This window comes from Cupressus sempervirens, chromosome 7, assembly GCF_028749045.1.
Source record: "Cupressus sempervirens isolate cs-2001-9-10 chromosome 7, ASM2874904v1, whole genome shotgun sequence".
NCBI classification, from domain to species: domain Eukaryota; kingdom Viridiplantae; phylum Streptophyta; class Pinopsida; order Cupressales; family Cupressaceae; genus Cupressus; species Cupressus sempervirens.
This window is the reverse complement of record NC_143124.1, coordinates 733,386,760-733,458,848: the sequence shown is the minus strand read 5'-3', so window position 1 is coordinate 733,458,848 and position 72,089 is coordinate 733,386,760. Positions and strand designations below refer to the sequence as shown.

Genomic DNA, 72,089 nt, shown 5'->3' with positions numbered 1-72,089 from the left:
AGCTGCAGTCACTGATTTACTCCAAATTGGAGAATTTTATTTTCCTACCTCCAACATCAGGGTTATAAAGTTTAAAGATGTCCAAAAAAACTAGTTGCAACGCAACAAGTCTGTGAAAATTATTAAAGGACATGGTGCTCGACAATAGTCTCTTCCTCCACCATGGGATGAGGTAGCTAGATTTCTTGGTTGATATATTACCTGTGAAGGTCATTTCAATTTCATTCATGTACACCATTTATGGCTCATGCTTCATCTACGGTTAGGGAAACTCATTAATCTTCCTTAATTACTATTTGTATCATTGATTAGAGCGAGCATGTAGTCAATTTAGGAAAGGTTGTGAAAACTCTCTGGCACATCATGGTTTAATTAAACTATTAGATATACATGGTCTTCAACTTTATGAACCCTCATTGCATGGGATGCATTTTCAAAAATAGACCTAGATGCTACAGAACTCCAACCAGAAAAGAGAAAATTATGGACAAAAAGCAACCCTCTAAAAACAAAAAGCTGAAGAAAAGTCTTGTCGATAAATCCCTTCAAACACCAGAAAAATGTTTAGTTGCATCAAAATCTTAGTTCATCTTCAGTATTTTGAAACCCTTCATGGTCTTCCAATCTCTTAGACAATTTAGCTAGTGCTACCCAAGCTGCTACAAACATGGAGGTCAAATTCCTAGCCAATACCTCCAATAAGAAATGGAAAGAAAAAGAAGACAGAGAGCATCATCATCAAACTAGATGCATAAAAAAAGAGGGATATACAACCTCAAGAATATATGGAAAACCCTACTCCACCAATGAAAAAGCTTGAAGAGGAAATGTCATTGAAGAGTAGAGAAATTCTACTGATGAAATAGAAATGCTTGAACAAGAAACCAAGAGTCTTAATGAGGAGTCTGAGTTCCAAAATATAGACCAAATAAACCCTAACAAAGATGTTGAACCTTCTAAGGACAATATTGGAGATGATGTTGGAAATGTTGATCAATAGATGTTTGATGTAAGAGAAGAAGTTGACCTTGAAACCATATGGAAACATGATGCAATACAAAGTGATATTCAAAAGGCATACAAACAAGGTGAACATCATCAAGAAGGGGATATGGAGGACAATGATTAAAACACCCTAGAAGGAAAATCTTCCAGGCAGAACTACAAATGAAAAGGAAAGTTCATGTCACCTTGAACCCGATGTGGACATCACCAGGGAAGAAATATCATTACAACATTTGGCCATTTCTGAAAAACCACCTACAAGAGATCTTCTAGATGTTTCTAGTGTGCTTCTTAATGTTATCCCAATGTGACAATGGTAACACTATGCATGAATCTAGTTAATATCAATGAATTCCTCCAAGCCTTTGTTCAGCTATAGCAAGAAATCTAGCAACTAAAGATAAAGGCAAGACTACAAGAAAATATTGAAGGCCCAAGCAATACAACAACTAACTCGAGAGATTCCAGGGGACAGACATCAGATAGAAACCCACCTAGTTTGTATATATTGTTTGCATAAGGGCATGCAAAATCCTTAGTTGGGGAGAAATGATGAGTCCTAGTAGTGCTCTATTTTCATTACTCTTTTCCTTTATATACCTCTCACCTCTTTCTAATAAAGCTCCTTTTTACCAAATTATTGGTAGTGAAATAGAATACTTACTACCTCTTTAAAAGTTGGAAGAATAGCTCCTAAAAGTAAGCATTTATTTTATTAATAATGTATTTTGCATTCCAAATTGCTATAATAACTATATGATGAATGAGAGGGCTCATGGCCAAAGGATGTTGGGTGCTAGAAAACCATGTTGTTTTTTTGCATTGTAATAACTAATGTCATCATTTTGAGTCTATGGCCTAAATATTACGAGTTAGCTTTAGTTTTATTTGTTTTGTAGTTTAAAACTAATGGTCAGTGGCAAAAACAGACTTATGCAATTTTAGGATTATGGCCTGTGGTCATACTCATTTGATCCAAACTCCATTTTCGTACTTTTTGAAGCTATATAAACTCATGCATGATCAAAAGAAAATAAGCTTGATATCAATATAATAGAAACTCCATTTTCAATCACTCCATGTGTGTTTGTTCATTGATTTGGAACTGGATCTATTGTAGTAAGTGTGTGCTAGTTTTTTCCTTCACCACAAGAACCGGAGGAAGGGCCCCCTCTTAGAAATCCTTGTGAGATCATTTCAATTTGTTGTGTATTGTTGATTATTTCATATGTTTTTGTAAGAATTTTCCTTAGGGAAAAATTAACCCAAGACTAAGGAACTCAAACACAAGCACAACAGTAGACCAAAGAGAGTATGATCAGAATGACAATATAATATTCATTCAATGTGTGTAAGTACACTAGGAGTGTCTTTATATAAAGGCCTCTAAGATGCATCTAGAATGCCTAGAAATCAACAACATGATAAGTCATACAACTAGGCACATGTCCACCAGATATGGGTTATCCTCCATTAAGCACAGCAGTAAGTGCGATGATGAGAGGATAAGCTTACAAAGGTGTAACATGCAAAATAATGTTGTAGACACCATGTGCTAAATTAGGAGTGTGAATAACTATGTTGTCTACATGAAAACTCGGTGAATTATGCAAACTCTAGTGTTGTAGACACCATGTGTTGAATTAGAGTTGCTTACTTCTATGTTGTCAACAAGACAACTCATAAAAGTATGCAAACTACTAAGTGTCTCACCAAATAAATAATAAAATAATGCAATATAATAAAATAAATCATTAACCTAAGTAAAATTAAGTAAAGTGTAAATAGTAAATATGTATTTACACCAACACCCCCCCTTAAGTGTAACTTAGCGGAATGCCCTTCAGCTTACGAAGACTACGATGAAATGTATAATGGGTCCCGGCTACTAGGCCATGTTAGGTACCCATGTACATAATGAAATGCAATCTCTCATAAAGTGGATAAAGAGGGAAAACCTCATGGGAAAATACCTCCCCCAAAAAGAGACATTTAAAAAACTAGATGCATGGATGGATGGAGTAATCAAGACCCCCCTCATTACGACATACATCAAGTATATACGAAGGAGAAATATGAGAAGAACATAGTCCCAAAAGAGGAAAAGGTCCCCCCCACAAAAGAGAAGAAGAAGAGAGACAAGGTAGTCCCCTCCACTAATGAAGAGTGCCAATCAGTGAAAGCTGCTCGAAGGTAGAAGTTGGTCCATGAATGTTGAATGATGTTCCTCCCCTTTGGAAGAAACAATGGAAAAGGTACAAGTGAGATGCTTCCCCTATGTGTAGAAAGAATCCCAATGATCAATGATGCCTCTGAAACCTAATCAACTGTCCCTATGTCAATACTGGTGGTTGTCCCTTCCAACACCGCTGGAAAGAAAAATACAGATCTAGCAAGGATGGATGTAGAACCTATCCCAAAGAACTAATTGTCTCCTCAAATGATAAAGAGACCTCCTACAACTATTGTACATAAGGATCCACAATCATATCAACCTGTGAAGATCGATCATGTAGAGAATGGACATGAGGGTTAGAGTGAGCCCTCACAACAACTGAAGAAGGATCATCACCATCAAAGAGAAGATGTACATCATCAATGATGTCTCCCAAGTCTACTATGTATGACTCCACAAACAAATTGGAAATGTCTACTATGTAGTCATCCCCTATTGTTGGAGCTGGAAGACAAGGTGTACCCTATTGTGATGGACCTATCACTATGGCAATGTATGCTTGTGGACTATGCTAATGTCATGACCTCTTAATAGAACCTCATGTATCTAAATCTGTTGAAGCATTATCGCTAGTGTCACTTTCAGTTTACATAGTGTATGAAGTGCAGAGAGGATTAGAGGATAAGTTGGGTGAACTTTCCTCAAAGTGTACATCCTTCTCCACAAAGATCTCATAAGTCTCAGGATCCATAAGTCTATATGCCTTAACATCGTCTTCATATCTGATGAAAGGGAAAGGCCTAGGTGGTGGTGCCTTGCATCACATGGAAGATATGTTTGCCCAAGCTGGACAATCAAAGACTCTAAAGTGACTCATAACTAGTTTTTTGCCACACCATGCCTCAAAAGGAGTCTTCCCATCTAAGGCATTATGAGGAGACCTGTTAAGTATGTGAGTGGCAGTACTTATAGCTTCAACTTTAAGTGTAGGATCAAGAGACTTGGCTTGTATTGTGCAATTTTCCATGGACTTAAGAGTTTGAATCCTTAGTGTTGCAACATCTGTCTTGTGTAGATTGAATGCTGGAGAATTCTAAAGATCAATACCCCCAAGTTTGCAAAAGTCTTTAAGTCTTCTATCCACATATCTGCTTTCATTATCCATCCGTAGAACCTTGATGGCTTTCCTTGATTTCTATTCAACATGAATCTTGAAGTCTTGAAGCTTGTCCAACACTTCATTCTTGTGATGAAGAAAGTAGACCCATGTGTAGCATGAAAAGTCATCAATGAAAGTAAGGATGTAGCGGCCTTGGCTGATTGACGTCACTACAAAAGGTCCTACTAATACCATGTGAACCAACTAAAGAACAACTGGTACTCTTGAATACTTCCCTTTATCATACTTATCCTCGAGATACATATCCGTTAAACATGATGAACACTCACCCTTAGAAAAGTTGATTTTAGGTAGACCTTTGACCATGTTTTTGGAGCAAAGTTGCTAAAGATAGCAAAAGGCAAGATGACCATACCACTCATGCCATAATTTGATTTGTGAATTAGATTGAGTTAACAAGGCATGTGAAGGAGACTTAGGCACAAAGTGGGAGAAGGAATAAAGCCTCTTGTCATGATTGACTTTCCCCACTACAACCAATTAATCATCTTTAAGACTTTGCACCATTACTGAATCTAGAAGGAACTCGACTTTGTTGTCATCTCCAAGGTGAGTGATTTGGTAAATTGAGAGGAGATTAGAGCTAAGGTTTGGAACATAGAGAACATCTTTGAATTCCCCATTTTCCATCTCCACATGTCCCTTCCCTTCAACTTCCATTTTTGTATCATCTCCCACAAAGATGTGTGGTACCTATGACTAGTTCAATGAAGAAAAGTCTCCCTTTGAAGAACCCATATGATAGGACGCACCTAAGTCAAGAATACATTCCGATGAAGAACTTGTATTTTCCATAAGTGTTTACCCTTTTCCCTTTGAAGTGGGTGGAATTGAATCCTTGGAAGTACCTGGCACTTGAATTTTGTTCTTCTTGAGTAGGTTTTCTAACTCATCAATTATCTTAGTCTTGCAATGATGCTCATCATGATTTAGCTTTTTGCAATATGCACACAAAAGTTTATCCTTCTTTTCATTATTTCCCTTGTTGGAAGAAGAACCACCTTGTTGTGAGGAGGATTGTTGTGTCTCAGATTGTGATTTTTGCTTCCACTACTTCTTCTTCTTCTTGTTAGAACTTGTTCCTCCTTGACTTGATTGGTTCTCATCACTAGCCACCAATGTTTTGGTCTTTGATGACGTGAGAAGTCCCATATCTATCAAGTGAGATTGTTCAAAAATCAATATTTTTGCAAATGCATCAAATGTAGGCTTTTGGAAAGCACTTCCCATGGTCAACCTGTGAGTGTTATAACTCAAAACAAGGAAGCATACTTTGAAGGTAGCCTCTTCAGGATGTGATGATTCAACTTATCATCCTTCATGGGATTACCACAATCTTTAAGTAGTGCTCTAAACTCATTGACTTTGTTGATATAATCTTGGATTGTGTCAAAATTCTTAGGATCGAAGAGAAGTAGGTCATCCTCAATCTGGAATCCCTTTTCCTCATCCACTTTACCATACAATGCTTCAAGTTTGTCCCATGCAGGTTTGGATTCCTTGAAACTGGAAATGTGGAAGAAGAGATCTCTATGTACACAGTTCTTGATGATTCCTAAAGCTTGTTGATCTTGTTTTTGCTAATCAACGAGTGTTGTAGCATCAGCGAGTTTGGGAATTGTACCATCAACGTAAAGACTTAAACCTTTTTCCATTAACCTACTCCATGCAATATCTTTCCATGTAGAATAATTGTGTGAAGTTAGCAGTGGACATTTAGGTGAACCCATGATGCAAAAAATAAAAAGAGCGCAAAAGAGAGACACAAGAACACAATACACACCCCCCTATTCACTCAATCAAAAGACCCCCCAAAAAAGATGCTTTTGGCACTTTATATGTAGTGCGTGTACAATAGGCCACTTGTCAAATGTACAAAGTGGACTTCTAATTTTCTTGTTTACAACTACCTTTTGAGGTCCAAATCTATCACTAAGCACTATAGCTCAGATGTACAACAATTCTGAAAAGTAATCAAAGCAATATAATGTAATAAAGGCCCTAAGTCTAAAAGTGAGATTTTTGTCCACACAATGCTATAATCTAATTGTAGATCTAGAAAGTAGATAAAAAATAATGCACTTTCAAAAAAATAGAACCTAAATATATGTTCAGATGAGCCCGTACGGAGAGTTTGAAGTTGAAAAATGTAGGATTGGACAAGTACAATCACCAAAAAATGTAATTCCTAACAAATTCTTGCACTAAAACTAGAAAAGAACACACCACTAAAAAGTTTAGGAAATTCTACCCAAAATTTTAAAAAATCGCACCTGATTTGGAGTCCAAATGACTGAGTTATGGCCTCCCAAAGTCAGGCTACCAAATCAAAATTGCATTTGGAGAGGGGTCTAGGTAGAAAACTATGTGCCTAAATTTGACGATCAAATGGTCATCGTAGCAATTAAAAAAAAAGCCTGGGAATGACAATCTAATGGTTGTCAAATTTAACATCGTGATTTGCTAACATTAGCAAAAAAAAAAGTTGTCCTGGTGACATCAGTAGATAACATTAGCACCGTATTGTATGGATGTATAGAAAAAACAAGTGGTATCTTGTGTATCGCTGATGTGATCCGACATGGCGAGGAACTGGCCATTGAAGTCTCTATCCATGTGTCGGGCAGTTATAGGGGGGTTATGTTCTACGTGGCAGTTGGAGGATGTGTCCACTATGGCAAGGGGCCTGTCATACTAGCGCGGGCTGACAGGTCACAGTCCATGTGGAAGTCAGAATTGCCAAAAAAGTAAACAGTGGGCCAGCAGGGGTTTAAACATAGGTAGTGCCGAATTTTGGTTTCGCTGTGTCGAGAAAAGACAAAGCTCACCGAAGTTTTCAATGTCACTGTCGGAGAGTCTACAGTCATCATGGATCCGTTTATGGTGGTTGGCAAAGAGTTCGCAGGTGCCAGGGCCAAGTTCAAGATGCTGAAAAAGTTAGTAAATATCCCACATTAATGGGAATTGTAGACTTTGGAATGTTTAAATTGTAACCCACACAGTGTTCAATGTGAAGTGGAAGCCAAAGGTTGAAAGTCGAGTCATCAGGTTGTGAAGGCCAGTGGTGCAGTCCTGAAATGAGGAGTCCTATGCCGAATTTAGTTGAGGGCTCTATGGGTGGTTTATGCTTGCCAAGAAGTGTGGCTTGCCATCACTGTTTGGTTTAAATATACCGTGCAAGGTGTAGGGCCAGGGTGTGACTGCCTAGTGCCTATACCAAAAAATATTTCTCTACTGGCCAACCTAGACTGAAAAAATTTTTGAAAATATATAGAAATATTGTGACGAAAATATAGAGAAATTAAATAATAGATATGAATAAAATCAAATTGCAGATCTAAAAGATCATACCCGAACTTGCAAATCGGGCCTTTAAGTGCCGATTTGCAAAAAAAATTTGCCTCACAATCGACTTTGGCCTAGGGTAGGAGAATTTATAGCCGATTTTTACTGAATCGACATTTTGGATGCAATGGGGAGGTCTGTTATAGCTCTAGGCACTCCCAATGACTACAATACTCTGGATCTGGGTCGAGGTGCTGAAGCAAAAATGGTCTCGAACGACTATGTGAAGAGAAATTCTCCAAGCTCTGATACTATGTAAGAATTTGCCTTAGGGAAAAATTCACCCAAGATCAAGGAACTCAAACACAAGCACAATAGTAGACCAAAGAGAGTATGATCAGAATGACGATATAATATTCATTCAATGTGTGTAAGTACACTAGGAGTACCTGTATATAAAGGCCTTTAAGATGCATCTAGAATGCCTAGAAATCAGCAACATAATAAATCATACAACCAAGCACATGTCCACTAGATATGGGTTATCCTACATTAAACACGGGAGCAAGTGCGATGAGGAGAGGATAAGCCTACAAAGGTGTAGCATGCAAAATAATGTTGTAAACACCATGTGCTAAATTAGGAGTGTGAATAATTGTGTTATATACATGACAACTTAGTGAATTATGCAAACTCCAATGTTGTAGACACCATGTACTGAATTAGAGTTGCTTACTTCTCTATTGTCAACATGACAACTCATAAAAGTATGCAAACTCCTAAGTGTCTCACCAAATAAATAATAAAATAATGCATTAACCTAAGTAAACTTAAATAAAGTGTAAATAGTGAATACATATTTACACCAACAATTTTCATCACAAAGTAATTGCAGAGTAGAAATCAATTATGTATGTGCAAATGTCTATGGTAAAAAGGAAATAAAACTCGCATCATTCATGTTATGTATTTAGTCACATTTTGATTGTTTAAAGAATTAATTATCTATTGGATTGTTGAGTTGCGGTAATTTTCGTCCTTCCACTTCACCAGTCATCATTCATCCATTTAATCCCCTATTTCAACAAAAGACATATCACACAACTTGTTTCAAACTATAATTTGTTGCATTACACTTCCTATCACTTCCCTTATCTTCCCCAAACTTCTTGTTGCTACCCATCATTCTTAGTGAGCTTCCTATCCCACATTATTACTAAAAACTCCCAATTGTTGTCAAAAACCTCCTACCACAATTGAAATTCCTATAGCAAATAAAGTTTACCTTAAACTTCATTTCCTTAGAACAATTAAAGATTGGTTTTTAGTCTTTGATTAGACACTTTCATGAATGATAATGCTTAATTTTTAATTGAATGGTGTGGCTATCATGAATTTTGATTGTTATTATCGGTAATAAATTACTGTAAGGATATATTTTAGTAATTGTTTGGTTAGAAATTGTTTGATTACATGTATGTTCTTCTTTAATTTCATTTGTTAAAGCGTGAATACCAATTTGATTAATTAGAAGCCTCTTAATTTGATATCTTAGTATGTAATAAGACTGCATTCATAATCACTCGGCTTATTATCTTCATCACTTGAGCAAACAGCCATTATATCTCTCACTAGTTTTAGAATCATGAATTGACACTCTTAGGGTATTTTTATTCCAATTATGTCTAGAATTTATCCATCCAGTTAGACTCCAACTTTACCCTATAGGAAGTAGATAAACCCTAGGTATTATGTTATTTTTTGTTTCCCTAGTATTAATTTCAAATCTATTAAACCATAAACCAACACCTTTCATGATATCACTCAATTCAAATTATAAACAATTGTACTTATAGCTTCTCTCCATTATTTTTGCGATATATTCTTCTCCATCATGACTATTCTAGCACAATCCATGATTGTCTATTTCTTCTTTCAACGATTCTATTTTGGGGAGGGGTCCTAGGTGCTAACATCTGCCTTTTGATTCCTCTATCATTACATAATAATATTGAATTCATTATAGATGAACTCTCCTCCTCTATCAAATCTCAAACACTTCGAACTCTTACCTATTTCATTTTTAATTCTTGCCAAATATCACTTAAACAGCTGAAAAGTATCATATTTTTCTTTAAAAGACAATACAGTCATCATTCTACAATAGTCATCAACAAATAGAATGAAATATTTGTCTCCACATTATCTTTTTACACGAATAGGTCCACAAAGGTCAGTATGAACCAATTCCAAAATATCATTAGATGAATAGGTTTTTCTCTTGAAACTATACTCTATCATTTTTCCCAATTGACATTGTTTACACATAGCATTATCAAGTTTCTTCAATCTTGGTAGCCCAATTACTCTTTCCATCACCAAATTGTCAAATTTTACATGACATAATCTCTTATGTCATAGCCATATATCTTCATTTTGTGCAAACAAACATGTCTCATCAGATAAATCTAGATATAACAAGTTACATCTTGTCTGATCACCACTTCCAATCAGTTCACCAGTAGCATCAAATATCTTGGCTTTTCTGTGATGGAATTCAACTTTGTATCCCAATTTGTTCAACTTTAAAACACTCAACAAGTTATAATTAAGTCCTTCAACCCGATAAACATTTTCACACTTGATCTTGTCAATCAATTGTATCAATCCATTACCTTTCACAAGACATGTTGCATCATTACCAAACTTAACACAACTACCTTTGTATGGTTCCATGGTTTCAAACTTAATTTTATCACCAATCATGTGATGTGAACAACCACTATCAATTATCCACCTATCACCTTTACTCACATGAAATTAATGCAGTTTTCTCATCCTCATTAGAATCTTCTTTCATAGAAACATAGACAACTTCTTCATCATTACTTTCAGACTGTTTAGCAATTTCTTCTTCAGCAATGTAATAGGATTTCTTACCTTTTTCTTTGTAGTCCTTGTTTCTCCTACTATCTCGGTCATCTCTTCTTCCTTTGCACTTTTTTTCCCTTCTCTCATCCTTGTGACCAACAATATGACCAACTTTGTTAAATAAAAAATAGATTATAGGAAGTTTACCTTTGTATTTTCTTTTGCCTCTTGAAAGTCTTCTAGCCATTAGTACTTCAAGCTCATCAAGTTTACCATCAGAAATATCACTATCACTTTTCACACATTTTGCTTTTCATTTCTTCCTAATAACCAATTGTGAATTGAAAGCAGATTCAAAAGAAGTAGGAGTGAAATTATCAAAATTTGACATCTCAAAAGTAGTAAGCCTATCAATTACACCTTCCAAGGTTAGTTTATTGCCAAGGGTACATCTCAATTCTTATATTGTAAAAACGCTAATAACATAGATAGGAAGTAGAGTTCTCAATACCTTGTTGATTACAGTCTCATCATCAATCTTTCCATTTTCTCCACTTATACCATTTATTACCTCTTTTATTATTCCACAGTACTGAACAATATTTTCACCTTCCATCATTCTCATTTCATCAAATTTACCTCCCAAGATTTTTTATTTTTCTCTCAAAACATTTGTATCTCCTCCATAGATGGTTTGCAGTGTATCCCACGTTTTCTTTGCAATAGTGCAATATTTTATGTCATCAAACTCAATATATAGCTAAGGACTAAAACATACCATGGTTGTGTTCTTGCTTCTCTTTCATCTATTGATCTATTAGAGGAACTGTTGTTATTGCCACATATGCATTTTCTGTATAGTTTATTGCACCATCTCCAATTCCTGTTAGATGTAACTTCATCAAAATCTGCCATGCAATGAAGTTCTCTTTGTTCAACTTTGGCACCTCCTTTTTATACATCTTGATCTTTAGCTCCAAGTACCTTCAAAGTTTTCTCTACAAGAACCAATGCTCTGATACCAATTTTCAGAATGATTTAGAATAACTAAGAGGGGGGTGAATGAGTTATCCAAGGTCCTGATGTACCAATTGAACTTTTAATAACTTCAAATATTTCAAATCTAAATATTCAATAGCTCGGTCTCTATAGTAAATAATCAACAACATAAACTTGCAATTCACTATCCTGATATTTATTAAACTTACAGAATGTAAAATATTAATAGTAAAACATCTCAAATGACATCCACATAACTATGACACCGAGATTTAATGTGGAAACCTAATTTGGGAAAAACCACTAGTAACATGTCATCAATTTTTCACTCTTCTAAAGAGAGTTTTGTTAGGAGTCAACCATATCAAAGTTTACAAAACACACTATTAGGTGTGACCCTGTTAGAGGATTTAATCACCATGTTAGGAGTGGCCTTAACAGAGGACTTTAGAACATTCCATTAGAATGCCACCTTGATTAAAGGATTTATATATGACTATTAGGTCAACCTTGATTAAAGGATTTCAATAATGATACAACAGTTAGAAAGTAATAGCAAGTTTGATCTAACAAATATAACTCACTTTGTAAATACAAATCATGTTTCAATTCACTTGATGATCCATTGACTAGCCTCTATTGTCATATGTGTCTCTGATTTGCTTGGCACTCCTTCAAGCAATCACACTTCACCTCTTCACAACACTTCTTAGCCTCTTGCTCAAGTTCATCAATCAATAGCATAAAAAATTGTTCCAACCTTGATTAGGTCTTTGTCAATTCTATTAACCTCTCTACACACTAAGGTTATCCCTTACACCTCCTTAAATAGGTAATTCTAATCCTTTTCCACTTAAACACCATTGTTGATCTTAGGGTTATGATCAGATTCAACACATACAATGAATCTATCCACCTTCTCATTCATCTTCTTTTTTCTAGAAACTTCTCTTTTAAATCAATTCATTTATCGCTCACCTAACCCTTTCCTTGAATTAAATGTTCTAGGTCATTCATCCTTATCTTCCACATGCTTTACATTTTTCAAGAAATCAACTATGTCAGCTGGAAATCATGATTTCCTTGTAAAGAGTCAAATGTTGTCCATCATCCAACATTGTGTTTTGACACTCGGTCATCACTGGATTACTCGGTCGCTACTAAGTTTTCAACTCGACACATATATTGTCACTAGATCGATATTGATGCTCGGTCAACACTATATTTGTTCGTCTTATACTAGCACTCGGCCGACACTAGCATCACTTAGTATAAACTTCAAGTTCTTTAATCTTATGCTCTTTTGCTTAGTTAAACCTATGCACTTAGCCATTCTTTGATCAATTCTTCAATCTTCTTCACTTGTAACATGATTTAAAAAATCACTTTATCTTCTCAAAGTCTAACTAATCAAGTGTCCACTTTAGTTCCTTTCATAACTCAACCTTTCCTCTAGGCTTTTTTTATGTCCTTCTCAAATACTCTTCATCAATCATCCTAATATGGCACTCAAATCAGATAGCACTTTCTTACCAATAGGGTTTGACATCAACAACAACATAATAATTGTCTCAATTGTATTTCGACAACAAGTTCTTGTCTCCTGATTTGATAGGATTTCAATTACCTCTTGGGAAGTGGAAAATACCTAGGAGTTAGCTACAAACCATGACAAATATTTCCAATCAAACTAATGGGACCAACTATTAAGACTGATTAGTCTTCTTCCCTTTGAATTCTGCAGGATTCAAGTAGGTGTAGCTTAGGATTAATCACTGCTTCCTTTGTACGACACTATTAAAAAATTAATCCCATTATAGCAGACAATAGCCTTCAATTCATTTAACTTAGAGATAGCAAAAAGAATGAAAGATAGCTAACCCTTCATATCTAGAAGATCCCTAAATCAAGTACAGGCTAATACTTTAAGATACCATAACATAACATTGAAAATAAGAGATTCTTCAATAATAATTGTAATTTTGTGTAATCATGGTTGAATGATCCAAATTATTCACTTACTATTATTTTATCCATTGGGTAATTTATTAATAATCTAACACAAAGAAAATATAGACCTACACCTTCACTTTATGAATGCAATCAATACTTGATCAAGACCTCAAACTTACTAGAATCTCTCCTTCAAAAACTTCAATTATCTCATAACACATTAAGCATTTACTTAATCAATTTGATTAATTGAAAAATATGATAAGAGATATGATTTTAAAGGAATCAAAACTGGTATTCAACCTATTTGTTGTTGAATTACAAAAAATTAAAAGACAATGTGAAAGAGACTGTAGTGCCTACCCTCGTTCACATCTTTTCTAGACTTATTGTTGCTATTATTATCAGACTATATAGACTAGTTTTATGTTGATGGTTTAGTGGTGTTGTTTTGACACTATCAGAGATTATGATAGGGATTCAGTTGATATATGATGAGATCATTTAGACTCTACATTTCATGTATGTATGATGATCATTACATCGTTTTCAGTTATTAATGATGATTAGTTAGATAGTTTATTATCTCATGTGTTTTATTATGGTTACTTACCCCATACTTGCATGTGTATGGTGTGCGTGTTTTCTTATTGTATGGCATTTCTGATGTGGTTAAGTAAGGGAGTCGTAGTCACCTGCTTAGTCGGGATCTACACGATGCACCACTTCCTGCCATTGTCTGTTTAGCTTAGCATTATATATTGTATGTACATGCACGGTTTTTCTGCAGGTTGTAGGTACCGGGTATCGACTTCCTTGAATTGCCAGGATGAGCGTACCCTATTATACTATCTCAATGATAAGAGAAGGGAGATAAATTCTCAAGTCCAACTCCCAAACCCTAAAACCATTTGTCCTAGTGAGTTAGGACAAGTATCAGAGTTGAATACCCACCGAATGTGTCAGATGACATATTTCGTGATTTTTAACCCTTTAGATTTATTTTGTATGATTTGTTCTATGATGGGTTTTCATATTTTATCTTGGAGGTCTATGGTGAATTTTCCATTAATTAAGTCTTAATAAATAGATTTAATTAATAAATTATTTATTTGAGAAAATTAATAAAATATCATGATCTTTGATATTTTGATTGTGATTAATTAAATGTGAATTATTGGAGAAAAGGAATTAAATAAAAGAAAACTAGAAATTAAAATTTATAATAATTATAAAATAATAATAAAGTAATAAATAAAATAATAATAATAAAAGTTATAAAAATTAAAATGAAAGTTATATAATTTAAATAGAAATTATTTAAAAAGTAAATTGGAGTTATAAGCTTGCATGGGAATTAACATGTGTCAACAACACGGGGGTTAGTGCATCAATTAAGCACAAGGTGTCTACAACTCTATGACTCATCAAAAAGGTTGGAAAAGACCCATGCTTAGTTGGTGACACCTTCCAGCTGTTTCAAGAAGCATTCCAAAGGTTTCTTGAGAGCTCTTTATATTCAGGCATTCATAGAAGCTTAGGGAGTTTTTTTTTGGGAGTGCAATTGGAGCATTGGAGGACTCGAGAACTCTGAAGAAGGGAGGAGCTTGCTCTGTGGGTTTTCTGAGGAAGAGCGATTTAGCATCAGAATTCGGGTAGATTCTTGTGATTTTACTTATGCTATTTCCGCATCATGCATTCCCTGTCTTCTTCGTGTCTTCCATATGTCTTCTGAGGAATTTTGTATTTTATTTTATGCATATAGGTAGTTTAGTTTATTTGAAAATTTTATATGCATAAATCTGAAAAGAACACAGGGCTAGGGTTTAAATTCGCAGCCAAAACCATTAAATGATTTAATGGATAAATTTTGAGGCCAAATGGTTTATAGGAAAATTCTGAAAATTAGAATCTTTAAATAGATTGTCTATATGCTCATTGTAAAATATACATGTTTATATTTTCGTCTCTGCATACATACATATATATATATATATATATATATATATATATATATATATATATATATATATATATATATATATATATATATATATATATATATATATATATGTTGTGATACTTAATTAAATTCTGCAAACACACACACACACACACACATATATATATATATATGTAAGTTCTTTTAAAAAGAATCTGCAAACGTTTCTTTAAAAACTATATATGAAAAATCGTTATTTGAAACGTTTTTCAAAAAAATATATAATATATTTATAAGCCTGAAATCATTCATAGTAAACGATTTGTGAAAATATATTCGTATGCGATACGTATGCGAAATTTTTGTTTTCAAAACCTTTGTTTTAAGAAGGGCGGGGGTTTTTATTCCACCCGACCCATTCTTTAGAGCCACCGGCAACAGGCCTGCTATCACAGGTACTGCGACTGCCGTCGCAGGCCCTGCGACAGAGGCAGGCTGCACAGCGCTGCCGTATATAAATGGTGGTGCGAGTATAAACTCGCCTTTGTTTATAAATACATTCGGCTTTGTTATAAGTCGCTTAAACAAAATTTGATTTTGTATTAAAATTAAATATTAATTGTTATATGCATTAGTAAATATTGTTATATGTTATATATTTATATATATATTTATATATATATATATATATATTTATATATATATATATATATGTAAATATATGTGTATATATATATATATGTAATAATAATGAAATTTTAATAGTCAAAGTTATTTAGAGTTTTTAAATAAATAATATGGGTTTTAATTAATCAAAATTACTTAATTAGAATTTAGTCTAATTAAGGTAAATTTAAAAGTTATAACATTTAAATTATCAAATATTTTAGCCCTTTTCAATATTATAAATTGAGTTATGATAACTCTATACCAAAATAACATATAACGTATATTCTTAAAAATATTTAGATAATTGAGTTCTAAGAGTTAGAAGGAAAAACTTTTATCTATGAACAATAATGTGGGCTAGGAAAAACATACAAAATGTTTCTCTATTCATTATCCAACTTGGAACGTAAACTGAGACTTTTGCATTTAAGTTGTAAACTTAGCAAAACCAAAACATGTGTTTACATTGTGTATTTTTTTTATGCTATTGTTTTGGGTTTTGGGTTGACTAGTGTTGACCAGTTTAGGACGTCTACCAGAGGCTTGGGAGTTATGTGATTGTGATGTCATGATGATGTTTTAATCTCAATCTTTATGAACCCAACCATGGTTATGTGATGGAATGCTCTATGTATTGGTTGTAATATTGATTGTTAGAGATGAGACACTTGACTTAACCATTATTTTTGGTCATCGATCAGTTATCCTTGGTTATTTTCTAGTCGCCATGATGGGACTGAAATGTGGATTTATTCTTGATGATGTCATGTTGTGACATGTTTGACTCAACCATTTTTGGAGTCTTCGATCAATATGATTGAGATATATTTTGGTTATTGAGAACCATTGGATATTTGATTATCAGTGATACTTCAGTTGCCAATAGAGAGTTGTTGTGTTCATGATTTTCTATGGATGTTTGCTCATGGAGATTTGATGCTTTTATGCATATTTGATGATTTTATTATGAATTATTTTTGTAATTTTGAGATTTATGATTCCATGAGCATTAGGGTAGGATATCTGCATGTAGTGACGAGAAGTGGCTTGCAATGGGGGTTGGGGCCCTAAGAGGCTGCCAGGGTAACTCATTGTAAGTTGGATTAATAAGTGATAACATTCACACCTAATACTAACTGAATGAACCTAAAAAGGTAAGAGCTTTGGTTCTCGGCCATGCCTTGAGTGCTTGTATAGGCTAGGATGGGAGTGGTGAGAACGCATGGTTGCGACCTTGCATTCCATAGTATGCCTTGTCAGTATGAGAGGATACTAGTGGCCACATGAGATCAGTATGGACCCATGGAGTTTAGCTAACTGCCAGGGTAACTTGTACGTGATAAATGCGATGACACTTTCCCGCTTGCATAGTAGGTTCCTACATGTCATTGTGTGCCTCTGGGAAGTAGATATCAGTTTCGTGATTGGAACCTTTGAGTTAGTATACTTTTAGGATTCCTGGACTATAGAGAATTTGTGCTATGTGTTATGGACAGCCTGTTTGGGACTTGAGATTATCTCCTCAGCACGGTGGGAGTGGACTACTTAGGTAACACGCGGTCGGGTGGTAGTGTATTTTCCACTCTTATCATTTGAGATTCATTGAGACATCATGGCTGATGCGTCCTTCGTGATGGTGGTTATGTATCCTTTCATTGATGGTTAGCATATGTTAGATGATGTTATCTTATGCTTATATTTGTATGTTAGATTACTTTCTACATATGATGTTGTATATGTTAGGAGTGACATTCCTACTATGTTAATATCGATGATCTCTTCGGTGATTTGGGATGTTAAGCACGGAGGGATGGCTAGGGCCACGATGGTCTAATGATGCTATTAACGGTTGGGAGGAACCGTGCACTTAGTTAGTTATGTTTGATCTTATGATGAATGTATATGTATTCTATGATGATGTATCATATGTATCATGTGATTGTCTTTGATGTATCATGGATTAGAATAGGATGATGTACCTTATTTCACATATGTATATTCTTTTAAGCCTTCATACCCTATGACATGTATAGTGGATGATTGAGCATTTGGAAATGTAATGTTTAAACATTGGACTTATCATTATTATTTCATGTGGTTGTCGTACTAGATGGATTCATGTATGTAATTCAACGTTAAGGGATCTTAAAGAATGTAATATGTTATGTATGTTATGTTTACTTTTCAGATGGACATTGCTATTGCTTCCGTTATTGTGAATAAGTTATGTATGGTATTTACTTTCATGTAAAAATAAAAAAATAAAAAGTTACCAAACTTAGTGAAATTCTAGGTTAATTCTTTGGATCCCTTGGCAGGGCATTACAGAGACAAGATCAAGATCTAGCGCCTTCAATGTCATCTTTATTTGTATTAATTTCCTTGAAATAATAGATGCAAAGTATCAAAAATATCAAGTGAAACAACCTTCATCAATGGCCTAAAACACTACAATTTTATCTCATTCTATTCATGAGCAAAACAAAATTGCAATACACAGTACTAGATCAACTCAGAAAATAAAATATGTCATTTCCTTTTCAAAATTTGGACCCACTTTCAAGTCTTGGGAACTCATTTATGGATATGACTTGCAACAAGCTTCAAACTTGAAAGAAAAAAGACACATGTCATTAAATAAATTGACTAAAATTCCAACTAAATAAATTGACAAATATTCTAGTTACAACAAAAAATTTGACTCACTATGTAGGGCAAGTGCAATTAGCTTTCCAATAGCCCGATGTGACAGTTTTGAGATCACGTGACAGGTTGTTCTTTCTTCTTAACCACATGTTTTTAAAAAGGAATATCTTCAAAAATCATTGCTTCTCAGGTGGGCCCTCATTCTTAGAGTCATCAGCAGGAATGTATCTTTTTGGTCACTCCTCAAATTCATCATCTGTTGGTTGTTTGTGCTCGAGGATCTGATATGCCACCTATCCATATATATTGTATTTTACTATAGCTTGTGTGACTTCTTTATCAAATTTTTCATAAAATACCCAAGAACTCACTAACTTTGAAATATACTCTTGAAAAAGTTTCATGTTCATATCTTAGGCTATGGGTTTTACAATGTCATTTACCTTGAAAATAGCCTCATTTCTCTACTCAGTGAATTCCTTCACACTTTTTTCATCTTTCAAAATTGGTGGCACTAATGTGTCGTGGAAATTCTCTAAATTGTCTTTTAGCTCCATCATACTATACTCAATATAATCAGGCAAAACTATCTCTATTAAGAAAGAAAGAATAATACCAGATTGAAAAAGGGTCATAATAATATTAGTTCAGATATATTGTATTGAAAAAAATTAAAAATACCTCTATCTATAATCGGATCTATACCTTTTAAAAAGAAAGAACCCTATAGCACAAACATGACGATGAAAATTAAGGGGTTGGATAAAAGAGAGCATAGTTAAAAATACCTCTATCTATAACTTGATCTATACCTCTATTTATAACCTGATCTATAAAAGTTCAGATATAATTGTATTGAGAATAATTAAAAGTACCTCTATCTATAACCTGATCTATACCTTTTAACAAGAAAGAGCCCTATAGTCAACCCGAAAATGATGAAGAAATTGAAAAGGTTGGATAAAATATTAGTTGCAAGAAATATCAAGCCAGTATAAGATGCGGAATGGATCAACAATATGATTGTATATAATTAAAAAATAGAGGGAGAAAAGTCCACATAAACTTCAATGAACTTTGGAAAAGCCAACATGATGTGTTTTACATGCTCTCACATAATGAGAATTATTTATGAATATGGTAATAGACTTTTGAATTAAAGATATTGTGGCAATTTTTAGCCACGTAATGGTTAACACCTTCACTAACTTTATAAATGATTTTCCAAATGTATGTTTGAATGCTTGTATAGTTCATGGACTAGTGAAATACCATCTACAAATACTTGACATGATGTTGGACAGAGGTAAAAGTTTACAAATTTCCCAAATCTTAGATGTCTTTGTTGTGCCTTCTGGCACACTACTACATCATGTAATTTGTATAGTAGTGTTGATGGTAGATCCTTCAACAATTGCACTTGCAACGACATTAACAACACCCATAACTACACCATAGGTAAACATAATTTTGCACTATAAAAGACATCACAAATTCATTAGTGAGTATGAACGTAACATGCCCCTAACATTCCAACTTTGGAATAATTTTGACAATAAGATTGAGGAGTCTATCTCTAATTATAACAAGGTTTCTAATGTCACTTTGTATCACAACGAAGTTATCAAATTGTTGGTTAACTCTATGAAAAATGGTAAATCTTTTAGAGGCAGTTTCTCCCCAACCTTTCTTTATGTTTTTTTAGTATCTCACAATATTGCTTCATGAACTGGAGAATCTATGAGATGTACTTATTTCTCATATTTATTGCCTTCTTTTAAGTTGGTATAGTGCAGCTTAATTTCCAACAAGTTATTGCTAAATCTTTATTTTTCCAACAAGATATTGTTGTAAAAGTTGATACTTAAAGGTATTTCTTACTATTGATGAGCTAAGATCTCATATACAGAACCCTAATATAACAAGAGCTCTGAAAGAGCTCGAGTCCCTGCCTTATGATAGGGTTGGAAGGGATGGATAGTCATTATACAAGAATTATTCTAAAATAAAAATAATTGATAAATAGTAAAAAATGATCAATGGATGTAATTGATTTGATCATTTTCTATATGTGATTATTGATATAGAACATGAAATTTTGCATTGAAACAATTAAAACAATAAATATAATGACCATGAATCAATTTTGAATTTTCATTTATTATCACTAACATTTCAACTTCTTTTTGAAAGATATAAATATAGATATAGATATAGATATAGAGATAGAGATAAATCGAATTTAAGAACATAAGTCATGATCTATCATCTATATATATCGTATTTAAGAACATAAGTCATGATCTATCATCTAATAAAATTTACTTTAAAAAATATTTCAAATTATTTTTCATTACAAAATTGTTTATCATGAGCATTTCAAACTATATTTGCAATTTTTTGTAGAAATTCTTTTATTATTTTAAACATATTTTCTATTAAAAAAGATACTATATAATATTTTAATTCAAATTCTCCCAATTTAGAGAATGGAAATGATTTTTAAATTTTATAATTATATGAAACAAAATATTTATGTATTAAATATCCTTAGATTATATTGAAAATTTTACCTAGACTTAGATATCTAATTAAATTTATCATTATATTATCTAATTTAGAGTAGTAATTAAATACTTTCCCCACACTAACAACTAATTCTAAATAGTTATTAATTTTAATTGTATCATATTGAATGTGTGATATTATAAATTATCAATTTTATGATTAGATTATTTTGTAATGTAAATGTAATGGTATATGCGGAGATTAGGTAGTGATTTACTTTGACGTATCTTCAAAGCCTCATTTTTCACTCTTTTTCTAATATCAACATTTCATGTGCATCAGATTTCATGTGGCTCAAGCAGAATTTTTTTTGTTGATGGACAAAATAGCGAACTTTCGGCATAAATTTCCGGCGTTGATTGTTTTTGGTTGACGATAAGATGGCAAATTTCCACTTAAAATACCCAGCTTCCGACATTTAAAGACGGCAGACATCCGCTTTGTGGTCAATTTCACCATCTGTCTTTCTGTCAGTTTCATCACTAAATGCGCCACATTTAATTCATGTTTATCTTGATTCCTCCTTTTTTCATTTATTTAAATGTCAAAAACCCCAGCAAAATTATCATTCACAAATCAAAAATTTGAAATTTCTATAAAGAAAATAATTTTTAAATAAATAGACATCAAACTTTATAGCTTTTGAATTTTTGAACTCCAAAAATTAATCTAACATGGAAACTGGTAACATTAGTTCCCTGCCTTATATAAGGCAGGGATTAATTATTAAAAACTTGAGTTGAAAATATCCCTAAGTAGTTAGATATAATCCAAATGAAGAAATATCTCAAGCATTACTCACATAGATATCCAAGTGATGGAACTGAACCCTACACGATAGACTAAGCTGGGAACTTTAGCAAATGAGGACACACTATAGCATAAGAACATCAACAGGGATACTCGACCGCTTGACCAAATCATGCCGACTCCCCTATGGACTAAAGGAAGTTGATAAGTAAGTTTGGATCTAAACTAGGACCCTCAGTATCAATTGATGCCAGCCAATCTATTTACTAGTTTTTATCCAAACAACACTGCGATTATGTGACAAGGACAAAGCAAAAGAAACTTTCTTCTGAGGTCCGAGTACAAGCAATTTCAAGGTCAGTGTGCTCTGCTTAATTTTCCACCTAAGACACAAAAGACACAAGATAAATTTAATATCCACGCACTTCATTTCCTCACATTCTCAGAAGATTGAAGGACACAATTGCCTTGGTTATGCTCCATAAACCTCAATAACAACAGACCAGATTACCTTTAATCATTGATGGATAATAAATAGAGATAAACATTACTTTCCAAAACATGCTCTTCAATTTTTCGATAGCGTACAACTCTTCTAAATTGCATGCCAAATGGTTCAAATTGACCTCTGCATTCAGTCTTATGGTACATATGTGTGTTAACCGACATCTCAAATTATTGTAATTGTGTTGAGAAGACACTTCAAAATAAAACATAGATCCATATCATTTAGGTACTAGTAATCTGTGGCTACAGATATCTGGAGCAGACTTGCACACCTGATGAGGCATGTTTTTTGTAGTACATAAATTTTATTCTAGTAAATAATCTCATTTGATTTTCTTAACAAAGTTGTAGCAGGAAACTAAAAATGATGGCGATGAGTTATCCGGGCATATATGGCCTTTGTTGGTCCTTCAGTGATCATTTTGACCCTCTCCTAAAATGCCTTGTGATGTTCATATTAAAACCAAATAAAGAATGAGATTATTTGCCCCCTATACTGTGTTTGGGAGCTTCTAGTCATTTTGTGAATAGCTCATCACAGACTACCAAGTTCAGAGTCTCCTATTCTCATAATGTTAAAGTCTAGCAAGACCACGTCACATAATAAACACGAATTCCCATTCAAATAGGAAAGTGATCAGAACTACCAAGGTAGCAAAGAAGAAAATAAAGTTAACAAACTTATCACTCAAATACAGAGTATTAATAAAGCCACCCAGCAAGTGATATACCAGTTGCCATTTTTTTAAAATTGATCTCTCTAACAATGGTCTTGATACACAAGAAACTTCAATTGGTTTAGAATTTTAAATGAAAGTTAATAGTGATGATGTACTAAGTGCTTGTTACGACATCTGAAACAAGCACAATGACAATCAACAAAGATAGAAAAATGCAATAACCTTCTGTATCAATCTCAAGCTGCCGCTGGCTTAGCTTCATCTAATGCTATCTTTGTTTCATCTGATGCTGCCTTATTTGCCAAAAAACTATAACCTTCAGGCACTCGTCCACTGCGATGGTGAGGAACATGTTTTGGAATGGGGGTGTTATCCACTACAATCTCACACTTGTAATCATCAGGAACCACCCAAGGCTTCCATTCTGCAGATTAAATACAAAAAAGATTATATGACTTACAACCGATGTGATACTTAACCATGAAAAAAACAATTCAAAGCTAATCGTAGCCTTTATGTCATTCATCTATGCTCTTGTTTAAGTTTTAACAATACTGAGAAGCTGAACCCTCTCCATATAATTTTTGACAAGACCAAGAAAAAGAACAAATTTCTAAATGACCTGTTACAAATTTTAAACCAGATTTCTACTAAGCAGCTCACTAAAATTTAGTGCAGATACTGATTATTGGTCAAAAACGCATCCTGCAATCTACAGAAATAAAAAAAAATCCATGCATAAAAATCTGGAAGAATATCTTTAAAAAATCCTAATGGAAAAAGTAATTTATATAAATAGTTGAGTCCCTTCATCACACAAACAGAGAACATAGAAATCTGAGACAAATTTATTAGCCCATTTCAGGTACAGATTTTTCTCATTGCTATAAATCTCAACAAAAACATACCCTGTAGTGCTCTTCTAGCTATCAATATCTCTTGCTAAATCTAAATCAACATAGCCATGTAAGTGGAATGAGAACCTCCAAAACACAAGGATTGAGTTGATGTAGCTCTCAAAAACTTGAAAGTCCAATTTATTACATTCCAGTGCTCTTTTCCAAGATTGTTCATATGCCATCTCACAACTCCCGCTGCATGTGCAATATCTCACCTTGTATACACCATAGCATACATCAAGCTGAGAACTGTTGAGCTCTTCTCCTTGGGCAATTTAAAATGTAAAGGTATACTAACTGGTTTTGCATCGTGCATCTGAAATTTGTTCAACATGTTCTCTATGTAATCACTTCAAAACAATGTTAACGTGCAATTTTTTTCTCTCTGGTAATTCTCATACCAAGGATTAGTTTGCCACACCCATAACATTCATAGCAAATAACTATGCTGATTTTTGTTTAAGGTCATTTATATGTTACATATTAGACCTAGCAATAAGCATATCATCAACATATAATAATAGGATAATATAGCTACCATTATCCAGTCTCTTAAAATAAACACAATGATCAGAATGACATCTCTTATGACCTTGCTCAGCCATAAAACTATCATATTTCAAATACACAAATGTCAGGGTGCTTGTTTCAGCCCATACAAGCTCTTCTTCCACCTACACACTCAACCCTCTTTACCTCTGAACTCATAGCCTTGTGGTCATTGCATATAAATCTACCTCCAAATCTCCCTCGACAAAAGTTTTCTTGACACCTACTTGTTCCAAATGCAAGTCTTTGTAGCCACAAGACTTAAAATAGATTAATTAAGTCATTTTAACAGCAAGGGGATATATTTCATCAAAATCAATAACTTTTTCTGTCCAACATATTTTACCACGAGTCTAGCCTTATATCTTTTCTTGCCTCCATCTTCTTCCTTTAACTTGTAAACCCATTTGTTAGGCAATGCTCTTTTACCTTCAGGCAATTCAACTAACTCCCAAGTTTGAGTTTGTATCAAGGAATCCATCTCTTTCATTCATTGCTCCCACTTCTTTCTGGTTTCAACCTGCATTGCTTCCACATAACTTTTTGGTTCAGCTGAATCAGTCAATAATACATACTATAATGAAGGATTATATTGTTTGATAGGTCTACAAAATCTGGAAAATCTTCTTGCCGGGGTTTGAGGAACTGGTTGTGGTTCTGGTTTGATATTTTTTGGCACTGTTGGTATTACATTTTGGGGGGATTTTATTAAGCACCATGCATTTTGTGTGTTACTTTTCTTGTTTCTTTCCATGTACATGATCCTTATACATGACTTTTTCATTAAATATGGCATATGTACTCCTAATAATTTTGTGATTCTCACAATCCCATAATCAATAATCATAATTATTAACTCTATATTCAATGAAAGTACACTTCTTGGATTTCAACTCAACCTTTAATCGATTTTCTATATCAATAAGTATTATGGACGAATGTTTCACAACCAAAAGTTTTCAAAAATGAGTAGTTTACCCTTTTGCATGTTCATGCCGCCTCTAGAATACCACTATGTAAGGAACTTTAAGGCCTTCAATTTATTAAGCAAACATCTGCATCTACAGCATCTACAGCATCTCCCAGAATTGTAAGAGCAATCTCATGCTGCTTGCACGCTCCATGATTGTTCCAGTCATCCTTTCCGACACACCATTGTCTTGTGGGCTTCTAGGAACTGTATGTTGACTACGAATCCCATGGTATAAACAATAACTGTCAAACTCTTTGCTGCATTATTCACCTCCGTTATCTGATTTGAGTCACTTCAACTCATTTTTTTGTCTCATTATCAACCAAAGCTTTCCATTTCTTATATATTTCAAATACATCAGACTTTCTAAGAATTAAATAATCCCTAGTTTTACTAGTTGCATTATTAATAAAAGTAACATAATAATAACAGTAACCAAGAGATGATACCTGAGCTAGTCCACATACATTTGAATGAACAAGCACTAACCTTTCATTCTTCCTTTCCTTCCAAACTCTTAAGAAATCTGACTTTGTTTTGTTTTCCATAAACACAATATTCACAAAAGTCCAAATCAACTTGTTTCAGACCTGGCAATAAATTCTTCAAATAAAGAAGCTTTAATCCCTTCTCACTCATGTGCCCAGGTCGATTGTGCCATAGAGTTGTATTGGTCCCTATGGAAGCTAGGGAAATAGAATAATCAATATTGTTCTATTGATGCAGAGGGCATGTGTCCAACGACGAGTTAGGTACCACAGGCACTCAATAATCCCATCTCAAATATAGTTATGAAGTGCTCTGCGTAGAGGCCATCCTCGGTCGAAGACCCTATGAAGGGTTACTCCAAGTCGTGATGATGTATTGTCTGTAAATGTCAGTCCTAACATGCTCATTCAACTCCTGTCAAGAGGGGGGAGGTGAGCGGGGGCATCGAGGGAGAATTGGAAAGGTGAGAGATGGAGGATTGATATGCCAATCAAACACAGAAGAGAAAAAGCCTGAGCATACAAACAACAAGCCCTACCAGTGGGATCAGACACCGCGATCGTCTCCGAAGAAATATTACCGATCCAACAAAAAAAAAAGCTTTCTCTTTCTTCTCCGTCCTTTCTTCAATAGAGACTTCTAAGTTTTTTCCTTTCAAGAATGTTTCTCTTGGCTGCAGCTCCTTACTCTTTTTATTTAATTCAATTTTTGACTGCTTTTTAATAAATGAGTCATCATGCTTAGGATCAAATCCCTCTTGAACTTGCACTTCTTTTGACTCTGATTGAGATTCTAATTCAAAATTCGTTTCTTCTTTTCTTTTTCTTCGGTAATATATATCAAAAGATTTAGTAGCCTTGACCTTCTCAAACTCACTCAAATATTCATCAAACATTATGATAACCTCCGCATTCATTGGAATAGCCAACTGTGACAAATTTTGATATTCCTGAAATGTTAGAAAATCCTTCCTCTTTTGATATTGTTGTACCACTTAGAAATTTTAGTGACAACAACTTCATTCTCCAATTTTTCCATTTTTCGTTTATTGGGTTGCTTCCAATTCCTTCCACTTGTTTTCCAGAACGACATCTAGTATTTATATGTGTGTGGTTCATACCCTCTAGACTGCACAAAACCACTTCACACAAACATGTATTGGATTAGGAGCAAAAGGCAACCATAATTTCTGACATGCAACCAAAAAAGATGACACAACCAAAAAAGCTGGCATGCAACTGAAAATCTTTGACATGCAATATAAATCCTCATAGGCTAGCATGATCACAATACCCTGATACCACTGAGATGTCCTTAATATTTTTGTCACTAGCAGGTAAAAATCACAGTTAAACCTAAAAAGGCAATTTATTCATGAGTTTTCCATAGATTGATTGAAAACTTATTTCATAGAATAAGAGCACCAAAATAATTGAACTAGTAAATGACCCTCAATTGGAGACTCCAACTAATATTTTAATTTTCAAATGATGAATACAAAGGATACCCATTTTACTGCATGACACCCAAGCCTGCGAATTTGATAACTTCTGATATAAATCAAACCCAAAACAACTTTTGCAGTATGATTGACTCTTGTAGTTGACGTTTGAAATGAATGTGTAGTAATGGCAGTCTTAGTACTTGCTGCAAGAGATTTCCTCAACAGTCCCAAATCGTGAATCCAAGATGATAACAATGTTGCCTTCTGAATAGAACCAACAGATTAGTGCAGACATGGGGCTATGTCCAAACTACTACTTAAGAGGGTTTTTGTCCTGCAACTCTCTTGGAATCGCCAAAAAATTCCATAAGCATTGAAGAGATAAAAATCACAAATAAAACATAATAGCATAAGGAATGTCTTCTAAATGCCCTCAGTCCCCTTTATAAAGAATCTCCTTCCAAAAAGCAGTGAACTCATCCATAAATCTTGACTTTTAGGTGACTTGAGTTAGGCATTAAGTTTACCATTTATTAGAAATCCATTCAAGAATAAGTCACCAATAAAATTCAATTATAACTTCAAGTAGCCCACGTCTATGACTGAAAAATAGGGATTAAGGTGTGACCGCATAATGAATAATTAAAATAATATTTGTTGGGACTTTAGCTTTTGGCCTCTTATTTAATTAATCATTTTAGATCCTTATTAATCCCTTGGCTCCATATTGGGGAAATTACATATTAGGCATGAAGGAAATTTTCCTTGGCCTCTTGTTTAATTAATCATTTTAGACCCTTACCAATCTCCATATTGGGGACATTACATATTAGGCGTGAAGGACATTTTCCTTGGGGAGTCTTGATGAATCATTCTTCCTTCACTTTTGCTTTTGAGCATTTTCCATTTTTCCCTCTTTTGGAGAAGAGAGTTAGCCCACAAGATCTTTTTCCTTTCTCTATTTGTAGAAGATTGAATTGCATTGTAATTGTGCATGAGTACCTAACATGCCCTTGTTGCCAGGACCCATATTGCATAATTATTTCTTCCCTTGCAATTACAGGGGGTTTAATGAAGATGTGGATTAATTATGTTGAATTCTCTAGTAGTTGTAAGATAGATGTCAACCTATGGTTGTCACCTTTGCGTTTTTTGTTCCTCTTGATATCATGGGTTCCTCTCTTTGTGCTTGTCATGATGTTGGTGTATGTTCTTCTGTGATCCTATTACTTGTCAAATTTGTTATATGGAAGAGCTTCTTATTCTATTGAAGACTTGTGTGGTTTTCTCTTACCGTTGTTGTATGTTGCATATATGTCATCGTGTATTAGAGGTCTCATGTCTACATGGCATCATTACTACTTGGCATTATGTTTACAAGGCACCATGTCTATTTGCTACTTGACGTTATGTTTGCAAGGCACCACGTCTATTTGGTATCAAGCTCACCTAGCATAATAAGTAATGGGGACCATTTTTGTTGACTATCATCTTCGATGCCTTCCAATTTGGCTTCGCATCCTATTTTGGTTAATGTTTAAGGTTTTGTAATAGTCAAGTTCTCTTCGTCGGTTCATATTTATCCTTTGTATTTTTTTTTATGTTTAATGATGCTCCAATTTTAGTGAGTTTGTTCGCCTATGTAACGGACGTCTTATATTTAATATGCCATATATGTGTGTGGTTAAACAAACAACATCCCTTGGTTTCATTCTCTTTACACTTGGAGTTACGGTATTGGGTGGCTTAGCAGCATAGTCATCCATCTTTATATAGCAATGTATTGTGTCATTGTGAAAGAACTCTTTGTTGCCTATATTATTTCTGATCATTAAGCGATCACTATGTGCTAAAGACATAAAAGGGAGAAGAGTTTTTGTAATAGACTTTTAGGGTGAATTTAATATAGGAACTATCTTTTGGTGGGCTAGATTGTTTGCCTCAATGAGGAGGGCTTTTCCCAAGATAATTTCTTGGTGTTTTCTGATTTTTTTGCATTTATGATTTTTCAATTACTAGAATTTGTTATTCTGGATTGGCAAATTAACATGGCATCAGAGTAGGTCTAAGAAAACAATCTAGAACCAGAAGTATTGTTATACCCTGTTCTAGTTGCTTTACTTTCAATTGATTGTTTGCAGCTATCAACAATGGTGAATGGTTTGAAAGTTGAAAATAGATTAGATGGTTCTTCAAACTTCTCTTCACGGAAGTTTAGAATTTTGATTGCAGTTGAAGAGAACAACCTTCTTGGCCATGTGAATTCTAAACCAAATGAACCCTCTGAAGATGTCAAGAAAGTTTGATGGAAAAAGAACAAGATCGTGGCTAAGAAGATTCTGATTGATTCGGTTAAGGATCATCTGGTTCCCATCATTTCAAAGTTGAGTTCAGTCAGAGAGATGTTTCAAAATCTTAAGGACCTGTATGAATTTAATAACACCAGCAAAGCTCTGGCCCTGAGACATCAACTTTTGCATGTCAAAATGGCTAGAGGGAATCATTTGTCTCTTACTTTATGAAAATTACTAAGTTAAAGGATCAGCTTAGTGCAATTGTAGAATCTTTTGCAGCTAAGGGTTTGGTCATTCTTGCCATGAATGTACTTCCCCACTCTTGGGAATCCTTCATTCAAGGTGTCAATGGAAGAGATGATCTTCCTAACAGGTTGAAAGCCAATTGCATTTAGGAAGAATGCAAACTAGAAGCTAGAGGCAACCCACGTAAAAATCATCATGACAATGATCATGTACATGCTACCCACTCTTCAAAAGGAAAAGGGAAGAAAGGAAATTTCAAAAGATTTAGAAATAATAACTTCGAGTTAGCACATGATTCCAAAAAAATGAAGATGGGTCTTTCCATAATCCAGTGCTTCAGATGTTACAAATTCAGACACTTTGCTAGAGATTGGACCTCTAGACCAAAGCCTCAAGCAGTAACTACAAATGTTAAGCTCTACTCCTCACAAAGAGTCAAGTGAAAATTCTGAAGGACTTATTTATTTCTGCATCTCCAGGAATGTTCCTACAAATATTGATACACAGTTGATTGATAGTGGAGCACCTCTTCAAATTGAAAGAAAAGGATTCTCCTCTTCAAGTTATTATTGGCAATTATGCAAGTTATTCTGTGAAGGGTGTCTGTTCTACTTCCTTCCAGCTGAATTATCGAATTCCTCTTCACTTAAGTGATGTTCTTTTTGTTTCTAGCATTAAGAGAAATCTGATTTATATTTCAGCGTTAGAAGACGAGGGCTACCATGTTGCTTTTACTGATGGAAAAGCTCTTGCATGGAAGAACATGAACATTCAATTAGCTCATGTGATTGGTATTTGTCATGACAGTCTTTACAAAAATTCAGCCCGTCCTAGATTCGTGTCTATCATGACAGCTTTTACAAAATTTCAGCCCATCCTATTCAAGCTTCACCTTGTGATTCTTGAAGTTCAATTGAGCTATGGCACAAAATATTTGGACATCTAAATATCAGAACCTTGTCTTATATGGAGAAGGTTGTAGTTGTCTTCCGAAGCTGAACCAAGACCATGAAAGTGTCCACAAAGGATACGCTCTGGGAAAGAGTATTAAAAGTATAGCAAAGGAAATCCTAGAGTCAACTCATTTTGATTTATGTAGTCCTCTATCAGTTGCTTCCCTTAGGGGTTTTTGATATTATGTTACCTTCATTGATGACTTTTCTCATAAGTGTTGAATTTATTTTCTTAAGTCTAAAGAATCTCATGAAGCATTGTCTCATTTTAAAGAATTTGAAGCATTTCTTAAAAATATATCTAACAAGAAGATTAAGATTCTAAAGTCTGATAATGGGGGAGAATACATTTCTGGTATTTTTCATATCTTATGTATTGAAATTGGGATTAAAATGAAATTATATGTCCCTTATAATCCTCAACGAAATGGTGTAGCAGAAAGAAAGAATAGAACAATTGTTGAGGTAGCGAAGGCTATGAAAACATTTTTATGGTTTGTGGCTTGCAAGACAGCAATTTGCATTTAGAATTGTGGTCCTCACCAGATTCTATATGACTCCAAAAGAAGCTTTTACAAGTATCAAACCAGATATTAGTTATTTCAGAATTTTTGAATGTCCTGTTTACATTTACATTCCAGAAGAGAAAAGTACAAAGTTAGAACCGTCATGAAAGAAAGACATCTTTGTTGGTTATAGTGAATCTTCAAAAGCATATAGAATCGACATTACAGGTCAAAAGCAAATTGAAATCACCAGGGAAGTTTCTTTTAATGAAGATATAGCTTGGAAGAAATCCAAAGAGTCTAACATGGAATCTGATAGAGAAGACTTTAAGCATCCTCAAGACATAGATATATATGGCTGATCTGGATCCACCTTCAGAGATTCAGAGGGAGAATACAGATTTAGAAGACCTTGTTAATCCAGTTGATTATATAGATACTTCTACATGTCCCAAAAATACTACAGCAAAAAGGAAAAGACCATTATGGGCTACACACACTATGGAAGAGGCTGAATAATATGCAGCCTCTTATGGTACTTTCACAGAGTAAAAACCTCATAAGTTTGCTCATTATGTAGCTTTGATGAACCACATTACAGCATCTAAGCCTTCTAGTGTTGAAGAAGCTTGAAATTAGCGAGTGTGGAAGAAAACCATGATGGAGTAGTATCAATCTGTCATCAAAATAATGATGTGTGCACAGTGGAGCATTGTCCCTCGACCTAAAAAATAAGTGCATTGTCCCTGGACCTAAAAAAATAAGTCCATTGTTTCTTCTAAATGGCTGTTCAAAATTAAACAGCTCACTGGAGCATGAAAAATACATGGTCAAATTTATCGCTAGAGATTTTTTAGAAAAGAAAGGCATAGGAGTCCAAGGGGGTTAGCTTAGTTGGTTGAAGCAATGAGTTCTCATTGTCGACACCCTGGTTCAAATCCCAAGAGGGACATCTTTGTGGAATTCTAAGTTGTGACTCTTGGTCTTCTATTGGTTGTATTTGTAAGGAGCTTGAATAAGTTGTAATTGTTGCTCTTAAGGATGACCCGATTTCTAAACAATCTTAATAATAAAAGAAAGGCATAGGCTATGAAGAGACTTTTGTACCTGTATCACGCCACCATCATAGTTGTTGCAGCAGTTAAGGGCTGGAAACTTCATCAAATAGATATGAAAAGTGCATTCTTAAATGGCATAATTGAAGAGGAAGTATACATTGAACAGTCTGCGGGTTTTGTGATGCATGATAGAGACTCACATGTATGCAGGCTGAAAATACTTTGTATGGTCTTAAGCAAGCTCCTCGCACTTGGTATGGAGGATTGATCATTATCTTTTAAAAATGATGTTGATCTAAATTTATACTTCAGAGTATGTGATGACAAAGTAGTGTTCTTAATGTTGTATGTTGATGATTTCTTTCTCTCTAGTACTGTTAATTTCATTGTTAAATGCAAGGAGTTGGGTTCTAAATTTGAAATGAAATATCTAGGTTTATCTCAACTATTTCCTTGGGCTTGAGATATGGCAAAGACCAAATGAAATCATATTGAGTCAAGGAAAACATGCTGTTAAATATGATTAAAATTCTTACAGATTTGGTCTATCTAAGTCTTTTCAATTTTCAGAATATGATTTGCTAATCTCTCATTTCTATTTTGCAGGGTGTAATCAGAATTTAGTCTTTGTAAATTGTGTATGCAAGTAAGAATTCAAAATTGACAAATACCGAATGTTAAGTTAAATCTGACATAAACAGTCACCAAACTCCAAAGGGCAGAGCATTAATTGATTTAGATGCTCTTCTTGGCCGATTGATTTGTGTATATATAATTCATGGAGAGTCATGTCCATTCATGACATGCCTCTTCATTTGAGACATGACACGCCTCTTCATTTGAGACTATTTGTTACCAAACAAAAGGACTGATTACTAATCAGGATTAGCATTAGTTTGCATTCAACCAATATATATAATATCGCCGATCTAAAATGAAGAATAATCAAACCTTGATCTGATTTCATTTAGTCAAACATTTGATCATTGCTCGATCAAAATGTGATGAACATAAAATAACAATTTCAGAGATAGAATCTGCAAGTTTAGATCGATAATATACTTGAATTCATGAGATGCTACGCTCTGATATAAAGGATAAATTTCAATAAGATCAATATTAATCCAAGTAATATATATATATATATATATATATAACATTATTGATTATCATTAATTTGAAAATCCTAGTCCCAAGAGATAGCGATCAATCCTCTCATACCAAGCTCTAGGGGCCTGATTAAGTCCATATAGGGCCTTCTTAATCAGCATACATGTGAATCTGCATTATGTATCACAAAGCCTTTAGGTTGCTCCAAATAGACTTCTTCTTCAATGGTCCCATTTAAGAATGCAGTTTTCTTATCAATTTGATGGATCTTCCAACCTTTAGCTGCTACAATAGCTATTACTGCTCTAACAGAGGTGTATCGTGCAATAGGTCCAAACACCTCTTCTTAATCAATACATTCCTTTTGTGAGAAACCTCTGACAACAAAACGTGCTTTATGTTTCTCTATATTGCTATCTACAGCATGTCTAATTTTGAAGAGCCATTTGGAAGCGACAACAGATTTCTCTCTTGGCCTAGGTACTATATCCCATACTTCATTTTTCAAGATGGACCAATACTCTTTTGTCATGGCATCTTTCCATACTTGATGCTTGAGAGCTTCTGTAACACTAATTGATTCTGAACTAATGATCTCACTCATTAAGGCAACATAGCTTGAGAATTTGTTGGGTCTCTAACTATCTCTAAAGGTTCCTTTGGGTGTTGCATGATTCTCAACTTTTTCAACCATCTTTCTAGCCCAAAGTGGTCTCTTTTTGTTGTTGATATTACGATTCTCTTTTGGAGTAGTTTGGTTTTCATTTATGGTTTCTTCAAGATACTCCCTCTGAATCTTAGGAGCGAGATCCTCCTCCATGTCTTTAGTAAAATCTTGAATTTCTATCTCATTAGAACTCTTTAATCTTTTGAAAGCGGTATCTTCCTCAACGATAACATCTCTACTTAGTTCTATTTGTCTTTGTCCAAGTATATATATTCAATACACTTTTGAGGTTTCACTATAGCCTACAAATATCCCTTTCTTTCCCATAGGCTATGATTTAGACCTCTTTTCTTTAAGCAAGTGAATGTAGACAGTGCAACCAAAGATCCTGGAAAAAAGTGGGAACTATAGTAGTAGCCGCCGATAAGTGACTTATATTAGGTTTACTCCAATAAATGTTTTTTCAAGACATCTATTTTGAATGTAGGCAGTTGTCCTAGAGGCTTCTGCCCAAAACGAAGTTTCTATGTTTTGGTTGTACATCATTGCTCTAGCAACTTCGACAATAGTTCTATTTTTCCTCTTAGCAACACTATTTTGTTGTGGATTATAGGGTACAGTAAACTCCCTCTTAATCCCAGCATTTACACAAAATTCCTTAAAAGTTTATGAGATGTATTTCTTTCCATTGTCTGTTCTTAATACTTTAATTTTCTTCCCGGAAAGGTTTTCTGCAATAGCTTTGCATTCCTTAAACCCTTAAAGGATTTCCTCTAACTCTTTACACTCAAGAAAATGTATCCAAGTCTTTTTGTAAAAGTCATCTACAAATATTACATAATATAAGAGTACTGACATGGGTCCACATAAGTAAAAGTGGACTAATTCTTATACATTTTTTATTCTACTCAAAATATTTTGTAAAGACCCCTTTGTATTTTTCCCTAGGGCACACCCCTCGCATTCTCCTTCATGCATTTGTTTTAGTTTGGGCATTCCTATAACCAATTTTTCTACTGAAGTCAAGGCACGGAAATGGATATGTCCTAGTCTTTGATGTTAGATTTCATTTGAGTTAAAAGTCTCAAGAATAAGGGCTTGATTAATGTTTGTGCTTTCTTTATGGTGGATTTCTTTAACCATGACAGAACTTTTCCATCCATAAAGATAACCCTATATCCATTGTCTTCAAGAACAAAAATGGATATTAGATTCCTCTTCATTCTAGGTACAAACAATACTCCAGTGGGTTGTAGAGAGATGTCAAACTTTAATTTTATGGTACAAGTTCCAACCCCTTTACTGGATGTGCAAAATCATCCCCAATAGTTACTTCTTTGTTTGTTTCTTCTATCTTAGTTTCTCTGTGTTTCCTAAATCGAGTGATGTGTCTTGATGAACCACTATCAATCACCCAGGTGTTGAGTTTGTTTGATACTTGGCTTGATAATGTGAGCAGAAGACAAATTTCTTAGAATTATGTTCCATATTTGTCTTTCCAACTTTAGCGAAGGATGTTTGTTGTTTTGTTCTATTAGGGCACTTGATTGCATAATGTCCATACTGATCACATCTAAAGCATTGTATTTGGGAAATATATTTCCTCTTCTTGGATGATCCCTTTCCATAAGAATTTTTCTTTCATTTGAAGTACATCTTCTTACCTTTCTTATGAGAATTTGTGTTTAATACTTGAATATCATCATTTATAGGTTTCTGTTTGTTTTCTTTTGTCGTCAGTCTAGCTTCTTCTTGTAAGCAATTTGTTCTTAGCCTATCAAATTTAGGGAGTTTTGATCTAGCACTCAATCCTTGAACAAATGACTCCCATGACTTTGGTAGGCCACCTAGAGCTATCAAGGTAAATTCCTTGCTATCAATTTGATATCAATAGTTGATCTCTTACGATCCATTTGGTTCGTGGAAGACGACTGGAATTGATATTTGCAAAATCTTGATATGAAAACTTTTACGTTAAGGCAAAATGGAATTAGAATTTCAAACTTCTAATTTTACCTAAAAATCAAATTACCAATCTTCCCTCTCCTGACCAGAGATTGATAATTAAAACCTGGTTTTAACTTTTGTGGAGTTGCTCAAAATGACATTGGACTTTTTTTGGATTCTGTCACTAAGTAGCAGAATCGTAGAAACCCTCACATGAAGGCATAGGTTCTTTTCCAAGCTACCGTGTATTCCCTGTAATGTCCGTCAATTGGCACGTCAGAGGCTTTTTGTCTTGCAAGAGTAGTATGCTTTGTTTGATCACATTAAAAGGAAATATAAGGAGATTGTTTTGCATGATTCTCATCTACTGTTCAAATGATATCAGCACTGTATTTTATGTTCTTAATATACCGCAGAGTCTTATCTGTATCAAAATGAAAAACTGTTACGTGACTGTCACCACTGTGCCAAGAGGATGAAGTAGAGGTTTTAGACAGCGGCTTCATCTTTGGTCAAACATTTTCCATGTCTTGTCTATGCTTCTAAATTTCTCATTCCTGTCAAAAAGCATTTCCAACCATAATACTAAAAAATATCGTACATTGAAAAATTCCATAATTCTATTTTCACACTCCACGTTTGGAGAACACTAGTATGAATTCTTGCTTTGAGCTGAGAAGCAGGTGTCATTTAGAATAGCCCAGGTTAGCCTTTAAGAAAAATCCGCAGTTGTGTGTTAATGTTTAGCGTCAGAAGAAGCAAAACATGGATTACTTGATATACTGAAAATTACTGCTGATTCCATAAATCACATGGATATAAGCATATATATATGTATATATATTAATATACATATACATATATATATATATGCCTACATCCTTGTAATATTATATGGATTATCGGCAATACTGTGATCAAGTTTCATTGATTATCAGCAGCCTTCATTATGATCGGGCTCCTTTATTATTGGGAGACAACTCATTATCGTGCCATGTTATATTGTTGTTATCGGGCACATATATATTAAGGTTGTTTGTTATCGTTGTAAATGAACATGCCTCCGAAGAGGCACATCTCTACGTGGCCCTTGGGCCACGTAGAGACATGACTCTTCGGAGTCATGACCTCTACTCACATATATATATATATATATGACCACTCTGCCGCAGGGAAAGCAATAAATCCACGGCATTCAAAGTACCTGCAGTCAATAAATAATATTGTATAAACATTGCTCACTGTTGTTATTATTATTTCATCAGTTATACAGCACTTCAGTTGTTACAGTTACAGTTTGAAGAAGGAAGATAATACTGTGATCGCTGCCAAAAGAAAAGTAAATACATTCTGCATTGTTCAAGTAAGATATTCTCTGCAAGCATTTATTTTGTAATTGTTTTATCTATCAGAGATCCACAATAATTAACATTGTGAACAATGTTGAATTAGAATTGAATTCGAACTATCTTTATCGACTATAGCAAAAGTCAAATCGCTACACAATTAGATTTTCTTTACCTAGAATCTAATTCCAATTCTAATTTGAGGAACCAAACGCATAAATATGTATCTTCCCACTCATCTTCTGAGGAAACCACACGGTTCAACTCAAATCCCAAAAATCATTTTCAAGATTTGCAAATTCTTGATTTGGCTAATTCGAGATTCATAGAAATCTCGATTTCTACAATTCCACGAACCAAATGGACCCTTCAATGATTCTCATGAAATATGCATTAATGGATTCTCCCTTGTTCATTTGTACATGATTGAGTTGCCTCTTTAGAGCAAGGGTCTTGCTGGTGTTGTTTATTTCAAAAGTGCTTTCAAGGGATTTAGACATAAGGTATGCAGTCTCGTGCTTTTCCAATATAGGTACTATACAGTCCCTAACTACATCTGCTATAAGTTTTACAGCTTTCTAATTATTCTCAATCCATTGAGTTTTATAGGTACTATACAGTCCCTAACTGCATCTACTATAAATTTCACAGCTTTTTCATAATTCTCAATCCATTGAGTTTCCTCTAGATCATTCTCTGGTTCTATCTTTTTTCTTTCACAAATGAATCTAACTTCTTTTTTCAGTTCATCATCATTCTGAATTTCTATGATTTAAAGTTGTTTGCACCTTAAAGACGATCCTCAAATCTAATTACAGTTAACATTATGAAGAATGAAATGTGATTGCAATTTCAAGAAAGAATTTGAGTAATCTAATATCACAAATCCATGTTAAATATAATTAAATTTCTTACAGATTTGGTCTATCTAGTCTTTTCAATTTTTAGAATATGATTTGCTAATCTCTGATTTCTATTTTGAAGGATGTAATCAAAATTTAGTCTTTGTGAAATGTATATGCAAGTAACAATTCAATATTGATAAATACTGAATGTTAATTTGAATCTGATATAAGCAGACACCGAACTCCAAAGGGCAGAGCATTAATTGATTTTGATGCTCTTCTTGGCCAATCAGTTTGAGTATATATATTTAATGGAGTCATGCCCATGAATGGACGTGTCTCCACCAAGTGGAGGCATGTCCGTTCATGACATGCCTCTTCATTTGAGACTATTTGTTTACCAAACAAAAGGCACAATTACTAATCGGGATTAGCATTTGTTTGCACTCAACCAATATATATCATATTGCCAATATGAAATGTAGAATAATCAAATCTTGATCTGATTTCATCTAGTCAAACATTTGATCATTGCTCAATCAAAGTGTGAAGAACATAAAATAACAATTTCAGAGATAGCATCTGCGAGTGCAGATTGATAATATACTTGAATTCATGAGATGCTAGGATCTGATATAAAGGATAATCAATTTCAATAAGATCGATATTAATCCAAGTAATATAACTCTGTGTGTGTGTGTGTGAGTATGCATACCGATATATATAGCATGCTATTGATTGTCATTAATCTGACCAAAGCTTTCATCTTCAACATACACAATTGATATTTTAAAGAGATTTGGCATTTTAGAGTGTACATCTGCAGGAACTCCAATGGAAGCAAATCTGAAAAGGTTACATGAGGATGCAGCTACTTCAGATATACCTAATCCTACTATGTACAAGCAATTAATTGGTTCCTTATGTATTTGGTTAACAAAAGGCCTGATTGATGTTATACAAGTAATACCTTGAGTCAGTTCATGTGTGAACCAAGGCAAACTCACCTTGTCACAGCCAAAGACATATTGAGATATGTTTGTGGTATATTGAGATATGGTTTAAAATATTCTTCATGTGTAGAGATGGACTTGCAAGGGTACTCTGATTCAGATTGGGCAAGGTGTGTCCATGACAGGAAGAGCACTTCAGGATGTTGTTTCACCTTAGGTTCAACTATAATTTCCTGGTCTAGCAGGAAAAAATCTTGTGTTGCACTAAGTACAGCTGATGCAAAAAAATGTTGCAGCAAGTGTGACTGCAAGAGAAGCCGTGTGGCTTCAAAATTTGCTTACAAGTTTGTTTGGGCAGGCCTCTGGAACCTACAGTAACTTAACTTTGCATCACAACCAAGGTTGTGTGCAGTTTTTGGTTAATGAAATTTTTCATAATAGAATGAAACATGTGTAAGTTAAATATCGGTTCAAAGGATAGCAATTGAGCTCAAGTACACTTCTACATAGGAGCACACTTCAGACATTCTCACCAAGCCACTTCCAAGAGTCAAATTCTATTACTTCAAGGATAAGTTTGGTATCATGGAGAATGATGCTCTTGCTGAGAAAGAGTCTCAGCTTCAGTGATTCTCTGCATATGATTAATGAGTTCTTTTCTCTATCAGAGAAAAGTTATATTAGGATTCCTAAGTACTCGGATAGGGATGGAGGGAGTGGGGGTGAATCAGTACAAACAGGTAATTAAAAACTTTAACTACCAATCTGCTAGCTTGAAATATTAACCTCCAAATAGTAAAGCATATAAATGAGCTAACAAGTAAGAGATAACAACAGTAAACCACCACACAATCATCAGACATAACACAATGATTAAGGTATCGTGGAACCCTTGTTACAGGATGAAAACCACAGCAGGGATGATACCCATAAGCTCACTACTGCAAAAAAATGAGTTGCCCTATTAGGAGGATACAATTACCCTTTCTAAGGGTTCACCATGTTAGGAGTAATTTGTACTTTGTTAGAAGTACAAACAGATCTGTTAGGATCTACCTTGTTAAAGGATTTCAACTACTCTTTTAAGAGCTTACTCGATTAAGGCATTTACTACTAGAACTTGTTAGAGTTCACCCGATTCAGGAATTTGTCTGTTCTGACTGTCAGGAAACAACTAAATCACTGATCTAGATATGGCACTCCTTGCCTGTCAAATCCAATAAGTTCTACGCTTTTGCAACTGTTCTTTGCTCTTTTTTGTTTTGTACCTTGATCGCAAACTTCCTACACTTCATTGATCTTCACAATTCACTATCATATTTCCTTATTGCAAAAACCTTCTACAAGAACTGTTTGGTTTGGCACATCTTTTGCCTCTCAATACTGAACATCCGTCCAAACGTTAAGCTTCAGGCTCAATCTCCTCAAGAATTTCATATATCTTGATATCTCAATATGATTTATCATAACTGCGTCGGCCTTCAATTGGATTTCCCTATGATTACTTGGTATAGTCAACACGTATTACCTTTCCCAATGCACCAGTTTAATTCTGCCTTATACTAATCCAACAAACCAACTGATGCAACTCAACATCTTGTAACCTTCACTATTGATTTTCACATTATCCAATTGGATCACACATACTGTACCTTTCAATGATCTTGAATCTTCTAACTTTCCTCTCAAGTGTTCTCCAATAATCTTTTGAATCTTCTTACATCTGAAATAATTCAAACTATTTACACTAGTCAACCAATTAGGTTGTCGTCATAAATGTGCAATGGGATAATCACTTAGATTCTACACTCATGATCACATCTCTTGATTCCTCTTCTACCTCGACCATAGTGAAGGTGCCCTATATACTGTCAACAGCTCTGTCGTAGCCACCAATTATAATCTTATTCACTGATCATTATACATTCACCAATCATGTGCTTGTCCCGACTTCACTACAATAGTTACTATCATAGTTGCAATCAGATACAACCATTCATCTTCATTATGCTTTACACCAATCTTCCATCATAATGCCAACAATCTCCCCCTTTGCCATTGATGGCAAATCACCTTAATCCAAACAATCTTTCTGATATACTCCCCCTTGGCTCTTTCTCCCTATGTCTATGAGCTTTTCTTCTCTTTATTCCTTTTCACTTCTTATTCTCCCCCTTTGACAACAATGCCAAAGGTGTAATGCTTAACAGTTTGTGAGACATCTACACATGTCAAAGATTACCTTATAGTTTACCTTTGCTGCTTCCATAGATATCTCTCATGTCTTTTGTACATGACTTAGAAAAATAATTTACTCGTGCAATTTTGTTGCTGACTCATCCAAACTGTCTATTGACTCAGTATCTGGTAATGTAAGCACTGCTTCTACCTTCTTCAAGTTTTTTCGCATGACCTCCAAGGTAGGGGAGAGATAGGATAGTAAATCCATTACTCTGTTGTCTTGATCTTCTTGTACCTGTCTCACCTTCTGTAAAATCTTCTTGACTTCTCCACTGTATAATGTAATTGAGCTTGAAACTGGATCAAGCTGACTGCTTGTGTTCTCCAACTCCTTTTGTACTTCAACTTTCTGTTGTTCCAGATCCTTGATAATCTTTGAATAGTCTGATACTTTGGTGAACAATTGTTCTGCTTCATTCAGCTTTGTTTTGATGTCTTTTACCAAGTCATTTAGCTTCTCCAGATCTGAAAGATCTTTCTCCATCAGTTTGCTTACCATTTTCTTCGCCACACTCTCCTCAACAATGTTCATGGTTGCTGTCTGCAAATCTGGACCTTGATCAGAAATTGCTTTGATCAATGTATCTAACTGATCTATTACTAAATCTTCCTCGTTGTAGGGCATATCAGGGGCTAATTCTGCTAAAATATTTATGGCTTGCCTTAGGACTCTAGCCTTCTTCTTCTCAAGTCTTGCCTTATTCTTATGGCACTTTCATCTTCACCTTGTCTGAATACTCAAATAATTCCTTGGTCTTCAACTTAGTAATATCTACCAATGTAGGAACTTCTTCTTCTTCTCCAAAATTCTCTTCTTCTTCTTCTATAAGAAGTTGCATCGGTTTGTGCCTTTTTCTATGAACTCTAGGCTCAATTTTCTTTTCAGTAGATTCCCTAGCTTCTTCTGCAACTCGCTTTCCTTTGAAATCTTCACACATCCTGACAGATTGGCTTTCAAGTTCTCTTCTCACAGCTATGGACTTTCTCAGCTTTTCCTGCAGCTCTTGAATCATTTGATTAGCACTTAAGTTTCTTCTCATGCCTGTAACTCTCCGCAATTGTTATTGTTGTAAGAAGATATTCATCATTACCAGAGTTGCAGAATTATTCTGAGCTCAGATCCGAATATAAATCTCTTCAGAGATGCCCTGCCATGAGGGTCTTCAACAGTATCTATTTGCCTGTAAGCTGAAGCAATATATTCAGTTTGCCTAGAGCAAGGACATTCCAATTAGCCCTATTGCTGTTCATTTCTGTGAATACTCTATGTACACACTGGGCCAATGTGATGCAACTGTTTACATTTAAATGTAATAAGAAGAGTTCTAAACCTGTTTTTATGTTATTGATGTTCTATGTGTGATCAGGGTGCTAAGCAGATCAATGTTCCTCCATTAGTAATTTGCCACTTTTATCTAGCCTGACTTGGTGCAAGCTTGTTTCAAACCTTCGTATATCACAGTCAAGCCAAATGCCAACCTGAAGTAAGATCTCTTCATTTGTGAAAGCGGACAATGAGAGAAATAAAAGTTCAATTCGGCACATACTTCTTTGTGGAAACCTGTAAAGAGAATTATTTTCATTTGCCTCGGATATTGCTCAAATTTTACACACCAAATTCTGTCCTTGTAAGTAAATTAATGAATGAACTGAACATTACCGATCGACCTACATTTAGAGCCCAAAAATAGTAACAAAAAAGGAAATCCATTTGATATTTACCTCCACGCGATATCATGATCAAAAAACCCTAAGAATAGTTTTTGGATTTCTCCCATCAAAACCGTATAGTAGTTAATGAAAGGTACAAGTAAAGTTTCCAACAATCATCATCGAATCAAAAGGAAATACCAATACAAAACAAGACCTTGTTTGTTGAAGCTTGCAAGGAAATGTCTTTATGCTTGCTCTACTGTTCTAGTGTTTAAACCTCATGACCAAATTCGAATAAAACAAAGCTTCCAACACACCTGCACTGAAGGTCCCTAAAAAGTTTGAAAGCTCAAAATCACATAACATCAAAATCAACCTTTACATTAATGCTTCGTTAACATAACCCAATGTTCAGACCCTAAGTTTCTCCCTTTTGGGACTCTGGTTGTTTTAAATTTTTTATAGGGTAAAGGTAAATATTGAATCCAACCAAATGTAACTCCAATACCAATTTGACACTCGAAGAATTCAGCCTTCAATACGCTTGAAAGTAATTTCCTTGCATTTACGTTATATAATTATATATTTTTCAAAATTTGTAATCGTGGATTCAAACCTTGTGACCAACCCATGGGATAACCTAAAGCTCGCCAGTTAACCCCCACCAAAAGTCCCGACACAATCACACAAATCAATAGTCCAGGACATCGATATCAAACCTAAAAGTTGTGTCAACGAAACGAGCCAAAGAACAGCCCAGTTATTATAATAGAATGTAAAGTCAAAGGTTGTTTTACAGACCATGGCAATTGATAATCCATGAAATTCACAATCAACCTCTTACAACGTTGAAGTAACACTATATACAGTGGAGTACCATGCAGGCGTCGAAAAGAGACCTGCAGATATTAATTCTTCCAATACAACGACCCACTACAATAAGGATGAGCTCCTGGGGAAATTTTGCATAACGGACACTCCCTCAGGCCTCGGCAATTAGCCGAAAGACGTCAGTAACCTGTGCTCTCGATGCCAAAGGGCCGCAAAAATCAATTAAGAGTTTGCTTGAATTTTGAGAAAACAAAAATCTTTAAAAAGGGAATAAAGCGTCCCTAATTTCTGATTTGAAGCAACCACGTGGAGGGCGGCTCAAACACGTTACTCACTAAGATCCCAGCCAAGCGAATCACTTTAAACTGAAGTGCGGGGAGGCAAAAACGCAAATGGGTTCAAGGCATCCTTAATGTGCAGATTGAAGATACCATAATGTGGAGAGTTGAAATATGTGTATGACATTCAAAAGGAGGGCTACGAAAAGTGTACCTGCCATTTTGGGAATCAGGGTGAGCTCGTTGTTGGCATCGTCGATGAGCTCTTCGACCTGGCCACACGCGATCCGTTTCTCGATGGCTTCCCAGTCTTGTTCCTCCTGGCATACCTTCAAGCGATGATTGGTAAAGACTTCCACATTCTTTCGGTAGGGCACATTTGGTGGAATTATTTCAATTTCCTTGAGGGTCTTATGGTACAGAGAAATGAGGACTTCTCTTGCGTTGGGGACTACCTCTAGACCTACAATACCTGTGCTTTCCTTTACCTTGGCCAGCAACGGCCCTGTAAATCTTCTTATGAACATCTTCCTTCTGTGTCTGTAACCTCAGAAGCACCCTCCTGTTGTGAAATAGCCCCCCTCCTTGTTTGGTTGGTTGAACTTCTATAATATTTTTCACCATGTGTTTTCGGACTATTGCGACTTCTTTTTTTTTTTTTTTTTTTTTTATAAATAAATGATTGGTGGACCTTTGAATTGATTTGGAATTTTTTTTGCCCACAAGCTAATATTAGCATAAATAGATAACCATGAGGCATGTGTTTTGATTGTTAAGGAAACCAATCAAATCAAAGAATTTAAAAGATTATATGAAATTTCAAATGTTTATATCTTTTTTTAATTTTTCATTATTGTATAAATAGTATTTTTGATTCATTCTATTGGTCCATACTATTTTTAGTGGAGGAGAAAATTAATTTTCTACAACAAAAATACAAATATTTTCTAACCATTAATATATGCATTAATTACAACTTTATCTTTTCCACATTTATGACAAGTTGATAAGATTTTTATTTTTTTCCAATCATTTTATCTTCCACCTCACACAATATGTCTAATCTATATTAATTCTCAATAGCAATATAATTTCAATATGTTATATCTTTGTTTTTTAATTTCTTTTTTTTTTCTAAACTTTGATTTTTAATAAAAGTAGTTAAATTATTACTATTATTTTACTTTTATAGAAATAAATTAAACAATATTATTTTCTAATTATATTTTATAATAGTGTTTGTAATATGTATAATTGATAAGTGTTACAATTTATAAATTATATCAGGCAAGAGCCTACAATGCATTGGTAAATTGTAAGCTTCTCATCGGAGAGGTCTTGGATTTGAATCTACCTGCGCTTAATGATAATAATTAATATTAATAATAATAATAAATAACCTAGGCTTAAATCGTTTACCTATTAAAAAAATTATAAATTATATCATTTATTATTAGTAATATTTTTTATTTAAACAATTTATCATTTAGTTTAAATATTTAAAACTTAAATATATATATTTTTTAATATTAAATTAATAATTATATTTTACATCAAAAAAATATACTAAAGAAAATAACCACAAAAAAAAAAAAATTCGATTCTAAAAGATATATAAATTATTATTAAGTTTTTATAAACTATGTATAAAAATGAAATTGTTATATTCTATTTCTTATTTATTACATCATATTTATTTGTCAACATCTGTATTACATCTATTTATTATTTACAAATGTACATATTAAATTATATAGATATTATTTCATAATTGAAAATTACTTAATTTTATGAAAATTTTGAAAATACAAAACATTAAATAGTGAACCTTCTCTAATTGTGTAAAATTAAACAGTTAGTTTTACTTATAAAATATTTTTATATTTCAATACATTTTATTTTTCTTTATACAAATGTGAGTTTTAATATAAAAATTAAATTCTTAGTTTCATTAATTAAAATATAATATATTTTAATTTTTTATTATAACCATGATTTTATTTTAACTATTTGTTTTATTAAAAAAAAAAATTATATTTAATTCTCTCTCTCACACACACGCACAACTTATGTTGGTATCACTCTATCTTACTATTTTATCTCTCTTCACCTTCCTCCTCTATATTATCTATCCTTTTTTCCTCTGCATATATGTCTATGTTGTTATTGTTCTATATTGTTATTTATCTCTATCTAATGATTAAAAATAGTGTGACTTCCATTTGATAATCAAGATGAGAATAATACATAGTTGGGGGAATTTTTCCAACTACTTATGGTTCTCTAGTAGCATGCATAACATGCTTAAACATATAATGTGATACTCCAAATGCTTCATCACTTCTTCAAGTTCTATAATTCAAATATTGGTATGGATATCTTTCCTCATTGCACATATTTTAAGTTGTCAATGTAGAAGGTGCAAATTTGTCTAAAGCATATGTATTGATCGTAATATGATATTAAGTACTTATTGCCATATTGGGGACTTTGGCCTCTTATTCTTGGGCTTAAATGCCCAAAGATATAATACTATAAAATGAGAACTTAACAACAAAATATGAGTCATCCTATTAGATCACAAGTGCATTTCTAGGACGAGAATTTAACAACAAAATATGAGCCATCCTATCAAATCACAAGTGCATTTCTAGGCAAAAATTAATGCATTCACAATGTTAATTTAGAACTATTTAACCTTTTCCTCATTCATCTACACCTCTACAATCATTATGCATTAGGCAGGAACTATGACGCATTGTGTCTCTTGTTATGTTATGGTTTGGTTTTGTTGTTTTAAAGTATGATAGGCTTTTTTTTTTAATTAGTTTTCTTTATAGTAAGTATTCTATCTTTTCTATCTATTATAATCTTTTTTATATGATTTTAAACACTTTAACCTAACATTTCATGATGGTGTTGATGGTTTGGTGGCTCTATCAAAATAACTTCTCTGAGCCTCTCAAGAAATTTGTTTTAAAGGTATTCCATTAGTATACATTCTAAAACTCTAGAAAATGCAATTTTATCCATTATTGAATTTGACAATGCATGTAAGTAGTTAGAATATTTTACTTGTATGGCCATTTTAATCATATGCATTCTAGAACATGGTGGTGTTGATGTTTTGGTGGCTCGAGAGCATTTTGTGCAAAGAAATCCCCTTGAGAGCATACTCCAACAATGTGTGAATAAACATAAGGCCTTGTGCAGGATTCAACTTGATTTTATTCAAAACCTTGCAGAAGGGATTTTTAAACTTTTGTTAATCTTAGGACAATCATTTTGAGGCTATCCTAAAGCATGGTCTTTCACTCATTTTTGCCAATGTTTCAACCTCGGACATGAGACTTCACAACCTCTAATGATGAGAAATTGTATGTCTCTATGGCTTGAACTCACACATCTTTTTTGTCTTGTTGGTAATTTTTGCATCATGTTTCCTCCTCTATAGGAAACAATAATTGTGCAAAGTCAAATTATTTTGATCAAACTTTTCCCTTGAGAATATGTTTGTGTTGAGGTTGATTTATTTAGGGACTTGAAATAGTTGATCAATATCCAAATTGGTAATCTTTATCACACAACTACTAGGTTACTTACCTTGATCTTCCTAACACATGTTTTTAATTTATTATTATGAGAACAAATTATGTAGTGTCATTTGATTGTCCCTTGATGTGAGGATTTGCCATGGCTAACCAAAGCACCTCGATCTACAAAGTCTTGTGCCTTAATATCTGAAGAAAAATGGACTTGATTTTGCACTACAATGACAAAATACTAACTATGACAACATCCAAACTAAATCTCAACCCTCTACAATTTATTTTTCTACCAAGGTGTAGGTAATGGCTATTTCAAACCTTTATAGGAAGAACGTAGAAGTTATCTCGCCATTAAACAAAGCAAACTCTAGACCAAGGTTCTCTCAAATGTCGTAACCAATGTTAACTCTTTCTTTGCAACAAAATATACCTATTCACTTTCCCTCATTTCCAAAATAATTCTAAAAATGTACATCCAATCCTAAGAGGGTTTAGCTCTTTAAAGACAAGAAGAGTATTGTTGTAAAAAGATATCTTCCAACAAGTGTAAAGAGAGATCTTATCAAGGGATGCACAATGAAAGGACAAAGTGGTTTTTTTCTTAAAGATTTCTACCTCAAGAGGTGATCTTAAACAAAGATAACTAAGAGAGTGGGAAGAACAAAAATACACCACTCCCCTATTGTGAAGTCAGAGGATTCTTAATGAAGGAGAACACACTCTTTACCCCAAGTGTGAGATCATTTATAATATATATGCTCTTTCAAGCAATGAAGAGGTTGTAATCAAGGATGTATGCCTCCTAAAAAAAAAAATGATATAATCCTCATGCTGAGCTTTAAAAAATATCTAAAAGAAAGGATGTCATGTGATAAAAGATACAACTTAGCAAAGGGAAGTGGATCCTTAAGAAGGATATAATTGAAGCATCACTCCTGTCCACCAAGCATTTTTACAAGCATAAGAAGGGTTGTTATTGTTGGAAATATTCAAGACTAGCTAGGTTACTGAGAGGGGAGGGGTGAATCGGTAACCTTAAAACTTTATCAAATTCAGATCTTAATTGCAACAATCCAATTACTATTTAATTCATTAAATGAAATCTAACTGCCTGCATGAGAAACTGAAAGCATAAAACATTCATAACACTCGAACACAATAATTTGGTGACCCAAAAACCTTCCAAATAGAAAGTAAAACTGGGGTGGGGATGATACCCACAAAACTTCAATACTGTAGCATAAAGTTGGCCTATTAAGGCTTACAATGATCACTTCTAATGATGTTCCCTGTTAGGAGCAATTAGGATTGCTAGGTCCACCTTGTTAGAAGTTTTACAAACACACGATGAAGTATGCACTTGGTAAAGAGATTTGACAAAAGATTGTTAAGTCTACCTTGTTAAAGGATTTAGACTAGTTCACCTATTAGGATGAAACAGTAGATCTCTAACTTATAACTAATTTGTTGATAGAGATTCTTTGAAGTATTGATCACCTTTATGTGATAGATATGACTATGCTGCTCCTTTGTTGATATGGCCTTACAATACACTTTGTCTGTTGTTGATTATCATTCGCATGCTTCTATTTTCACATTATTTTCACATATTCATACTTTCATACTTTTCCATTCTTTCCATACTACTTTGGATATGATACAATACATTACATATATATCAATCCAATTTACATAATTACAAAGTCAGCCAAGATACAAGTTAACACCAATATTACAAAGTCAGCCCAAATGAAGACACTCGGGTTCTGAAGACTGACTTGGTGAAGTTTTGATACACGACATCCACTATCACTACTTGGCATCGTCATGCATTCGATAGAAGTAGAAGCTCAATCCATACTAATCATCTCAGAGTAGTCTTGAACTCAACCTGCACTGGTGACTCGATAGATATTGTGTACCTTGGTAGAAACTGAATTACTCATTTACCATGACTGCACTCGATAAACACTAATCATCACATAACTTGGTTAACACTAACTTCACTTCACGTGAATGCTAGCTCGGTAGAAACTGCAAAGCTTAGTAACCATTGAAATGCTTGGGTTGAACTGTTGGACTTCACATTAACTGAATTCCCTTAGTAACCACTGAAATGCTCAGTAGGAACTGTAGAGCTCGGTGGCTACTGAATTACATGGCAAACACTGTAGACTATTCAATGAGCTCGGTAGCCATACAGAATCCAAATAAGTGTTGTCACTAATAAAAAACTTGACTAAATGTCAACAATCTCCCCCTTTGGCATTAGTGACAAAAACACTTATCAGCCAAAACTTATATACATCACAGTGTGGTACTGGCTCGGTATGGTATACTATTTTTGAGATTTTTCAAAATTTGTCTTTGTAAGTATATACAATATACTATATCTGCAAATTCTCTGCTATATACACATTTCTCCCTTTGCATGATTCTCCCCAATACAATATACATAGTATAACAAGTATCTCTCACTATATATGGCATATTAAGTGTCTCTCCCTCTTTTATTATCTCACCCCATATATAGCATACTAAGTGTCTCTCCCCATATATACATAATGTCTCTCCCCCTTTTTGACAATAATGCCAAAGATTTATTCAAAAGTTATTTACATGGAGACACCAATATAGGAAAGAAAATTAGAATGTACCTTAAGTATGAGTGCTAGAGTCTTATCCTAGTTCTCTTGAAAAACTTTGCATGTATGTAGAGCAATTTGCATTTCTACAGAGAGTTCTATCATGTGATCCTACAATGGAGAAGTTGTTGGCATGGATCAATGTTGTTGAATAAACAATATGCTTCTGCATTGTATCCATGATGGGAAGGATCATACTCTGAATATCTATCAGTGAAGACCGGATCCTTGCTTCTTCTCTCAACAACTCTAATTGCATATCTGACAAGAATATGATTTTCATATGATGTGCAAAGCTTGAACTAGGGTCAAGTTGCAACTGTTGTGCACTAACCTTCAGATCTTCATCAATCTTTGTCAATTTGCTCTTTATTTCCTTTGTGAACTCGGTAACATTACACAACTTTCCAAAAATGATGTTACATTTATGCAAGAGGTTTCAAGATTGGTCAAAATTGAGGAAAGCTCCACTTGTTGAATGGCAATTTGTTGAGCAATGTGCTCAAGCACTTTATTATCAAATTTATTTTCTACTTTCTCAATCAATTTGTCTTGACCACTGGAGTCCTCATTAAACCTTTGGACTGCCTCTTCTAATTGAAACAGAATGTGTTAAGAAGTATCAACTTCAACACCTATCACCTCAGTCAAAATATTCTTGGCATCCTCTATGATTTTATATTCTCTGTCTCTCTCCTCTCTCAATTTATTTTTCTTTTCCTTCTTTTGGAGGAGTTAACCAGCTATATGCATTTGATCTACAGTGATATTATCAAAATCCCATTTGGGAATCTCAATCTCCTCATCTAGGTCTATATCCTCCTCTATCTCCTTTCCTCTACTCAAAAATATTGTGCTTGGTTGAGCCTTAGGTTCAACTATCCTTGTACTTAAAGCCTTTGAATCTAGAATGGAAACAATTGTAGAGATAGTAGGACTATATATGAAAATTGATATAGTGCCAATAGATGGAATACTAACTGGTATATTTAGTGAATCCAAAACTAAAGTATTTACAGAAGTATCCAAAACTGTAGAAGACAAAACTGTAGAATCTAAAATTGTAGTACTCAAAACTATACTTACTTTTGAAGAACACAAAATTGTAGAACATACTGTACTCATTGTTGATGATGCTGACTTGGGAGCTGAAGAATATGTCATGCCCAAAATACAGGGCAAAAAAACACACACACACACACACACTAACAATTTTATTTTAATTTATTTTTCAAAGTGATAATAGGATAAAATGTAATACCTAAGTATTCAAATAGAATTATTTAACTTCCTCATACTCAGGTATATTTGTGAAATTTAAATCTAAACCAAATGCAAACTTTCTTAACATATTTTAAAACTAAAATTGCATAACTTAATATATATAAATCACCATGTATTATAATTAGCCTCAATCAAAAGAATAGGATGTCTGAAACATAAGAATATTGCAAGAAGGTGAAGCATCATTACATCTAATTTCAAGAAATGTATGCATAAACTAAAATACCAGAATTATCATAAGTAAGAAAATTACTCAAATTTTATCAACGAATGTGGTTCAGTCGTTTCTCATTCACTTTATTAAACCACCTGATTCAAGGGCTCCATCGGGAAAGAACCAAGAAGAAAACTCGACTTTGTTGCCATTTCAACAAAGGTTTTAAATACAATCTACACAGGATTTCAATCTCAAAATTTCAACAATCAAATTAAAGTTGCTTCAAGTCCCTTATCAAGGGATCTATATCATTTTTCTGCAACACATTACTAAGATCATGGAGGGAACAAAATATGATCAGGTGACAACAAGCATGACCAAGAAACTAAATCAAACATGCATATTCATACAAGGTTTTCACAATGAATCAAAACTAGGGAAAGGTGGATTTTTCCAATAGGAGATGTCAGACACAACACCAAACCAGGTGCCCAATCGGGGAAATAACTCAAGAACTTCCGTTCTTCCATTCTTACATGCCAAAACTCATACGTGGTTTGTGCTGACAAGTAGGGGCCCATAACACCCTACCCTCTCTCCCTCTTCTCATCCTAAGAAGAGACTCTACACTGTTGGAGTCCAACTAAAAAGACCTTTCCCAAAATTGGTCACTTCTGCCCTATCCAAGGGTGAGTAATACCAAAACACCCATACAAGAAAATTTCAAAATTCAAACATAAACATGAAAGAAAACATTCAAGAACATGGGTTTCAATCCTTCCCAACATACCCAACATACATACAAGCATCCAAACAACAACAAAGTAGCATAAGCATGAAACAAACATGAGAATCTGAATAAGGGAGATGAAGAACTCCTACCTTCACAAAGAGGTAATGGCAAATGAACAAATTTGAGTAGAGCTTTTCCCTTCCTTCCTTCAATCTTTCAAGACTCCTCTCTAAAAGTAGAGATTGGGTAACAAAAAAAAAACTACTCTAAGAAGGGCCTCTAAATAAGACTCAAACTCAACCACCAAAAAGGCAATAACTTCTCCCACCCACCTACAAATCTAGAATTTTCTAACTCAACCCATACCAAGGTTAACCACTAAGTGGAGTTGAGGTGATGCAACTCATGGTAGCCATAGTCAATTTTCGCACAAAGGCAAAAATAGACTTTTTGAGTGATCTCAAAAGTCAAAAAAAGGGGCTTAGGGGTTGGAAAATACCCCCAACCCATACCCATACCCCTTGGGTATAAATATTTCATGTTTTAAAGCATTAGGAATAGATTTGGAACCAAACAAAAGCTAAGAAATAATTAGGACCCTCTAACAACTCTAAAAATGCAGATTAAGCACTAATCCAGATTAGGGGTGACTAAACTCAATTAAGAGCCAAATTAGCAAAAAGGTCACTAACTTAGTCTGACTTAGGTCCAAAGGTTACACAGATAACCCTAACTAGCATGCTGGAATGCATATGCAAATTCACGAGTGTCAAGCGACACTAAAGAACATAGTTATGAAACATAACATTTACTGATCACGGAAAGATACATTTATACATCTCACAATAAAATTAAGTTACGAAAAACAAGGTTTCCACAATTAGCACATAGGGATTAGTTTCATTTCTCCATTAGATTCCCCAACAAATAAATATCCTGCACACTCATTACACACATCAGTAGCTCAAGAAAATCTCGTGCATATATATATATATATATATATATATATATATATATATAACTTATCAGGGAAATCACACGACTCAGAACATAAAGCTTCAATTAATTAACTATTTAATTCATTTCTACTCACATTTAATCATTAGTAATCAAATAATCAAAATAACATAACTTATTTATTAATTCAAATTAAGTACTAGTATAATCATCGTTAGGTATGCATAGACCTAAACATCATAACATCACCAATTTAAGAATACTTAATTATCCAAAGCATAAAACTTAATCATCAAGGTATCAAAATCAAAATCCTTGTCATCAGGTGAAAATGTCTTGTATCATTGTTAGTGAAATTTTACTATTTAATTAGTCAAGATAATGTAGTAGTTCTCGATTCACTGAGCATTTAAAACCGGGATGTATCAATTGTTTTCAATTTCATTAGGACATTCACAATATAAACATTACTTCATAACCATTTCAATCTCCTAAAGAAATTTTGATAGAGAATTCATATTCAATAAGTACATGCAAGGAGGGACCTTACAGAAGAGGCAGGTTGTAGCTCAGTAGATGAAGTGGTAGACACTTTTATCAATGAAGTGTTGAGTTATGAGGGAGCGAAGAGTGATTGGACGTTTGATGTATCTGTTGTGGTCACAATCAAACTTGCTGAAGTTGTCTTTGAACTTGATGATGTTGCAAGTTTTCTTGGAGAGTGAGGAAGTGAGGCTATGATTGCGGCTACTATCTTCATAGGATCAGTCTCCTCATCATCTTCTCTGCCTTCCTCGGTAGCTTCTTCCTCTTTATCTTCTTCAACTTCTTCATTGTCAAAATGTGTTGGCTCAGTGTATGTTTCTTCTTCCTCATCATCACTGTCATCATCCTTGACTTCTACTAGGAAGTCACTTTGTTTATGCAAGTGATAAACATTCTTCCACATACTTGTGGAATTCTTGACCACATGTTCTATATCCTTTATCAAAATTAAATAAGTATTAAATCTAAGAGTCATCTTGTCTTCATTTTTCTTTAAGGACTCTTTTACCTTAGCATCTGCGATGCTTGATAGCAACTGCCTCAAGGTTTGTGCATAGATATCTTTTGCTATTTGCATAGCAGAGTCCCATCTTGGATTTAATTTTTCTAATAATTCATTAGAGATCTAGGAGGCTATCTAATCAGGGGAATACTTCCATGTTCTCATCTTAGTTAGCACCAATTTTTCAACCTATTTCTTCTCAGCCTCTGTCCTGGTCTCATACTTCAATGATTTGAAGTTGGTTATTCCTACACCTTCTTCTACTTGTTTCAATTTTTCTTGGAAGGTGGGAGGAGGTTTGCTAAACAAAACTTCACTGCCTTTCTTCCTTGATCTTCTAGTGAACATTGTAGTGGATGGCTTGGGTGGCTTGGTGATGATCACCTTGCCTTTCTTCTTCATTGGCTCTTCTTCCTTTTCTAACTCCTCTTCATCCTCTGATTCTTGCACATCTTCTCCCTTACCCTTGGTCAACATAAGAGGTGTACTTGTTTTGAGTTTTTCTATTCTCCTCTTGCCTTTGTTAACGACCTACGAAAGCTTGATTTCAAGCGCTATTCTTGCCTTGGCCTCATCATACATTCCAAAGTGTGGTGCCTTTGGATCAACAAGTTCATTTATCAAGGCTTCAATAATGTCTTTTGCTTCATCTATATTCACCTCATAGGGAAGAGGTTTTACCCATACAACTCTGGGTTTCACTGCCTGAATGTGGACTTTGTCACAGTCTACCATGAAATAAATATCATCTTTGTAATCTTTAACCAATTTCTGCATATCCTAAATCTGTTATTCATTTTCTCTTTGATGACATCAAAATAATTATCCATTATACTAACAAAATTTTCTCCCATTTCTACAATATACACATTAATCTGATATAGCATTGGCACATCCTTTCTCCATACTACTATGCCTTTTGAAGGGAAAAACTTTTGAACATTAAAAAATAAACATGTCAATAATGAACCAAATTTGCAAGGGTTGTTCTTGGAAGCTCCGATACTTTCCATATTTTTGTTAAATTGCTTTAATAACAAATCTACAAGATCATATGATAGATTATTCTTCACAACTTTGTATGCCAAGTCTACTGCTTGACATGACACACTATTGAGACAGCTAGAACTATAAATCTTGTGGGCTATCACATGTATGCCAAATTTCAGTTCTACATCAATTATACTATTGATCTTCATACTTTTGTCATCCCACTTAGCTAGGGTTTTCTTTTATAATTCCACCTGACCTAGGGTTTTAGTGGTTTTGGCCTTGGAGAGCATGGGAAGGCCGGTGATGCAATGAATCATCTTCTTAGTGATCAAAACTGGTTTCTCAAGCCACAGCTGACCATTGTGAACTCGGCTTAGGATGTATCTGATCCATTTGATTTGAAAACTTCAGGGGCAAGTGGGGAATATGGGTTAAACCCTTGTCTTCCAGATGCTTATGTTCGAGTTTGAGAACACCATTCACACATAGTTCACCTAGGGCATCATCCATCTCTAGGGTACAATTCGCTTGATTGCAATAACACTTAGAATTATAGGTGAAAATGAATTCGATTTCCTACTTTTTGTTAAAACTTCACCATTAATGCTCAGTATGAAGGTCGCTTTGATGACATCATTATGCACGACATGTTGTCATCCACTATCTATTCAGATCGCTCGGTAAGGGCTTCATAACTCGGTACCCATGCATGACTTGTTACTCCTGACCTTGCTCAATAGAGTCTATGACCTGATCTTACTTGCTAGAGAAGGTAACTCAGTGATAACTGATAACAATCTTCACTGATCCTTTTGTATCTTGAATACTAATTTGGATCTTTGCTTCCTTTCAATTTTGGAACTTTTTGGATAAGATCTTGATAATGCAATTCCAGTTCTTCCTTAAGAATTTAGTTGGAAATGGTGGAGTCACCCACTTCTTGAGTGACATGACCATCATTGCTTGACCTAGATTCCTTGGTAGATTTATGAATCCATTGATGTCTCATCTACATTTTGATGTTATCTACTTTTGCTTTCTTTTCATCTTCAATTTTGCCTATATTCATGCAATTCTTGGCTAGATGACCAAGTTCTGTACAAGTGAAACATCTTATGGTGGTATCTCTCCTCCTTGTGTGATGTTTAACATAATTCATGCCAATGTGTTCATATTCTCCACAGTAATGACATCTATACCAAGTGTTATACTCCCAACTGAATATTGCTTTCACAATTTGTTATGCTGGATTGAATGACTTGGTTATGTAGTCTGATGCCTTGTGACCTTGTTTCTTGCATCTGTGACACTTGCCTTCAATTTTTGGTTTCTCTTTATATTCATTAGCCTTGTGACCATGCTAATTGCAATTGTAGCATTTACTATTGAATTTTTTTTTACCATTACTCCAACATCTATTTGATGTATGACGTTCTTACCACAGTGATTGCAAGTAGGTCTTTGATTCATTTGAGCACCTTGTTTGGAGGATTCACCTTCTTCTTTGTATCCAATTCATACTTTTCCTTTTTTTCTATAGAGATTCTACTCATTTAGTTGATTCAATTTATTCATCTTTGCTTAGGATTTCATATTCTTTTATTGATTTTCTTTTTAGTGTTTAGGTCATTTTTCAAATTTTCACTAATTTGCTTTTCAAATCTTAGCTCACTTCTTATTCTTTCATTGATTTGTCTTTCCAAATTTAGATAATTTCTTAATCTTTCATTGATTTGTCTTTGTCTCATGATTTCCTCATTTGCATTGGAGATTTGATCCATAAGATAGGATTGGTTTTGGATCTCATTATTCCTTCCATCCATTTCTTCTTTCTTCTTGTTCCTTTGTTCTAATATTTCACATAGCCTTACTGACTGAATTTCTTGTTCTCTTTCGAGCTTTCTTACTTCTTCTTGTAGGGAACCATTCTTCTGTATGAGTTCTTTGATTGCATAATTTGCTTCATCTGAACTGTTTGAAGGGAAAAAGTCTTCAATCTTTTCTTCAATGTACTGATGATCATTCATTTGATTTGCAAGTTCCTTTCCTCTTTTCAGGGATTGGGAAGGTTGCTCCTTAGCTTTATTGAGTTGTGCAATGGCCATTTCTAGATCTAGCTTTTCATTGTCAATTGCCTTATCAAGTCTTAATATCTCCATTATCCTTGATCTTTGTTCAAGATGTCAAACTTTATCTAGAGAACCACAAAGCTCTGATACCAATTGTTGGAAATATTCAAGACTAGCTAGGTTACTGAGAGGGGAGGGGTGAATCAGTAACCTTAAAATTTTATCAAATTCAGATCTTAATTACAATAATCCAATTACCATTTAATTCATTAAATCAGATCTAATTGCATGCATAAGAAATTGAAAGCATAAAACATTCATAACACTTGAACACAATAATTTGGTAACCCAGAAACCTTCCAAATAGAAAGTAAAACTGGGGTGGGGATGATACCCACAAAACTTCAATATTGTAGCATAAAGTTGGCCTATTAAGGTTTACAATGATCACTTCTGATGATGTGCCTTGTTAAGAGCAATTAGGATTGCTAGGTCCACCTTGTTAGAGGTTTTACAAACACACAATGAAGTATGCACTCGGTAAAGAGATTTGACAAAAGACTGTTAAGTCTACCTTGTTAAATGATTTAGACTGGTTCACATGTTAGGATGAAACAGTAGATCTTTGACTTACAACTAATTTGTTGATAAAGATTCTTTGAAGTATTGATCACCTTTATGTGATAGATATGACTCTGCTGCTCCTTTGCTGATATGGCCTTACAATAGTTTTTGTCTGTTGTTGATTCTCATTCGCATGCTTCTATTTTCACATATTCATACTTTCATACTTTTCCATACTACTTTGGATATGATACAATGCATTACATAGATATCAATCCAATTTACATAATTACAAAGTCGGCCAATATACAAGTTAACATCGATATTAAAAAGTTGACCCAAATAAAGACACTCGCATTCTAAAGACTAACTTGGTGAAGTTCTCATACACAACGTCCACTATCACTACTCAGCATCATCATGCATTTGGTAGAAGTAAAAGCTCGGTCCATCCTAATCATCTTAGAGTAGTCTTGAACTCGGTCTGCACTAGTGACTCGGTAGATATTGTGTAACTTGGTAGAAACTGAATTACTCATTTACCATGACTGCACTCGGTAAACACTAATCATCACATGGCTTGGTTAACACTAACTTCAATTCACATGAACTGCTAGCTCGATAGAAATTGCAAAGCTTGGTAACCACTAAAATGCTCGAGTTGAACTGTTGGACTTCACACTAATTGAATTCCCTTAGTAACCACTAAAATGCTTGGTAGGAACTATAGAGCTCGGTGGCTACTAAATTACATGGAAAACACTGTAGACTATTCAATGAGCTCGGTAGCCACACAGAATCTGAATAAGTGTTGTCACTAATAACAAACTTCACTAAATGTCAATAGTTATGTTTCTCACAGAGTATGGTTGTAAATAAATTGTATCAATATGCATGACAAAGAGCCCCTAATAAGGTAAGTTATCAATGCTACATAGTGTGAAGCAACATAATAGGTGAAGGGAGTGTGAAAGAACTACTCTAGGATTGAGAAAGAGTATGAGACATGTTGTAATATGAATAAGCATTCTATCATGTGAATCTTGAACAATTTTTTTGAATTCAATAGAATCGACAAGAGAATGATGATAAAGGCAATGTATTTCATTTTTATTTGGTTTAGGTTTTTTTTTAAATATCAAAAAGAGGATTTTATGCTTTTTCCATATTTAAGTTTCCAAATGATTTATTTTACTAACTTCAAATGATCCTCAAAAGACATGTATTTTGTTTCTTTTGGTAAAAGAAATTGTAACTGTTAGTGTAAAGAATTAGTTTAATTACATTTATTAAATTGGTTTTACTCCCTACTTAATATTTCACTTTATACACATACCTTCCCAATTAATAATTAAATGTTAATTATTAAATGTTGTTTACCTCTTTGGGTTTTCCTTTTAGGTTTTATGGTCTCATTCTATAAGGATTGATTCATTGTATATTTTACTATTCTTTTGTCTAATAAATATAATATTGCATATTTTCAGAGCCAAACCCTTTCCTTCTCTTGTCTTTTGCTTCTTTGTGATAGGTTCTTGCATGCAGGTGTTCCATAGGATTTGTGGATCGTTCTTATAAAATCCTTCATTGTATCAGACCTAGATCTATTGTAGCTTGTTTGTGTTTGAAGGAAAAGATGAACTAGGGCTTGACAGATTTGATTTGGCATTTTTTGGGTCTTTTTTGTGAAAATAGGGGGCTCTCTAAAATTTGGAGCACTTTGAGTCCAAATGGACATAATGATTGGATTCAGAGCACATCAAAATCCTTATTTTTATACAAAAGACACTAATTTTGAAGTCTAGGCAATTTGGAGGCCAAAAAAACTTGCCTACTAGGGTTGTATAGACCTTGACATGTACTCTGAGATGAAAAAAAAAGGCAAAAAAATTAAAAATAAATAAATAAACATCTTTAAGCTCATTTGCAGATCTTATAGAGCTTTCTACTATGAACTCTAAGATTGCTTTCAATGAAACAATGGCTCTTGTCATGATTTGAGGATCTCGTGGGTGATGGTGACATTAGTCTTCATATTGATCACCTCTTGCAACAATGCCAATTGCTCCATCAATCTAACAGATGCTTTTTGTATGTGATTTAATGACTAGACACTACCTCCCTTGGCTTATCAGCATCTAATAGGAGATTTCCCAAATTCTCAATAAGTGGGGGACTTTGAATCTTCATTTGACCAATTTGTGATCAACCAATTTGACCAAATTGCCTTTCCTATTATAGCTTCAAAAGAAAGTTCTTGTTCTCTTCTGCATTTGGATCAAATGTACTAGTGGAAGTGCTTCCAGGTGCAGTTCCAATATAATCCATTAGTCCTTTATTTGAGGCCTTCAATACCTCTTTTTCCACCCTTAATTCCTCTAGTATGTCCTCTATCTTTTCATTGGTAGGCTTTCATATATTAACCATGGTGATGAGAGCCAATTATAACCTATTTAATTCCATATTTTAATCTGTTTCATGTATTTTCCTACTCACTTTCCTATTCCCTTTCTACTCCATTCCATCTCATTATTACCATTTTTACATTGCATATGGTTTAAAATATATAAGTCGTATTTAATGAGGTTTTGGGATTAAAATATGGAAAATGCATTATTGATTTCTTTTACTAACTATTATAATTGCAACATGTTCACTAAAGGGTGCAGATGTTCCTATCACCTATTTCATACTTACTTCCTGTCGCCTGTCAGTTGGGACTGCATCTTCCTGTCACCCGCATATCTTCCTATTTCCTTCTATGCTAACTGGCGGTGATTAGAACATTGTGGAAGCATGTTGAATGCAGGTTGGCTATTACAAAAGCTGCTTAATTTAAATACCAAGTTAAAAGCAGATTTGTGGGCAAAGGAAATCAGTGATTAAATGCCATGTCATTGCTTGATCATCTTCAAGGAGATCATGGATTTGAGGTGGAGGTTCACATGCTGATCAATTTGCATAAAATGAAATTAGTTTTGACTGAATATACCATAGCTTGAAATAGTGGTGGTTTTAGTTTGCACACGATAACCTCCAGCCATGCAAGGGAAACAATAGCAAACACCAAGGTAGAAATTAACAGTGTATGTACATCCATATTCCTTTGTTCTCAGCACAACAGATTCATTCTATTTTATACTATCTTTGTATTCGGTATAGCAGAGGTGGTTTATATTAAAATAAGTGATGTTGTTGCACCTATAAAGCAATACAATAATGTCCAACACATATAAATATATGTGATATATATTATCAGAGAGGCAGTTCTATATTCTTTTGCTAAGAAATAAAGATTAACACCTCTGCTGATCAATCCCGTGCTCAAACATTTTATACTTCACCACCTGACCGACTGAGGAGGGTGCCCACTTCTTAGAACATCTGGTATGTTTTCTAGTTTTTATTTCAGTGTGGTATGTCTATAATTGATTAATATCAAGTTTTGTTTGAACAGGTAATTGATTTGATTATTGTTTCTATATTAGTTAGTAATTTGATTCGTATTAATATGCTATGCCTGTTGTTCCTATAACAGTTTGTAATTTGATTTGCATTAATATAATATGATTACAGTTTTCTTATAATTACTAATGGTTTATGCTAGTTTTGATTCAGTGAATAGAAATAATTATGTTGTTATTGCTGGTAGAAAGATGCTTTTGTTTTTATTCTCCAAATCATTTTAGTAGGTTTCAGTCAAGCTCCTGTCGCAGGAAGTGACAGTTCCTATTGCAGTTTTGTTTCAGTTCTTTATAGGTTCATTTTCATGTGTTTTAGCTGCATTCATAAGCCCTCATTTCACAACTACCATCCCTTGATAGCATATTGCTCAGATGCCTTTCGCAAGCTTACGCTCTCAGATTGACACGTATAGACCAGCCAAATTGGATCATAAATTGTTAATTCTTTTGTTATTATTTGCCCCAGTGTTGGCTTATCACATGGAATCATGCATGAGAATACTAATGTTAACCGTTCTAATCTGAAATTCATTGGCAATGAGTTCATTGAACTTGCCCTCCTTCTAAGGCTATGTTATCTCCCTTAACATTTTACCAGTAGAGGGATCAATTACCAATGCTACTATAGACTTCTACTTCTCTGTCTTTTGCGATTGTGGCTAAGAAGAGATTTCTTACGTGATGAGGTCCTTTGATGGGGCAACTTCCTCATATCTTTGCCTTTTCTAGTAAATGGTCTCTTCCAACCATGACTCGATTGAGAGGACATTGATCATTGATTGAAGGGTCGTGGGATCAAAGAGCTTCCTTGCCACTGGGGGTGTCTATTTTCTTTGAGTAGTAGTGGGGAAGGCAGTATCTTTAGTAACTAAAAGGGACAAGGTATCACCCTGCTAAGAAGCATCGTGCTCTTGACCATCCATGCAATTGGTAGGAGAAACTCAAGAATTGGATGAAACAGCATCCAAACTAGGCTATAACTGAAATAGCTTCTTGTGAGAATCTTCACTTGGGAAACCTTGCAATTCCTGACACAATATCATAGTGAAAGCATCATTCACTTCCATCTACTCCTCAAAACTTCGTTGTAACTGAAGATGTGTGTAGAACTCATACACCCTCATATTATCATCATAGTCTTCAATGCTGGGAAGGCTCGACCATAGGTGATGTGTGGCTAAGGCATAGATTAAATATGAGAACATATAAAACTTCTTGAATCCCCTAGCTGAATTAAACCATAAGGAAAGCTCGTCACATATGATCTTGGCCTAGTCAATTTGTAGTCCCTCGGCACATACGACTTGCACAACTTGGAATAAGGGATGCTTAATGGAATCCATAATTTCTTCCTTTCCTTTCAATCTTAGTAGTAGTGCCAGGATGTCAACAATCTCTCTTTTCAAATTGGTTCCAAAAAGAGTTTTCTGCATTTTGCTCTTCTTGGAATGAGGTGTTTGGAAATAGGTTCTCGGCATATCCTCTCTTCTCAAGGTTTTCTTTTCATTAAACATAGATGTAGAGGAGCCAAAATCAATATCACAGTACTCTTCCTTTATTGGCACATCGAATGCATATTGCATCAAGGCCTTATTTATTGAGAGAAGGATAGATTGATCAAGAAGCAAGATTTTCTTTGTTTTAGGATTATATCTCTCGATGCATTCCCTCACTATCTTTGGAGCCTACATAGCCATGGGAAACCCAACAACTTCCACCAATCCACTTTCTTTCAATTTCAGGATAATCGAGTGGATGGGCTCAGAATTAAGCCTTCTATGAAGATCACAAGTTGTAGAAATTGAATGAAGTATCAGTAAGATCCTTTAATTCACTTTCTAGGCCTATCATTTTATCATAATTTTCTACTCTGATTGCCATTTGCTATGATTTCAAAGGACACAATTGCTCAATAAATAATTGTTAAAACAATGATAAAATGCGTTTGAGACAATTTTGATGAAATAGATGTAGAAATCTAAACATTGGTGCCACACGAATGAAATTAAGCACCACCAATGATCATAATAGTAGGATTTGCAATAAATTCGATAATCAACGACTATTTAAAACTTTCTATTTCCATGCAAATAAAGATTCATAAATCCAAAAGCCATATTACTTCACTTAAAATAACGTAGTAACTTGAAAAGCCACTTATCGAACCAGTAGGTTTTAGTTTAACAGAAAGTCCCTTGTTTACTTCAAGATCCAAAATAAGGATTCATATGATAACTCATTAAATACGGAGGGGAGAGCACAGATCTATCTTTTCGTAAGCCTATCTTTCCTTTGATTTGGGATCATAGTGCAAGGAATGATCCTTTGATACCTCAAGAACTTCATCTTCTTGTTCTCCACATCAAGCATTTGAACACTTGATCTCCTTTATATCAGGATTGCACCCCTATGACTGACTTTATTAGAAGCATCTTTTGGGCATCTTCATAGAATATTCTCATATTATAGTGACATAGCTCTTTATTTTTTAGGTCTTCGAAGAAGTAGCCTTTATATTTTTGTAGGATGGAAAAAACCTCTGAAAGCAACGCTTTCTAGGAAAGAAACACTTTGAAGCATTTTCCCTTGTTTTGATCAGATACCTTGAGATGAGATTTCGAGCATGGATTCACCATTACGGGCTCATATATATTCTTTTTTAGTATCACACTAGGTCTCATTAATGCATAAAAAACTTTTGAATTTAGCACAAACCATGTTGGCTTTAGAAATAGAACAAAATGTTTTCATTTCCATCGGTGAGCAGCTAAAAACCTGTAGACTCGTTTCTTTTCACAGAAATGGATTTTATCTCAGAACTTTGACTTGAGAGCTTCTTAGCTTTGTCTTACACTTTCCTAGATCTTTCCATCATAAGTCAAGCAAGTTTATATCTATGAATACTATCGTGACTTTATTCTTCAGGTACATGCTTGATGAATTTTTCCAAGTCAAATAGCTAGCTAGATTACTCAAAATGTGAAGGAAATGAAAATGTTGGAGCAAGAAAGAAGTTACAAAAACAAGGAAGACTCACTTCTCATTAGGAAGACTCTTAAAACAAATCCCAACTAAACCTAAATCACCTAAACCCCAAATGCATTGAAATGACAAGAATCCTACATGGACGAATAAGGAAAGGTAAAGCAAGAGAGACTCAAAAAAAGATGGAAAGTGGGAGTCTAGGGAACTTGATGAGAAGTGAGTCACCTAGGGGTTGCCTTGACAAGTAATTTGAACAAAACTGCAATGAATTACCAACAACTATAAATCCAAAGGGGAAAGACTGAAAGTTGGCAACAGTTGGCTTTGACTTGGGACTTAGGCATTGCAAATGTCTAAGAAGGGGCCCAAAACTTCTAGTTTCACACAACCATAACAAAAAACTACAGTGGGAAAAACTAAACTAAGCACACAATGGAAAGGAACACTTAACCTAGGAAAGTAGGGAAACCAAGCAAGGAAGAAAACATAAATGAAAGCCTACCTAGACTAACACTAACTGCAAATGCTAGCTACTTTCAATTATGAACCTGATATAGCTTCAAGTCATGGCCATTATAAGACAATGGCAATAATCTCTCCAGTGGGATAGGCTAGAATGAAAGAATTATTCTGATTTACTCAAACAATCATGAAAGGGCCTTTCCAAAGAGAATCAAACTTATGTTGCATGCCTTTAGGTTAATGCCTCTTATCCCATAATAGGACCAGATCACCTTCCATGAATTTCCTTGGCGTAGGTTTCTTGTCAAAGAAGTGCTTCATAAGCTTTTGATGCTCTGTGATGTGGTTGACCAATTTCTCACATTCTTATTCCAGCTTAGTTAGGTACATGATTCACTTTTCCAAACTATTGTGAAATACTAGGTCCTTGATCACTTGTTGTAGCTTGCAGATGGATAGTGCCAACAGTAGGGGAAGGCTAGCTTTGACTTCGTATACCAACTCAAAGGGAGAAATGTTGATAGCCTTCTTAGGTGTCACCCTATCTACCCAGATAGCCTCATGTAGCCTTTTGTGCTAGTCTTGATTCTTAGAGACCAACTTCTTCATGATGTTAATCAAGTTTTTATTGCTTGATTCTACCTGGCCATTCCCTTGAGAAAAATAGTCTAAGGAATGACCAAGGTGGATGTTGTTGTCATAACATAACTCTACAATCTCTGTAGAAGAAAAATAATTAGCATTATCCATGACAAGCTTTAGTGGTACCCCAAATCTCAACAGGATGCTTTCTTTGACAAACTCACAGACAATCTTAGAGGTGGTTCTCTTGGTGGGCTTTGCTTCAACCCATTTGGTGAAATAGTCTGTAGAAGTTATAATGTATATGTGGCTAGTAGAATAAGGGGGATTAATTGGACCAATGAAGTTGATTCCCCACTACTAAAAGGGGCCTTCTATTATTGTTAGCTTTAGTGGTAGGGTGTCTAACTAAGGCTTACTGGAAAAGATTCTATTTTTGTCACATTTGGCCACCCAGTTATAAGTATCTTTGAACATACCAAGCCAGTACTTGGCCATTCCCTTGAGAAAAATAGTCTAAGGAATGACCAAGGTGGATGTTGTTATCATAACATAACTCTACAATCTTTGTAGAAGAAAAATAATTAGCATTATCCATGACAAGCTTTAGTGGTACCCCAAATCTCAATAGGATGCTTTCTTTGACAAACTCACAGACAATCTTAGAGGTGGTTCTCTTGGTGGGCTTTGCTTCAACCCATTTGGTGAAATAGTCTGTAGAAGTTATAATGTATATGTGGCTAGTAGAATAAGGGGGATTAATTGGACCAATGAAGTTGATTCCCCACTGCTAAAAGGGGCCTTCTATTATTTTTAGCTTTAGTGGTAGGGCGTCTAACTAAGGCTTACTAGAAAAGATTCTATTTTTGTCACATTTGGCCCCCCAGTTATAAGTATCTTTGAACATACCAAGCCAGTACCTGGCCATTCCCTTGAGAAAAATAGTCCAAGGAATGACCAAGGTGGATGTTTTTGTCATAACATAACTCTACAATCTTTGTAGAAGAAAAATAATTAGCATTATCCATGACAAGCTTTAGTGGTACCCCAAATCTCAATAGGATGCTTTCTTTGACAAACTCACATACAATCTCAGAGGTGGTTCTCTTGGTGGGCTTTGCTTCTACCCATTTGATTAAATAGTCTGTAGAAGTTATAATGTATATGTGACTAGTAGAATAAGGGGGATTAATTGGACCAATGAAGTTGATTCCCCATTGCTAAAAGGGGCCTTCTATTATTGTTAGCTTTAGTGGTAGGGCGTCTAACTAAGGCTTACTAGAAAAGATTCTATTTTTGTCACATTTGGCCACCCAATTATAAGTATCTTTGAACATACCAAGCCAGTAGTAGCACTACCTTAAAACCTTATAGGTTGTAACTCTTAGAAGAAAAATATCCACTGCAGGCTTCATTGTGGAACGTCTGAGGCAACCTCTCTTACTAAGGCTTATCCACACATCTTAAGAAAGTTCCATCAATTGCTCTCTTGTACAATTGATCATGATAAATGACATACTTGATTTAGTTCCGAGGTCTCTCCTATGCTTGTATGTCAATTCATCAGGGCATTCTCCGTAAGTAAGGAAATAAGTAATATTTGAAAACCAAGGGTCTTGGAGATTGACCATTAATGGTCTTGAGGTTCCTTCCTCTTGATTAGACTCTTGATTTTTTGTAATTACTTTTCATAGGCCATTTCTTCATACCAACTTTGTTGGTTTCAAACTGATATCATATTCTTGAACTTTGGCTATCCAGGCTCCTCTAGTATTACATCTTTTTTCTTGTTGGGTTAATATACTCTTGACAACCAGATCAACTACATGCACAATAGAATGAGTGTAAGACATAAAATCTAAAATTCTTGAGTTCTCTTACCACTACACACACATGATTTTCCATCTGAGAATACCTTAACTCATGCTCCTTGAGAGGAGTACTCATAAAATCATTATGTGCTTTAATATATTCCCTATTTTTCTGCATAATTATTGTAGCTAATGTTTGAGTTGATGCATAAAAATATAGTATGAATTCTTTGGTGTAATCTAAGTGGACAAGGACATGAGCTTTAGCTATGGTGTCCTTGATTTGATCAAAAGATTTTCTTCCATAATCATTCCATTTGAATATTTGACTGCCCTTCATCATGTCAACTATGCACTTGGTAATTTTTCAAAAATCAAGAACAAAGCATCTCAAGAAATTCACCTATCCAAAGAAGGACTTGATTCTAGATTTGCTTGTCGATAAATTTAACTACTAGATAGCTCTAACATGCTCAAGATCAATCTTGATGCCTTCTTGAGAAACTACATGACTAAGCAATGTGCCTTCTGCGACATAGAAGAAAGACTTCTTGGGATTAAGGAAAATTCCATGTTCCCTACATCTCCTTAGTACTTTCTCCATGTCCTTCAAGTGGTTTTCTCTTTTCTTGGAGAAGACTATTAGGTCATCTAGATATATGACAATGATCTTATCCTTGAGATCAACGAAAGATGAGTTCATGTCTCTTTGAAAGGTGGCCCCAACATTGATCATCTCAAAAGGCATTATATTATAGGAAACCATCCCCTAGGGGGTGGTGAATGTTGTTTTAAATTGATCCTCTAGATCCATTTCAATTTGATTGAAGCCTAAAAAGTCATCTAACATGGACATCATCTATGATTTGGCTACTATTTGTAGTAGATGATCCATGTTAGGTAGGGTGTAATTGTCTTTTAGAGAGGCTTGATTTAAATTTCTAAAGTCCACATAAATTTTGATTTCCCCATTCCTTTTTTGGGCAGTGACAATGTTATTTATCCAAGTTGAATGGTGTATTGGATAGATAATCCTTGCATCTAACATCTTGTGAACTTCTCTGAAAATGGCATCCGAGATCATTAGATTATAATTATGCTACTTTTGTCTAAGATGAGTTGCTTCAGGCTTGAGGGGGATGTTGTTCTTAAACTCACCATTCCTAAAGGTATTCAAATCCTCATATCCCCAAGAAAATACATTTTGGTATTCAAAAGGTAAGCCTTTCACCCTAGTCCTTTCTTCATTTGAGCAACTGCTACCAATATTAATCATTTTAGGTTTGCACTTGATGCCAATATTCATCTCCTCAAACTCTCCAAAGGTTCCACCTTTCCTACCCTTTTATTTCTGATAAATGCATCATGCCTATCAAACAACTTTTTTAGAGAAATGAGGTGTCTAGGGATTTTGTTACCTTTAAGTTGCTCAGCACCAAGCTCCATATCTTTCTTGTTGTCAAGGAAAAATTGTCAACATGCCTTTTTGCTTCCGTCAAAGTAGTGGTCACTAAAAGGCTTAGACCCCTCTAGGAAACATTGGATTTGTTTATCACTAGTGAAGACTTGTCATGACTCGATATTGTTAGGTACATTGGGTCTAAAAAGAACTTCAACCTTGTATTGATTATCTTTAAACTCTGGACAAGGAAGAAGAAGAGAAGAGGAGGCAGCTAACATATACACCCTCACATTATGTTCCCTAGGAATGACCTGTATTGAAAAGGTATCTAGGTCCTCTATTTCATCCCATACCCTATTTTTGTAATTCCAAAGCCTTGTGTTCTTCATAGTATATTGTCCTTGGACTTGTTTCACTAGGAGCTCTACATCTCCTTGGGCTCTTAGGATTCTCACCCCTCTTTTCTTTGCAACAATGATACCCAACAACAATGCTTCATATTCTACATTATTATTAGCATTCTTGAATTGTTGCTTATATGCAAGTTGTGTGAGATTTCCATTAGGGGAAATGAGCACCATGCCTGCTCCCAATCCAACAGTTGAACAACTGCCATCAAACTCTAGGGTCCAAATCTTTTGATCATCAGGAGGATCTGGTTGTTCTTCTAAAAATTTGAATTCAAAGAACATCATGTAATTCCCAAATTCCATTTATTGATATAAAATTTGGGCCTTGGGATCATCGAATTTCATGACAATAAATTTGGCCTTCTCCTTAGGTCCTAGCTTAATCTTTTTATTGCCAACATGAATTATGGCATGAGACCAATCCATTTTAATTTCCCCTCCCATATCTCTATAGAATCTCCTGCTACACAACATACAATAGCTAGCCAAAATATCAGCTATCAAGATGGTTAATTTCAACCTCTTTGTAGGGTATGCAGCTAAGGCTACTTGTGCATCCTTTACTTGACCTAAAAAGGGAACTTGTTGTGCATCCATGGAATAACAACGTTTAAAGGTTTTGGTTAGAGTTAGGCCTAGGGCACGAGAAATGATATAATCCATGACATTATCAGAGGCTCTTGAGTCAATTATACAATTACTCAGTTTGTGACCATTTAGGTATAAGGTCACGTAAAATGAATCAAGATTTTGGCCAGGAGAGTCAGCTAACATAGAGGACTCTTTTTCTTTATAAAGCATGGATAGGACATGTTCTTCATTAGTGAGTAGGCCATTACTCATTTTGGGTTGGTCATTTCTTATAGTAGTATTGACATTAGGGTGAGTTTTACAATTAGCTTCACCGTTACAGTAATCTACTAGTTTTTGCAGTTCAATAGGGTGAGTTTTCAAGTAATCAAGGGGAAAAACTTGGATACAAGCATCTTTGTAGTATTGAATGATATCAAATGAGGAATGAGGCTTACTATTTGGTTCAAATATTACTTGTTCTTTCCTCCAAAAAGAAGAGGAAGTGGATGCACTAGCTATAGCTAGTGAGGAGCCAGGAGCTATGTTCTAGGCAGGAATTGAGTTCATTGGGTTCTTGTCTTGTTGACTTATCATTGCTATGATAATTTTTACTCCATCTAAAGTGGTGAAGCAATCACTTCAAACATGTGAATATGATTCATACTCCAAGAAAAATGTTTTAGAGTCACCAAGAGGAGTAGAATCATCTTTGCTTTTAGGATTTTTGACTATTAGCTCATCACTAGTACTAGGTTGTTTGTATATGTTCATCTCTAGACAAGAGTCACCATCATGATCCACTCTTAAGTGAAATATGCATGTATTTTGCTTCTTGGGAGCTGCCTCTATGGAAATATTTTGTTGAGTAGATGGTAATTGTAATGGTTTCCCTTCATGTTACCTTCTAGGGATGCCCTGGTAAGGTTGTTGGAAAGAGGGAACTCTTTTCCCCATTTGGCTTTTCATGGAAATCATCTCATTTGATAGTTTCTAAAGCATCACTTTCATGTTATTGGTTGCACTAGGTACAAATTTTGTAGAGGGTCCACTTTGAAGCTCTCTCTTCCATTTTTTGGCTGCTATCAAGTCATCCTACAATTTTATCACCAAGGTCTAAGCGACTTGAAGATTAGCCACATGTGCTCTTCTAATTTGGAAACTGATATCTAGAGGCATTGAACTACTAAAAAACACTTTCTAATTATCTATAGTCGGCCTACTCACAGCAGGGATCTGGTTGACCAATTTGTTGAACCTTGCAATGAAATCTCTCATAGGAACACTAGGTTTCCTTTTAATTTGTGTGAGTTGAGATAACAGAGTATGTTCATCTTCTATACTCTTGTAGCATGCCTTGAATTGATTATGCATGTCGTCCCAGGTTGTAATGTGCCCCACTGAAATATGTCAAAACCAATTAGTTGTGTTTTCAACATGAGTCTCTATGAACATCCTTACCATTACATCTTCATGCTGAGGACAAATAATGCTACATACTAAAAAGAAAGAAATGATGTTCTCATCAATAGAGGTTTTCTCATTGCCATTGAATTTGGGGAAGTTCTTTCAAGAAGATCTTGGTAGGTCATTATTAGCAGCAAGCCAAAGGGGGCCAATAACATTTCCCTAGGGCACAACCATTGAAGCTGGAAGAATTACTAGCATTGGTTGAAATGTGATGACAATAGGGGCTACCACTCTGTGAAGGGTGAGAGTGTTGTACAGTGATGAGATCTGAGTGCAAAATATGGGAGGGGAAGAGGAATGAGTGTGTCTCTAAGAAATGGGATGTGGTGGCAGAAATAGAGCTCCACAGATACCTTGAAACATTGGATCCCATGAGCAGGCTCTTCCTCTTCTTAAAGGATCTTCCAATATTAGGAAATCCA

At 34.5% G+C, this 72,089-nt stretch overlaps 1 protein-coding gene across 1 annotated transcript; it reads right to left on the bottom strand.

Moving 5' to 3' along the window:
• Nucleotides 1-23,253: 23,253 nt before the first annotated feature.
• On the bottom strand, nt 23,254-45,094 carry LOC149549324 (NADH-ubiquinone oxidoreductase-like protein). The gene is made up of 2 exons (XM_089792778.1): nt 44,728-45,094; nt 23,254-23,655 (listed from the first exon to the last, which is right to left on the bottom strand). The coding sequence occupies exons 1-2, from the start codon at nt 45,038-45,040 to the stop codon at nt 23,468-23,470; spliced, it is 501 nt and encodes a 166-aa protein (XP_089648904.1). The 5' UTR covers nt 45,041-45,094; the 3' UTR covers nt 23,254-23,467.
• Between the last annotated feature and the right edge of the window lie 26,995 nt (nt 45,095-72,089).

What these genes read in the sequence shown, in the direction of transcription:
- LOC149549324 (XM_089792778.1), bottom strand. Translation starts at nt 45,040, where the DNA reads ATGTTCATAAGAAGATTTACAGGGCCGTTGCTGGCCAAGGTAAAGGAA. An exon ending in CCTGATTCCCAAAATGGCAG is followed by an intron (nt 23,656 to 44,727) that starts GTACACTTTTCG and finishes TTTAATCTGCAG; the next exon opens with AATGGAAGCCTTGGGTGGTT.